This window comes from Myxocyprinus asiaticus, chromosome 43 (assembly GCF_019703515.2).
Source record: "Myxocyprinus asiaticus isolate MX2 ecotype Aquarium Trade chromosome 43, UBuf_Myxa_2, whole genome shotgun sequence".
Classification (NCBI taxonomy): domain Eukaryota; kingdom Metazoa; phylum Chordata; class Actinopteri; order Cypriniformes; family Catostomidae; genus Myxocyprinus; species Myxocyprinus asiaticus.
In genome coordinates this window covers 9,543,919-9,616,007 of record NC_059386.1, presented here as the reverse complement: position 1 = coordinate 9,616,007, position 72,089 = coordinate 9,543,919, and the positions used below count along the sequence as shown (strand labels likewise).

Sequence of the window (72,089 nt, the reverse complement as noted above, 5' to 3'; positions counted from 1 at the left end):
TTCACTATTTCCTATATAGTGAATGGCAGTTAGTACACTATATCTCAGCAGTGAGTGAACGAAATGAGTGAGTGAATTCGGACGCTGATGTATACACAAAGCGTCGGAGCTCTGGGGCTGTCACAGAAACATCACATGAACTTTTAAAATACTTTGGCCTTACTTGTTATTCTTATTAAATAATATATTAATACAATAAATCTTAATTCTGTTTGTCATTTTTAATATATATATGTTAATATAAAGAGTAAACACATTTGATCAAATAAAGAGTACATTTTAAAATGCATCTGTATGTTTTACCTCTCTATATGTTAATCAAGTAATGATTTGTCAAAAAGTAATTTGATACATTCAGCATGAAATAAAACATTGCAGGAGTGAAGGAAGCAGTAAACTCCCAGCTCATACGTCTTCCCGTGGTGGATTGTGGGCAATTAACTGTCGTCGAGTGTACATCAAATGTACACTCGAAATTAGAGTGCATTGTGGGTAATAATGAGTGAACAAAAGTAAGGAACAAGTGGCGAGCTCAGAATTCAGACAATCCTACAAAATGGTGGACACTCGAAATAGTGCACTATATAGTGGATAGGGGGCAGTTTCAGACACAGCGAGTGTTCCACGACTGGGGTTGGTCCCCTACGCACTAGGCTGCATACTCTGCGCTTAGAAAGCGGCGGTACTGCTGTACAGAACTAATGATCTAAATACTTTCGACACTGAAATCTGTAACTACACTGAAATAAGAATCCACACAGGACTTTAAAAGCTATGAAATAGCGAAAGAAGGCATTAATAAAGCATGATCTTGCTTTGGTTTATATTTCAGCATTATATATAATGTCCTTGTGGGACATTTTCACGTTTTCACCGTAATAATTACTAGAAATGTTTCCAAACCTCTCTTATTGACAAATTCATCCTGATCTGACAAGAGCCCTTAAAGTGATAGTTCACCCAAAAATTACAATTCTCATTATTTGTGTTTTTGGTGATTCACATTCTCTGCATATTGCCCCTGCTGTCTAGCAAAAAATGACAAATATTGATCTGTTTCTCACCCACACCTATCATATCACTTCAGAAGATATGGATTTAACTACTGGAGTCTTATGGATTACTTTTATGCTGCTTTTATGTGCTTTTTGGAGCATCACATTTTGGCATACAGAGCTAAAATATTGTTCTAAAAATCTTTATTTGTGTTCTGCAGAAGAAAGGAAGTCATACACACCTGGGATGGCATGAGGGTGAGTAAATTATGAGAGAATTTTTGGGTGAACTACCCCTTTAAAGTGATAGCTCAGCCATAATTTAATATTCTGTCATCATTTCCCTACCCACATGTTGTTCTAAACCAGTGTGACGCTTTGCATTATGTGGAACGCAAAACATGTTAGACAGAATGTTAGGGACTGACAGTCTCGCTCACCATTCACTTTCAAATTATGGAGGGGAAAAAAAATTAACTGAAGGTAAATAGTGACTCAGGCAAACATTCTGTCTAATATCTCCTTATTGTGTTGCATAGAAGAAAGAAAGTCATACGGGTTTGGAACAACATGATGGTGAATGATAACAGAATTTCCATTAATAATAATACTAATTCTGTAATACATGTTAAAGGTGTATTATGTAATGGAATATAGGGGAGTTAACATCTATTATGTCATTTGTAAAAGTAACAAGTTACTCACTACTTGAGTACTCTTTTAATTGGATATTTTCTTACTCTTACTCAAGTAATTATTTATGTTAGTACTTTTACTTCTACTTGAGTAATTATTTTTTAAAGTAATTGTACTGTTACTTGAGTACAGTTTTTGGCTACTCTACCCACCTTTGCTTTCTTGCCATGTATTTTCACTTAGCGGACTGTTTTGAACGTGCAATAAAAACGGGGACATTTCCGGGGACAGCTCCAGTCGGGGACAGACCATCAGTAACCGGGACTGTCCCTGGAAAATGGTAACGTCTGGTCACCCTATTGAATATTGCACATGGTTGTGTTGACAAAAAGGAAAGTATTTGGGGGCAGTTTTAACTGTTCATGAGTTGGATGGCCTGAGGGAAAAAACTGTTCCTATCCCTGGCTGTTCTGGTGCTCAGTGCACTGTAGCGCCGGCCAGAGGGCAACAGTTCGAAAAGGAATTGTGCTGGGTGAGTGGGGTCAAGAGTGATTTTAACAGCCCTTTTCATCACTCTGGATGTGTACAGTTCTAGCAGGGTGGGTAGGGGAGCACCAATAATCCTCTCAGTAGTTCAAACTATTCTTTGAAGTTTTTTGATGTCTGATTTATTAGCTGAAACAAACCAGACAGTTATAGAAGTGCAGAAGACAGACTCAATGACTGCTGAGTAGAACTGTATCAGCAGCACCTGTGGAAATTCCTCAGCTGGCAAAGAAAGTAGAGATGGGTCATTCATGAACGATTCATTCATTATGTGACTCAGAAGAACGAGTAGTCTCAGAGAGTGATTCGTTCATTTTGTGTTGGCCGCGCATGCGCATTGCACAACTTCCGTTTGTTACATGAAAACCGCATATAGGCACTGTACAGGAAACAGAAATGATTAGTTCACCTTTCAACTCTTTTGGTCCCAGTCGTTCGTTCTTTTGTCTCATAACAGCCGTCTGTCACATTACAAAAGAACGAACGACTCAGACCAGACGACTAGAGAGGTGAACTAATCATTTTTGTTTCCTGTGTGTGTGCATAGCCTATACGGCTGTCACGTGACAAAAGAACGAACGACTCCGAAAAGAAGATTAAATCCAGAGATTAACTAATCTTTCTGTTTCTCATAATTTGTCCTTGGCTGCATTATCATTTTTCCTTATTGGGACTATAATCAAAGTTTGCGTAAGTAGACGTGTTGGGGGGATTTGGGTATTGAAAATTTAACACAGTGTTTCCCATTAATTGACTTGACTCTGGCGGCACGCCGCAGTATAATTTGCCCCGTCACGGTCTCATAATGAACCTAAAACATTTTTACACTTCTCATCTAAAATATTTTTGCACTTCCCAGTCTCATAATAACATAAAATAAAAGGTTGTGTTTTGCGCTCTCTCGCGCGCGCCAGTCAGCTCCTCACCCGCTGCTGTAAACTCAAGCGCTCACACACACTCGCAGATATATGCACTGGAGTATTCCTAGATCTAATTCCGTCTAACGTTATTTGGTTGAGGAGGACGACAAACCTTTGAGGTAAGTAAAGTTAACTAACATTAAACGTATCTACTGCATTTATACACTACTCCACACACAATTTATCATCATCAGTGTACAAAAGCAAACAGATAATATTACTGCCGAAGTCAGAATCATGATTATGGTGACCATACGTCCTCTTTTTCCCGGACATGTCCTCTTTTTCTGACCTTAAAAACGCGTCCGGCCGTGATTTCTAAATTTGCGAGAATGTCCGGGATTCGGCTTTAGTTGCATTATGATGTGCATCTGGTCTAATACTTCATTGTGTGGCGTGCATATTTGCATTGCTTTAACACCTCTTTGTAAGTCCCGCCTTCTCGCACACCAATTGGTTGATTATAAGAGGTTTGCAGCAACTATTGGCCAAATTCCTGACTGTCAATCTCTCCGCGAATGCGCAAAGCGCTGTTGTGTTCAGCATCAAACTTACTTGACAGTAGCAGCAAATGACAGCTGAGTGGAAACAATGCCCAAACGAAAGTGCAAATTTACAGAAGATTTGCACAAAAAATTCTCATGCCTTCATCCAGGTCGAGATCCGTGGGAAGCAGAATGTATGACATGTAAAGCTGGCACTTATTTGTCAGTTGCTAATAAAGGTGCAAGTAATTTAGAAGCACACATTAGCTCTGCGAAGCATAAAGGGTCAGCAAAAGGTGAAAGTTCATCAGGTAAATTAACGGACTACTTTTTTCACAATATTGCTTCATTTTCCATGACCATTAAAAATAATAGTAATAGTAAATGAAGGTACACTCATGGCATCAAACATTTTATTTTAGTACATGGACATTCAAAAGAATTTGTATTTATTTATATATATTTATGTTATGCTAATAGAGTGTCTTTTTCACTGTATTAAAATTTGCATTCATATTAACACTGTTTTGAACCTTATTATTCCACACCCCCCAAATCATGATTAACGTAAATTAACGTTAGCATTACTAGGTTAATTGGCATAACGTTACACCGCTTATGGTTTCACTAGCTAGCTATCGTTAGCAGTCTGAGGGAACGTTAGAAAAATAAAAAGCTGAAACTGACATCCCTAGTTTGTACCCTGTGAGAGATTAGTTAGCACCACAGATTCTAGCGCTGAGTGAATACTGTGGGTCGGGTAGTGTCAATCCAGCTAATTTTAGCCAATCTCTTTTGGCGAGGCAGGCCTTGGCTCTGTTGATGAACAGCTGTCAATTAAACCCTGGCTGGGGATGAAGTGCATCATGTATATGGGGAAGAATTGGGGGCGCTGTTTCTCACAATTCGATTTATTTCAAAGTAGCTTACTGCAGCTTTAAGAGCACAAAATTGTTTACAAGAGCACAACACTAGCCTCTTAGTTTTGCACTCAAAGTGCACCAGATGAAAGTATTTAAAATGTACAAAATTTTCTTACGGGGGAACATGCCCCCGGATCCCCCTAGAGGGTCAGAGGTCCACCCCCCATAGTCTCACAAAATCCTGTATGAAACACTGTAACATTTTAATTTAATTCTGCTCAAATTAAAAAAATGAATGAAATGACTTGAATAAAGATTTGTTCATTTTGCTGAACAAGACTCAAAGATCCAAGTCAGTAAAAGGATCCGATCTTCCCATCACTAGAAGGAAGTACAACCTCTGCTAGGCCTATTTCAATAAAAGAGTCTATGTGGGTCTCCCACTTCAGGTCCTGTGAGATGGTAGTGCCCAGGAACTGTAAATTAAACATAATTTGCACACAAATAAACAATCTAATGCAATGTACTTAACATAAAGTTGTTTTATGGATCTGTTTTTAAATACACTTTCCTAGTACAATTACTAGGCCTGCATTGCAGATAATTGTATTTAAATGTGACTTGTGTAAATGGACACTGTAATGTGAGCCCAGTTAGCAAAAAAACAACAGACAGAAGGCTGCTCAAGTTATTATGCAATAGTCATTATGTAACGTGTAAGTTGGTTAGACTAGGTCTGCTCTACTAGGCTTTAGAGTTCACATTCTATTAACTTGATTAAATCAACACTAAATTGTGGTAGGCTATGAAGGTTGATTGATTTGAGGTTGGGTTAGGGCACCTGCTGTCTGCCAGGAAGAATTCTGGGACCTTTGTACAAACGGCTACTAGTTCTAATTTTATCAGATGCTACTTTTTCTTTTCCTTCATTGTGTTGTGCAAATGGCACTCCCATGTGGTCAAGATAAAACTAAATATTAACCATTTTACAGTTTACACGCTTGACATTACACTACAGGGCATAAAAATCATAGATAGGCCACCTAGAGACTTAAAGAGATAGTTCACCCAAAAATGAAAATTCTCTCATCACTCACCCTCATGCCATCCCAGATGTGTTTGACTTTCTTTCTTCTGCTGAACACAAATGAAGATTTTTAGAGGACTATCTCAGCTCTGTAGGTCCATACAATGCAAGTGAATGGTGGCCAGAACTTTGAAGGTCCAAAAAGCACATAAAGGCAGCATAAAAGTAATCCATATGACTACAGTGGTTAAATCTATATTTTCAGAAGCGATATGATAAGTGTGGGTGAGAAACAGATCAATATACTGTATAAATCCTCTTTTTTTTTTTCTTCTTGTTTTTTTTTTTACTATAAATGTCCACTTTCACTTTTACATTCTTCTACTTTTGTTTTTGGTGATTTGCATTCATTTTGCATATCACCACCTACTGGGCAGGGAGGAGTATTTATATTAAAAAAGGACTTAAATATTGATCTGTTTCTCACCCACACCTATCATATTGAAAACTGTGGATTCAGTGGCATCACATTGCCATCTACAGCAGAAAACATACATAGCAACCAGAGAAGCCCTATTCCGGTTCTTTTGAATTTGAATCAAAAACTTAATGAACCGAAAAATAATTAATTTCAGTTTGTCCAACTAGTGAGACCTAAATAATTACTGACTAGATGTTCAAATGACAATGTGTAGTTAAATATTCACATTATGATTTTTGTTTGTAATTATTGATATTTTAATTAATTAATACAAATAATTAAAAAGACTGTTAAACACACCTTCTGCAAGAATTTGTTCTATTAAAATATGAAATGATCATCATTTAAAACAGACTGAGGGCAGTAGGCCCTAAATAGAGAAAGAATTGCATTTCTTTTTTCAAAATAATTCTTCCTCAAAAGTACTAAAAAAATAGTGAATGGAATCATTAAGGAACAGGAATCCTAATCATATTCCCTCAGACCAGGGACTCTTCAACTCTCCCATCATTGCTTCATCACAGTCATCCGATTCCGGCAAAGAAACTCCTCCATCCAACGGCATCATCGATCAGGCTGCTCCAAGCTGAGGACGCAGGGCTTCTTGCTCAGCAAACCGCACTCCAAGACGGAGGAACGAGCCCTCTCCTCCGCCGTCCAGATCACTCAGATCTTCAACCTCTGCTGACCACCTAACTATACCTGTCATTACAAAATGGACAGTTAATAAACTTCGCCAAGCTCTAGCCGCTTCTAACATCCACATTTCTCGCAGGCTAAGCAAAATCCAATTATATGATTTATATGTCTCTTCCCAACATGACATTCCTTCTACCTCTAAAACTCCTGAAAACATGATAGCCGAATCCTTACCTTCTACAAGTTCCTCCAGACGCGACATTCCAGCTCGCAAACACCCCGACCGCTCACAACCCTCCGGGGTTTCAGGTACAGGCCATTTCTCCCTCACCAAACTTCCATCCCATAAAAGGCCTTCAGCCAGCGCGGCGTCAGCACCAGGCCAAGTGTCTAGCAAGCCACCACCTCTCCTTTCTCTCTCTTGCCAGCCTCTGCTCACTTCGCTCCCAACCACCAAGCACCCCGATGCAGTAGTCTGCCCGCCGCCACTGCTCGGAGTTTCACCAACCTCAAAGGCTCTAAATCCTTCTTCTCAACCAGCCTTCCCCAGCTCTCTCCCCCTGTCCTACCCTTGGGCTTTCGGAGTGGAATCGAGCGCGAGGCTGCCTCCGCTAACAACAAACGCTCCAGCTCAATGTTTACCTTTTCCAGCACCTCCCCCCTCACTCTATCCTGCCTTCGGAGCCGCCCCAGGCATGAGGATGCCTCCGCCTTCAGAGCCGGCTCCGCCCCCACTCCTTCTCGGCGGGCCTCATCCAGCCCGCCCCTCTATTTTCACCCTCCATACAGCTACGCCTCTAGCTACTCCCCCAAATGCCACAGCCATGGAACCTCCGCAAGTGTCCAATAATCTCCGGACCCAGATTTTGTCAGGTGCAGATATAGACCTTTCTGCTCTTCTCTCTCTCTCTACCCCACCAATGAGCCGCAACGTCTTTTAGATTGCGACGACTTTTCAGTAACGCTTAAAAACACAAAAATCACCTCCACTCATACACTCTCCTTGGCAGAATTCTGTATTTCATTCAGCCGTTATACAGAAGTTATTTGCTCTGTGTTTCCACACAGACGACGTGAGCTAAATGATTACATGGCGATCATTGCATAGCTCTCTCTCTCTTTCGGCGGCAGTCATTTCTACACCTACCATAAAATGTTCTCTGCCAAATGCGCTGTTCGAGTCGCGCGGTGGAACCAGTGTCCATACTGGGGAGCCCTCAACTTAGATCTCCATAACAGACTTTTCCTGGGCTGCCACAGCATTTCCTGCACAGTATATAGATCATCAGACCATCAAACTGAATTATGCCCTCTCATAAATTCTAACCTTCCCATCCGGTCAGCCCAATGATCCGAAAACTCTACCAGCTACGTCCCACGCCCCTCCAACAACCCTCCCCCCGATCAAACTGATCGCGATTTCAGAGGAAGCGTAGTAAGAGTTTCAACCGGCAGACAAGTTTGCAACAACTTCAATGAGTTTTTTGCCCTAGGCAACGCTGTAGTTTCCTGCATGTCTGTTCCCATTGCGGCGGCGCGCATGCCCGCCCTATCTGCCCTGTTTCAAAATCTTTCAAAATTAAAAATCTCAAAAAATATCTTAGCACTCCTGTCAATATTTCTTCTCTTGCTAAAGAACTTGCAAACCATCCCGACGCCCAATTTACAAATTACCTCCTGAATGGTTTAAAATCTGGCTTCAACCCCGGGCTAGAAAGCTTGCACTCCACTAGCGTTATTTGCAATAATTTGCAATCTGCTCTAGCTGAACCCGAAGTGGTGGATGAACTAATCCATAAAGAGCTAAAATCAGGTTTTATGATCGGCCCGTTCGAAGCCCCCCCTTTCAAACCTTCCGCATCAGCCCTATAGGGGTAGGGACTAGAAAATTCTCAGGCAAAAAACACATCATCATCGATCTTTCGGCCCCGCACGAATCTCAATACCCAAGCATTAACAGCCTAATTCCTCTTGAAGAATTCTCTCTCCACTACCACAGTGTTGACCAAGCCATCCAAATGATAAAAAATGTCAGAAAAGGAGCCTGGCTAGCTAAAGTCGACATCACTTCAGCATTTAAAATAATGCCCATCCAAAATAATGATTTCTGGCATCTTTTCGGAGTTTGCTGGCGAGAGAATTTCTATTTTTCTGTCCGCCTCACTTTTGGATGTAAAAGCAGCCCCAAGATTTTTGACTTATTGTCTGAATCTATCTGCTGGATCTTGTCAAATAACTACACCGTTCCCCACTTAATTCACCTACTAGATGATTTTCCTCTTCATCTCGCCCCACGACGCTCCTCCCGCTGCCCACCTCTGTACAACCAGAAACTTTTTTCCGATTTAGGAATTCCAATTTCCCATAAGAAAACAGCGGGTTCCTCCTCATCCATCAAATTCCTAGTTATCATTCTCGATACAGATGTCTTTCAAGCCTCCCTGCCAAAAGAGAAAATCAACAGGATAATCATAATTATGTCCAACTTCCTATCTAACAAAAGCTGCTATAAACGAGAGCTCCTCTCCCTCCTCGGGCATCTCAATTTCACCATGCGCATCATTCCCCAAGGCCACCCCTTCATCTGGCACCTGCTCAACCTCGCCTCATCTGTCGCTGCTTTAAATGATAAAATAACCCTAAAAGAAATTCAGAGTATTAGCTCCAGAGGCAGACTCGACTCCGATCCCGGTACCTCCCTGTTCGGAGATGAGATTCCTATAAACCATCCCCTCAAACAACTTCTCACCGCATCACATGACTCCATAATTCGAGCAGTCTCACCGAGAACTCTCCAAACCTGGAGACTTCCAAGCCTGGAAAAGCTACAAATAATTTCACCAAACCTATAAGCTGATTCCCAAATTTTTCCCTACTATCCATTTCATCTTTTATTTCTTTCCTAAATCAATTCAAAGGCATTCAACCAGGTACCATCAAAGGCTATCTGAGCGGCGTACATTTCTTCCACAAATTAATATTCGGCAAGTTAGCTCCAGCAATCAATAACCCCCAAATTTCTCTGCTAATTAAAGGAATTAAAAAAATCCCAACCTGCACGCCCAGACACCAGAATGCCTCTAACCATCGACATTTTTACAAAATGCCTAACAACTCTCCGCCTTGGTTACCATTCATTAAACACAGCCCGCACGCTTGACGCTATGTTCATTCTAGCCTTTTTCGGCTTTTTGCGCAACTCAGAAATCACTGTCAACACTCAATTCAATCCCAGAATCCATCCCACCTTCTCAGACCTGCAAATTATAGATAACGAAACAATCAGACTCTTCATTAAACAAAGAAAAACGGATCAATTTAAAAAGGGGCATTTGATTTACATTTTCAGTTTGCCCTCCCCCATCCAACCTTACCAATCCCTCGCTTCATTTCTTGCTCACAGACATTCCCACACCAAGTCCCCTCTGGATCCACTATTTACCAATGATAATAATCACGCAGTTTCAAGATTCTGGTTTCAAAAGCACCTTAAATCAGTCCTTCTCCATTCCAGCATCCCGGCAAAATTTTACTCCAGTCTTCATTCCGTATCGGCGCAGCAACCATCACTGCCCAAAAAGGTTTATCGGAACAACAAATTCAACCTCTCGGTCGTTGGTCCTCAGACGCATATCACACCTACATCAGATCCAATCGTTTCCACATCAGGAAAGCTCATCAATCACTAATCAGCTAAATTACTTATCAGTACCACCTGTCACCGTCACGCACATCACCACCCGCTGCCGTGTCGATACATTGTACATACACACGCCCTTACACACGTATAGCCGCTGATGTGTGTGCGCGTGTACACATGTATGTGCGTGCGTGCGTGCGTGCGTGCGTGCGTGCGTGCGTGTGTGTGTGTATACGTATGTATGTATGTATGTATGTATGTATGTGTGCGTGTATATATATTTATGTATATATGTGTGTACACATGTATGTATATATATATATATATATATATACTACTATATACTATATACTATATACTACTATATATATATATATTACTTCTAATTTAAATATATATATATATATATATATATTTAAATTAGAAGTTCTCCCATTTGAATCGCAGCATAGTCCTCTCCATCAAATGCTGCGCAAACTCATCCATGACCTTGTATCACGAGCTCTCCCCTCTGAGGCTACTGATAGGCTTTTTGTTTCAGATAAAGAGTGCCACCTGTTCGATTGCTTGCTGGGCTTACCCGTTCGAATGCAGTGAGCACTCTCTCTATAGAGCAGTCTCCCATTCGAATCGCAGTGTGAGCTCTCCCTTTCGAACACATTTGGAACTAGTTGTAACTATAGGGGAGAGTGGGGTAAGATGAGATGAATTATTATTATTATTTACATATGTCTGTAAAATAAATAGAGCTACCTTTATTTCAAGGTGTCTGCTATCACTTTATATTGTAAAAATGAGCCACAAACAACTGGCCGTTTAAATAAATGTGATCCATTTGGTTAACTTGCCCCAGGTTGGGGGGTAAGTTGCTCCTGGTCAGTGAGTAAGACAAGCCACCTGAGAGGTATTCCAGAAAGCAAGGTAAACTTACCATGACATAAACTCTGAACTCTCGGTTAATTAACCCAAAACTTGCTTACTCACGGTATGTGTGTTCCAGAACACCTGCGCGAGGTTAGTTCACTCAACCATGAGTTTGAAACTCATGAGTTTGTCCGCATTCTCGGTGAACTCAGAAAGGCATTCTCAGCAGATCCCCAAATCCACGCGTCACCATGGAAACAGATGCTAAGAAGAAAGGCATGCCATATTTCAGTTACGCAGAACATGAAGTTTTAATGACTGCAAACGAGCATTACTTCATCTTCCCTCGTAATAGCGATAGGAGCTACATCGGTTAAGGACTGAGAGTTTGCTTGACAGAAAGTATACTGAATCATTGCATGAATTTTTAAATGAATAAAACTATAATGTTTTACCGTACATGTAAAAGTTTAATTCAACACTAATATTAGACATCTCTCGCCTACATTAATGTTTAATAGATCGACCGTTATGTTATTTGTTTGCACTGAACTTCATTATACGTATTAACACTCATATTCTATTAATATTAGAATTGGCTATAGGTTTACTATTTATTTTAAGATTAACTGTACTGGTATTTTATTGTACAGTAGGGTCCATCTGCCTCCAGCAACTTGGTACGGAATTAAATTATGTTGTTTTAATTGAAGATCATGTGTCTGACTATACATTATAGATGTTCATGATCTCAGCATTAGAGAAAAGTAACTCATCTCTTCCTTGTTAACAGGAAGCTGTAAAAGGTCTCTATTGAAATGCAGAACAAAAATGTAATTTAGAGATGGACCATGTACAGTTTCTGATGGAGTAGAGGAGGCTGAGCATCAGAAAGATACTACATCTTTTCATTTAATCACCTGACCACCAGCTAAATGAGGGCACTGTGTGTGACTCTAAATGACAGCATGTCTCATTTATATTTTCAGATAATAGAGTAATGTACAAGTCTGGAAATGTGTGCATTTATATGTACCATAGCCTACATGAATTAGAGTGATAAGAAATAAAATCTCTAATCTGTGGTCTGTGAAATTATCACATATTATCTAGTTAGTGAAGAAGAATAATGAGCGATTAATTGCTTAAGCTTTTAATTGGCAGACATTGCTTACATATTGATACTATGGAATGTCATTTTATAAATAACATTAATATTCATTGACTGAAGGAACTGTAAATAGAATGTGGGTGCTATAATCATTTTATTCTATGAAATTTATAGAATAAAAATGATTTATTAGAAGGGCTAAATATAAATACATAAAGCCCTGTCTTCACAGTGAAGAGTGTGGGGGACTTAGCAATGTGTTCTGTGTTAAAAAATATTACAGTATTAAAACCGTCCCATTAAAAGTTAAAGCACAATGTACACAGTTTGTTCACTTTTGAATGCAAATCTGCAGTGTGAGACTGGAAATGCCGAAGTAAAGAAGATTTGTGAGGTAAAGATTGCAGTTTACCGTAATATTGCTTTAAAAGTATAATATTGTGTGTAATCTGAACTTTCTCGCCCACTGTGCCGCTATTAAAAGGGTACGCTTGCGCTGACAGCCTCTGAAACATACTAACATCTACCTGAAATAAACTAAGCAGGAGCAGGATATGTTCAGAGAGTAAGTTGCTATGGCTACTAACATACCCTGAAAGTTACCTCCGTTTTTGGAACCGAAAGCTGAGGTTGTCGCATAACCTGCTTTCTGGAATACACCCCTGGTCAGTGGGTAAGACAAGCCATCTGGGGGTAAGTTGACAAATTAAAATTTTTCCAGTGATACACTGAATAAAATTCCACCATTTATTTTTATCTATAATTTTTATTCTATAATTTATTTATTTTTTAATTATAATCTCCTACTTTACTCTTGTTTCCTTTAAAACCGATGATTGTTATTGCATGTAAACGATGGAATGCTTTGGATCAATCATTAAGCATAGCCTAAAGTAAATAAAAAGAAAATAAAAAAAATAATAATAATCTTTGCCAGAAAAAAAATACAAAATAAAAATGAAAAACTCACTTCTTTAGGTCTTGTTTTAACTTCAAACATTATAAACAGAACAGTTATTGGAGCAAGTTTGTTTTGATACAAACTTATAGCTGGACTAAAATCCTATTAGTTCGCAGTTAGGAAAGTATACTTACAAAAGCAACGCGGTCGGCTGGGCGCAATCCTATTTGCAACATGCAAAAACGAAGTATGTACTTCGTTTTTGCATGTTGCGGATTGGATCACGTCTGGCCGACCACGTCGTTTTTGTGTGTATACTTTTCTGACCACTAGCGAACATGAACGCGTTCGACACATGCGCACTACAGCTGTTTTGTGATAATCTTTTAGTACGTTCAATGGCCAGCGCATGCGCAGAAGATGCGCACAGATGATGACCAAGGCGCGAGTCAACAAAATCTAGGCGGCGCACGGCCAAGCCACACAGCTGTGCTGATGACGCAATTTGCGTCACACATACTGTGCGTGGAGCAATCAGCAACGCAGACCCGAAGTATACTTTGGCCTTACCCCTAACCGTGAGTGGAAGTGATGCCCCTTTTGGAGTTGGCACAACCCCCTTTTTAGTAACCTCACCCTTTCTGGACTAACCCTGCCCTCTTTTGGAGATTTAGCCCCCATTTGGAGAGTGGTGCTTCATGGCTAACATTGTTCTACTCAAATCATGAGTATTTATATACCGGATATACATCATTATGCATGATATGTCATTTTGTACCTGAATAAATTTGCTGTGGCCCATTTCACATCACAAGCGTAATCGGCACGTGAGCAGAGCATACTTTTTTCGCCGTCCATAATAACAGATTTTATCATTCACATCGGAAGCATCAACAGCGCGTCAGAGCGTAACGTGAGCTGCAGTGCAGCTGGGGTTTCAGCTCCGAGTCTCATGGGCGGATCATCTGCCACCCCAGTATAAGTATACAAATGTATGAAATATAAATGTAAGCTGTTGATATTTTGTAGGGGCTTATTAATCTCCCCGGATGCACAAATGATTACACAGACTGATCGTGTGATTGATTACAGTGGCAGCCAATCACGTGAAAATATATCAGTGGTCAATTGCGTGATAGGTTAAAGAAGTGTCCAATGGCGTGATGGGTTACAGCAGCAGCCAATCGCGTACTTGATGCTGCAGTGCATGTGCAGTGTTTGGATACTCGTGGGTTTAGGTTTTTGAGCTTACTTCCTCAACCACAACAACAATATGACAATATGGACAAATAAATGAAGAGAAAAAATTGGTAAGAGATTAATTTCTTTAATTAATTTTTTTAATTAGTTTTTTTCCAAGTCTTCATTGAATGATTATTCGATATATTGCCATCAGTTGAGACATGTCCTCAGCACTTTCTGAAATAGCTTTCGTCAGGTATGTGTATAATTCAGATGAAACATCTCCAGTTCTTGAGTAGGAGTTTCTATTTCATCTGATCTGTGTATGTTTTGATTGGCGATCCAGTGCTGGAATATGTTATTTTGAATTTTATGATAAATGTTTGTTGTGGCTGTTTTCAGTGTCGTTTAGTGTCAGCAGTTTTTTCTGCAGCTCACGCTCTTTTCCGGGAAATAGAAAAGCAAAATATGCAAAATACCTGCGCATCTTATCACGTGGCTTGTTGAGTGTGTTACCACGGAGACATAGCGTGTGTGGAGGCTTCACGCTATTCTCCGAGGCATCCACACACAACTCACCACATGCACCACCGAGAGCGAACCACATTATAGCAACTACGAGGAGGTTACCCCATATGACTCTACCCTCCCTAGCAACCGGGCCAATTTGTTTGCTTAGGAGACCTGGCTGGAGTCACTCCGCACGCCCTGGATTCTAACTCGTGACTCCAGGGGTGGTAGCGTCTTTACTTGCTGAGATACCCAGGCCCCTGTCTCTCTCTCTCTCTTAATCGCTCTCAGGTGTGGGGTAACCAGGTGAGCTGATTGTTAATGGGGAGCACCAGCACTAAGTGTGTTTCCTTCCTATATAAACTGAGTGTTCCATGGCTGGGTTGTGCAATGGGTGACGGGTGTTCCTATAGGATTTTATTAGCAGAATAACATTGGTAATGCATGCACTCTCCATCCATGGGTACACTTAACAAACTAAAACAATTTGGCCTGCATAATGTGGTGAAGTTTATTCCAGATTGCCAGTTTTATGTCAATCTAAGGAACATTCAGAATTTGTTGATGTGTTTAATAGACAATATCTTGATACTCTGGAGATTTTTATTTTTTATGTTGGCAAATCAGTAGCAAAATAGTTACTATGTGTGGTTCCTGTGGAAATGTGGTTGTATTGCAAATTCAAGGATATTTATAATTTGATAGTGACTGATTAATGAACTAGTACTTGTTGCAATGAAGCTTGGTACCTTGATCCATAAGAACTACGCATGGGCACTTGCTTTGGTGTTGCCACCCCTCATAGTCTGCATTCCACCCCATGAAATAATTTCTTGATCCACCCCTGCTGAGTCTATTTTTCTGTGACCATGCACTGTTGATGGATAAAATGAATGTGATTTGACACAAAAAAGTACACAATGCACAGAATAAGCATATATTAGTAGTCTAGTCTCTTTATACTGTATAATTAGAGCACATCTGAAAAACAAATGAAAAGAAAAAAGAAATTCCAGGATTTAACAATTTAAATCATGTAACGGGGTAAGGAGGAGGCAGGAGCTGGCTGAGCAGTCAACGAAACTTTTAATGACATAAATCAACTTAAACACACAGACGCACACACAGTGGCCGCATGTGTCTCTCTCTTTCTTGAACTGGTGCCTCCGGCTCATCTTTATCCCCCTCCCGGCTGATTAGAACAATTCAGGGCCGGGCGTGCATCCTCACGGCCCAGCTACATCCTCCTCCTCATCATCCTCCTCCACCGCCCGACTCAGGCCGGGGAAACCTCCTGGAGGGGAGGTGTTGCCCTTCCGGCCGTCCTTCTGCCGGTAGGTCCTCCCCGCCTCTCTGGAGCCCTGGGAGAGACGAGGGGAGGGAGAGGGAGGAAGGAAAGAGCGAGGGAGAGAGACAGAGAGGGAGAGAGAGGGCAAGCAGAGGGAAAGAAAAACTCGCTCACCGGTCCCCGGACACACCGTTGCCTGGTCCTCAGCCACTCCTCCGCCCTCTGGCGGACGACAGCAGCTCCTCCCCTGGCAGATGGCAGCGAGTCCTCCGACCCCTGGTGGACAGAATGGCTCCTTCCCTTCCTGGCGGATGGCAGTGGTTCCTCTGACTCCCGGCGGCCAGCAGCGACTCCTCCGTCCCCTGGTGGATGGCCGCAGCTCCTCCCCTTCCCGGCGGACAGCAGCGGCAAGAACTCCACGGCAGCGCATCCCTCCTCCTTCCTGGGTTTCAGCACTAATGTAATGGGTAAGGATGGGCAAGGAGGAGACGGGAGCCGGCTGAGCAGTCAACGAAACTTTTAATGACTTAAATCAACTTAAACACACAGACACAGACACACACAGACACACACACATACAGACAGACAGATACACACAGACACATGCGGCCACGTGTGTCTCTCTCTCTCTCGAACTGGCGCCTCCGGCTCATCTTTATCCCCCTCCCGACTGATTAGAACAATTCAGGGCCAAGTGTGCGTCCTCACGGCCAGGCCACGTCCTCCTCCTCTTCACACAAAATATTTCAATTATAGATCTTAATCAGAAGTACAGTTTATCATTTAAAACTACAGTAAATTACAACTTATGAGCTTGAAAATATGGGACAAAATGTTTTCTTTTATGTACTATCAAACATAGAACAGGTCTATAGGCTTCAGCAATACCCACTCACAGCTGAGTTTGCTTTCACTTGTAAACACATGCATGTGACATACCGTGACGTCAGTAAATTCAGAACATATCTCATTCGTGTTCAACAATGGATGATACAAGACTGATTGTGGAGGTGGAGAATCACAAAGTGTTCTATTGTTTACCTTTTATATGCAAATATGTTCCTCCTCCTCATGTAAATAAGACGATCAAGTTAGTAATACTTATCAATGACCCACTCCTGATAACCATTTTATAAGTTATGGTCTTTATTCAAATAAATACTCAGAGAGCCACTGCTGTGACGCTGTAAAAATGCTTCCAGTGTGAAAGCCCTGTCGAGTCTGCAGCTGCAGTTACGCTGTATTTAAACTGACGCTATGCTCACATCTCGCTCAAGCTTGTGATGTGAAACAGGCGTGAAATGTACAAAAAATTACTTTGGCCAGCAAAAAACACTTTTTGTATAAAAAGCTCCAGGCAGAGCTCCAAAAAGGGGCAGGAGCTTTAAACCACCAGCAAAGATATAGGAAGCCCCTAACCTAACCCTTTCCCTAAGCGTGGAAGTGACGCCCCCTTTTGGAGTAATCCTGCCCTCTTTTGAAGATTTCGCCCCCAGTTGGAAGTGTAGGCCAGTGTTCTGAAATATTCAGTTTCTGAGATTTTTGGTGGCACTGGGCGGAGCATACATGAATAGTCACGAGTTTCCTGTTTCGTGTTAAAGCGACACTGAAAACCTGCTTGGATTACAATTCATCTAAACTATGTTTTCCAGAAGGTAATTACATTTCAGCATCAAACGAAGTTAAGCCTGACTGTTCATCTTTTCACAACAATTAATAGATTGTGCATGCACTAATATTTTAGTCACTTACACGAAACAGGAAACTCGTGAATATTCATGTATGCTCCACCCAGCACAACAGAAAATCTCAGAAACTGAAAATTTCAGAACACCGGTGACCTCCAAATGGGGGAGGGGTTATTCTAAAAGGAGGTGTGGTTTATATCTCTAATGAAAATTTAGAGCTCACACCCCTTTTTTGAGCTATGCCTGCAGCTACCTTCTCCCCAGTTGGAGATCTCCGGCCTTCACCTATACCTACTTGAGATGACACGGGGTGGGCCAACTGAAAGAAAACTGCATCATACCTCAAGGAACATATGGTAGCCTACGAGGCACAGCCTATACTGAATGTGACTTTCGCTGGTAGGTGTCTAGAAGAAAACAGTCTGGCTGGGAAGGTCTGTTGAGATTCTCATTTGCTGTTACTAAGGTTAGGGTTAGTTTTGAAGTAGAGTTAAGTTAGCAAGAGGATTTCATAAATTAGATTCAATTTTGTATTCAGTAATATACTCAGCATGATTTATCCACAAGATGGCACCCTCCAGTTTAGTTTGGGCTGAGCACTTAACCTAGAAATGCTGAATTTTGGAGAAGGATATAGCTGCAGACATTGCTCCAAAAAGGGACGAGTTCCAAATCGCCATTGAAGATATAGGGAGCCCCAAACCTAACCCATTCCCTTACCATAACCATGAGTGAAAGTGACGCCCCCTTTTGGAGTTGGCGCAACCCCATTTTGGAGTAACCCCACCCCATTTTGGAGTAATTCCGCCTTCTTTTGGAGATTCCGCCCCCATTTGGAGGTGTCTGTCCTGCAGCTATACCTTCAGTGGATATAAAAAGTCTAGACACCCCTGTTAAAACAGCAGAAAAGTCCAGGTTATCGTTTGAAGTTGAAGTTTAGCTCTCAAACCCAATATTGAGAGGGGTGAAAGGAGAGGACGCCAGCTGACTGTGAACTTACTACTTTTGAAGCAGAACAACAGTAAGACTGGGTATTGTGGAGGATTTGTTGTGGGAATATTGACCGATGACCTGTATAAGTCCGGAACGATATTGTTACAAGGTTCTTTGCAAAATCAAACAACATGGCAGGAAGGGAGACAGAAATCGATAGTGACAGTATGGATTATAGTGAGGAAGAAGGAAGTAAGGAAAGTTAATGGGTTGAGGTAATGAGAGGAGACTAAGAAGGGGAAAAGTCAGAAAAAAAGGAAAAAAGATTCATCTAGCGTAGGTGAATCGGAGAGTGAAGGAAGAGAAGGTGAGAAATCAGAGGAAGGATTGATGAATGTAGTAGTTAGGTTCAAGGGAGAAGGAGGAGTTAAGAAGGTCGATCCGATCAAACTAACAAAAATCATTAGAGGACAGGTTGGGGAAGTAAAATATGCAAGAATATTAGGAGATGGAAATCTATTAATAGGATGCAAAACTGAAGCACAGGTAGAAAAGGCAAAGAAAATTATGAGCATTAGGAAAGTTAAAGTGTTTAAGGTTGGAAAAGTTGGAGAAAATAGACTCAGTGGTAGTAAGGGGGTGATCTATGGGGTTCCTCTCAGTGTTAACGTAAGAGAAATAGTGGAGAACCTGAAGGTGGAAAATAATATGGTGAAGAATGTTAAAAGAATGACAAGGGGAGCAGAGAAAAAAAGAGTCTGAGTCTGTCCTGATAGAGTTTGAGGAAAAAGTGCTTCCAAAGGAGGTGTATTTTGGTTTTTTAAGATACAGTTTAAGATAATACTTTCTAAAACCCATGAGATGTTTTAATTGCCAGGAATTTGGTCATGTTGCTAAGGTATGCAAGGGAAAAAGAAGATGTGCTAGATGTGGAGGGGAACATAATTATGGGAAGTGTGGAGAGGGAGTGAAACCAAAATACTGTAATTGTGGAGGAAATCACAGTGTTGCATTGAGGTGGAGGTGCAACAAATAAGAATAAAGGAAAAAATATCATGCTGAGGCAGTTAAAATGGTAGGACAGGAAAAACTAAATAAGGAAGGAGGAGTTACTAAAGAACAAAGGTTGGTGAAATAGTTGCAAGATAAGAAGAAAACATGGATGGAAAAGAAGAAGTTTGTGACATTTATAGCAGGTGTGATAAATGAAACATATGAGATCAAGTCAAAAACGGAAAGGATTTAGATTATTGCGAAAGCAGCTAAACATCATTTGAATATGGTAGGATTAAAATGGGAAGAGATAAATTATGAACTAAGAATGCAGTCAAGCCAAGAGTCATCGTGTGCAGGTTGTTAATATTAATAGTGTTAATATTACAATGGAATGCGAGAAGCCTGATTGCAAATGGACAAGATTTTAAACAATTTATAGATAATAGAAAAGAAAAACCAGATGTTGTGTGCATTCAAGAGACCTGGCTAAAACCAAATTTAGATTATGTGTTATATGGTTATGTGGTAGTAAAACGAGATAAAAAGGAGGGAGGAGGAGGAAGAGGATGTGCCACTTTTATAAAACAAGGAATATCATATAGAGAAATAGGTGTAGAAAGTGAACAAGAATATGTGGTAGTAAAAGTGTGGGCTAAAAGGAAAGAGTTGGAAATTATAAATTATTATAATCCATGCAAAAGAATAGAGGTAAGGAAATTAAAGGAAATAAAAGGACAGAGTAATGGTAATGTTGTGTGGTGTGGTGATTTTAATGGGCACAATACTTTATGGGGAAGTAAAAGAACAGACACTAATGGTCAGGTAATAGAAGAAATATTAGGTGAGATGAACTTAGTATGTTTAAATGACGGTAGTACAAGAGCAGATGTTTATACAGGAAAATAATCAGTTCTGGATCTTACATTTGTATCAAACAGCATGGCAGCAACATGCAATTGGTCAGTGTATCAAGAAGGAACTTTAGGAAGTGACCATTATCCAATATGGTGTAAGATAAACATTGAAATTCCATTGACCACAGGAAGCATGGGTGGGAAATGGACATTTGAGAAAGCTAATTGGGAGAAACTTCAGGGAATAAGTAATATTTACTTAAACCAGATTAATAATGAAATGAATATAGAAGCACTAGATAACAAAATTAATCAGGGAATAAGGTTGGCTGCAATAGAAGCTATCCCTAAGAGCAAAGGAAATATAAAGAAAAAAATAATGCCATGGTGGGATGATAAGTGCAAGGAAGCAATGAGGAACAGAAACAGGGCATTTAAACTGGTGAAAGGAACTCATCATTTCCAAAATATTATCCAATATAAACAAGCATAGGCAGTAGTAAGGTGGACAATAAGACATGCAAAAAGAATATGCTGGGAAGAATATTGGGACACAATTGGAAATGAAACTCCAGTAGGAGACATGTGGTGAATGATAAAAAGGATGGGAGGGAACAGAAAGGGTTGGAGTTATCCGGTGCTGATTGAGGGAAATGAAACAGCAGTAACTAATAAGGAAAAAGTAGAGATAATGGCAAATACTTTTGCTAAGGAAAATAGCTCTAATAATCTATCTGAAGAAGGAAGAAGAGGCAGAGAGTGAACAAAATCTGATTACAGGGAGATATTATGTAGGAAAGATAATAGTGATGGTGAGCTAGATGTTCCTTTTAACATGGGAGAAATAAAAAGAGCATTGGAAGAAACTAGAAAAACAGTTCCTGGTAAAGATGAAATATGCTACAACATGATAAAACACCTAAGTGTAGAAAGTCTTGAGAAATTACTGTTGCTATATAACAAAGTGTGGGAAGAAGGTAGAATGCCAGGAAGCTGGAAAGAGGCAATAATAATAATAAGGAAGCCTGGAAAGGATGACAGCAAGCCAGGAAATTACAGACCTATTACCCTGACATCACACGTCTGTAAATTAATGGAAGGTATGATAAATGAGAGATTAATGTATTTCCTGGAGAGTTGAAATTTGGTAGCAACATATCAAAGTGGATTCAGAAAAGGGAGAAGTACTATGGATCCAATAATATGTTTAGAGGATGAAATAAGAAAAGCCCAAGTAAACAAAGAAATAGTAGTGGCTGTATTTTTTTATGTTGAAAAGGCCTATGATATGCTATGGAAAGAGGGACTTCTAATCAAAATGCCTTTATTGGGTGTTGAAGGAAAAATATTTAATTGGATAATGGACTTTCTAGACAGAAGTACTATCCAAGTGAGGATGGGAACAGAGATTTCCAAACAGTACATAGTAGAAAACGGAACACCCCAAGGGAGCGTATTAAGCCCAACTCTGTTCACCATTATGATTATTGATAAATTCTTAAATATCACAAAAGACATGGGAAGATCATTGTTCGTGGATGACGGGGCTTTATGGAAAAGAGGAAGAAATGCTGAGTATATAATAAAGAAAGTGCAAGATGGAATTAACCAAGTGGAAAGTTGGGGTATAAAATGGGGTTTTAAATTTTCAATTGAAAAAACAATGGTTATGTTCTTTACAAGGAAACAAATCAGAGAAGGTCACTTAAAATTGTATGGGAATTGTTTAGAAAAAGTTACAAGTTTTCAGTTCCTGGGAATATATTTTGACATAAATTTAACATGGAAACAACATATAAAATATGTAGTTGATAAATGTAAAAAAGTGATAAATGTCATGAGATATCTTTCAGGACTAAAATGGGGGGCTAATGTTATAGCTTTGAAATATATTTATATAGCTTTAATAAGGTCAAGATTAGATCATGGAAGTATTGCTTATGGCTCAGCGTCAAAGTCTGCGCTAGCAGATCTAGATATTGTGCAAGCTCAAGCTTTAAGAGTTTGTCTAGGAGCAATAAGGACTACCACTGTGTATGCAATACAAGTGGAAGCTGGAGAAATGCCATCGGGTTTACGCCGAAATCAGCTGGTAGCCAATTACTGGATTAATCCGAGGGGGCATAGAGACTACCATCCAACAAAAAAGGTGTTGCAAACATGTTGGGAGAAGGAGAGGATGCATAGAGAAAGCTTTAGGTGGACAGGAGATCAAATAGCAAAAGATGTGGGAATATATGATAAAGAATTTGGAGAAACTGTTATATGGCCCATTAAACCAGTATGGGTGCTGGAGTATCCAAATGTAGATATGGAATTACTGTAGATTAGACAAAATAGCAAGACTTCTGATATTATAGATGAGTACTATAGGTATAGGGACCGTAAATACAAGGACAATATTCAGATTTTCACAGATGGATCAAAAGATTTAGAAACAAATGCAAAAGGATCAGGCGTTAATGTACCTAGTTTCCAAGTGGATCTTAATAAAAGAGCATCTGACTATCTAAATGTCTATGCTGTTGAGTTATTTGCCATATTGATGGCAGTAGAGTGGATTGAACAAACCAGGGGTAACACATTTTTAGAATGTAGTGATTATATAGCTGCTCTTGTAAGCATCAAATCAGGCACAACCAGAAACCATCAGAATCTGCTCTATGAAATCTTGTTTAGCTATTCAAGAATAACTAGACAGGGGGAAAATGTCTCATTCATGTGGGTCCCAGCTCACTCAGGCATCCAGGGCAATGAAAGAGCAGACAAATTGGCAAAAAAAGCAGCCAGAAAATAAAATGTTGAAATTAATATTGTTATCAAAATCAGAAGGAAAAAGCATTGTGTGGAGGAAAATAAATAAAAAATGGCAACATAATAATGCAGTAAAAGTGAGACATTTATACTCAGTACAAAGCAGAGTAGGTATTGTAAGAAATAAAGAAGTGAATCGGAGAGAGCAAGTAATAATAAGCAGGCTAAGAATGGGACATAGCAACCTTAACGGTACACTTCACAACATGGGAAAACATCCAACAGGTCTGTGCACTCAGTGTCAGGAATATGAGACAGTTGAACATATTCTTACATCATGTGAGAAATTCAGTCAAGAAAGACAAGAAACTATGATACAATTATGGGAAATAGGACGGATAGAGGACAATATTAAAGGTATGCTAGAATGTGCAGACAGTAAACAAGGGAGGAAGTGTCTATTTAATTTTCTAAAAAAGACTGGACTGGACAAGCGACTTTAAATAAATGGACTCTAGGTAAATGTAGAACAGAAGGTGGCAGTAATGCAACAATCCGGATGCCAACTGCCATAAAACCCCAAAGAAGAAGAAGAAGAAGAGCTTACAAAGCATCAATGGGATCTCATTGTTGAAAAGTATCCCTCAGGTGAGGGCTACAAAAATGTTTCCAAGGCATTAGATATACCATGGACACAGTGAAGAAGTATGGCACAACAGTGACATTGTCAAGAACAGGACATCCCTCCAAAATTGATAAGAAGACAAAGAGAAAACTGGTCAGGGAGGCTGTCAAGAGGCCTACAGCAACATTAAAGGAGCTGCAGATCTTTCTGGCAAGTACTGGTTGCTCCCTACATGTGACAACTATCTCCCGTATTCTTCATCTGTCTGGGCTATGGGGCAGGGTGGCAAGACCAAGCCTTTTCTGATGACAAAAATAAACATCCAAGCCCGGCAAAAACCTATATCCAGTCTCCCAAAACCATGTGGAAAAATGTGTTATAATCTGATCAGACCAAGATTGAACTTTTTGGCCAAAATTGTGAAAGGTATGTTTGAAAGAACACCACACCCATGGTGAAGCATGGTGGTGGCAGCATCATGCTTTGGGGCTACTTTTCTTCAGCTGGAACTGGGGCTTTAGTGAAGGTGGAGGGAAGCACGAATAGCTCCAAGTACCAGTCAGTTTTGGCACAGAACCTTCTGGCGTCTGCTAGAAAGCTGAAAATGAAGAGATCTTTCACCTTTCAGCATGACAAAGATCCAAAGCACACATCCAAATCAACAAAAGAATGACTTCAGCAAAAAAAGTTTAATGTTTTGGAATGGCCCAGTCAGAGCCCAGACCTGAATCCTATAGAAAATCTGTGGGGGGACCTGAAGATGGCCAAACACAGGAGATGTCCTCGCAGTTTGACAGATCTGGAACGTTTTTGCAAAGAAGAGTGGGAAAATATTTCCAAGTCAAGATGTGCCAAGCTGATAGACACTTATCCAAACAGATTGAGTGCTGTAAAAAAATCAAAGGGTGCTTCAACTAAGTATTAGTTTTGGGATGTGCACACTTATGCAGTTAGGTTATTCTAAGTTTTTTATTTTTTTCTCTGAAATGTGTTATTTTAGTTTTCAGTGGCATTGCATAGGTTGTAATTTTTACATTAAAGGTGCAAATATTCTGATATGATTTATCTTTGTTTCATTTTTTTACATCACAAAAACCTGCTGTTTTAACAGGGGTGTGTAGACTTTTTATATCCACTGTACTTGGAATTTTGACCTTTCCTTGATAACAGTAATATTCATATTACATACCATCACCATGCTGATCAGTTACCATAGTTCAGAAGACTAATGTTTAACGCAACATAGCTGATAAGGCGCATCTTATCATAAGATTTATTAAGACTGATTACATGTTCCAACACAAAAACACACCGTTTGAACTCATTCCTCAAATTGTAATTTGAATTTGAAGTTTAGGCTATTTTACATACTAAAAATTATTCCTGACCTTTAAACCAAACCTTTAGAATCTATGTTTTAGAGTACGCTGTAATTAATTGCTGTTTGATCATATAGCTGTTTATTTGTGTTTGAATATTTTAATTAATACAGCTATTTAGGGATGATATCATCAGAGGTTGACAGAAACCAAGTTATGATCAACTGTTTTGCTATTGCCTAATGTCCCATTCATAGATGTCCTACTGTATATCTTTCCTTTGTTTTGAACACTTGACGATGTCCTGTGTTCTAGTAATGGTGTCATCACAGGCCTTATTCTTTTTCAAGGAGTGTCGATGACTGCATGCTTCCATTGATTCAGCCCACTGAGATGAAACTAATTAAATCTCAGTCCTCTCTTATGAGCTCTGCACCTGATGTTGAGAGAGAGGAGGGGCAAGACAAGAATGAATGTTTAGTGCTAGTAGCAGGTGACAGTCTGCTCATAGAAATGTCAATACAAGAAACATTCTCATAAAGTTTATGATTCAGACAGTTCTGATATGTACTGTTTTCACAGGAAACAAACCTCCCTCTTGTTTTGTTTACATGGAATTCAAAGAGAGGTATTTAAGTGTTGGTTTAGGTAGTGGGGTTAATTTACACAAAAATTAAAATTCTACTCACCATCATGCCGTTCCAAATCTGTATGACTTTATCACGTGGAACACAAAAGCAGATGTTACACAGAATGTCAGCCTCAGTCACCATTCACTTTCATTGTATGACAAAAAGATGCAAGTTGAACTGCAACATGAACATTTTAGTTATGTGACATCAATGAAATGAGACTGGCTAGCAAATACGCAGGAGGTCTTATTGTTCACACTAACCGTTTTGTGTCGCAATGAGTATGTCACCACTGTTTGACATGTCATGTCTTGAACTAAATACCTATTGATTGCATGCTATTGTTTAATACAAGTTTATGAGAGTTCACCAGTGTCTCTTTTTCCATGTTACTTTCAAACCGGATAGTTTACCCCCCAAAAAATAAAAAATAAAATTGCATGGAAAAAATATGCAATGAAAGTGAATGGTAACTGAACATTTTCTTTTGTTTCACGGCATAAAGTGAGTCATAGGGGTTTGGAACAACATGAAGGTGAATAAATGATGACATAATTTTCATTATAGTGTGAACTATCCCTTTAATAGCCAGAACTTGACTTGATATAACATCTATATTGTTTCTTATCAAATCCGTAAAGTCCCTTTCCGTTTCTTTTTGTATGACTTTCTTCTGCTGAACACAAATATTTTTAGAGGAATATCTCAGCTCTGTAGGTCCATACAATGCAAGTGAATGGTGACCAGAACTTTGAAGCTCCAAAAAACACATAAAGTCTGTATAAAAGTAATCCATATGACTCTAGTGGTTTAATCCATGTCTTCAGAAGCGATATGATAACTGTGGGTGAGAAACAGATCAATATTTAAGTCTTTATTTTTACCATAAATCTCCACTTTCATATTCTTCTTCTTTTGTTTTTGCCAATTCACATTCTTTGTGCATATCGCCACCTACTGGGGAGTAGATGGCTTAAAAAAAAAGACTTAAATATTGATCAAGTTCTCAACCACACCTATATGCAGAGCGATATGCATCCTTTATTGTTGTGTTGCAATGATCCAGTATGTTCCTGTCTGCCCGGCAGATGTAACGCGCTGTCCGGAATGGCTTCACTCAGCCAGGTTTATGTGAAGCACAAGGCAGCAGAGGTTGAAAAGTCTTTGTTTGTGTGGGTGAGGAGATGTAGTTCGTCCGTTTTGTTAGGAAGAGAGCGGAGATTCGCTAAGTGAATGCTCGGCAGCGCTGTTCGAACTCCGTGCCGACGGAGTTTGACCAGCGCACAGGTTCCTCTCCCTCGCCTGCGTCTCTTGAACAGCAGAGCTGCGCCTCCAACTAAAATGTCTAGCAAAACGACTGAATAATAGCTTTAAAGCTTTAAAATAGAATTTTTTTTTTATTTAAAATTTTAAGATTAAGTTGGAATACAACATTTGCATGTTCCTAAAGTCCAGGTCGGGAACGGCCCCGGTTTATGCGCAATCCACAGGCTCCACCCACCTCAATGATGCGCCACGCCTCTGCTCAACCCTGCGCAGTCACATGAATCAGCGTGTGTGAGTGTGTGCGCTTTCAGCATAAGGGCCGAACTGAAGTGTCAGCGCATCCGGACACAGGACAGCCATGGCCCTGCTAGATTTAGCCTTACAAGGCTTCTCCATCTTCGGATTTATCTTATTTATCGTCCTCTGGCTCATGCACTTCGTGTCCATCATCTACGTGTAAGTAAGAGCATTGCTGTGAATGTGGCATCATTGATTTGATACAGAGTCTGTTTAAACGCGACAAGCTAGAATGCTTTCATTGTAATCAGCGAAGCAGATCTGTTGGGTTGGATGGATCTGGCTAACAGGAACATGGGTTTCCTTTTAACCGAGAGTCTCGCTCTTTCACAGCTGAAATCTGCCGCGTTAAAGACATTTATTTCTAATAAATGTTTGTACTACTAACACATCTGGCAGTTTATTGAACTGATATTAATATGCCAACCATAGACACATTAGCATACAGCTAGTTTCGTAGACTCATATTTCGTTTAATTTCGCTAGCGATGATTGTTAGCATAGCAGCTGCGCAGTATTTGTGTTAGAGTGGTTTATTCGTAAGTTTATGAAAGCTAAACTAACAAAAATCGATTTCCCAAGGGTCTCTTATTAATTCTCAGTCAAAGCGACCTCAGTCGGACTAGCCATAGCTTCAGAAGACACACACCTACTACCGGCATTTTATGCTTTAAAAATAGAACAAGTTTACATATTGAATAATATGTCTTTGTTAATAGATGTTTAGAACGCATTAAAACTAATGAAGTTTTCTGTGAATTCACTATCTGTGAGGCTGAAAGCTCTCCTTCTCTTTATATACATGTACATGTTTATATCACTGTATGTGAACTAAAGTCGAACTATTTTTCACATTCTAATATATATATATATATATAATTGTTTATATATTTGAGCATATATACAAATTCCAGTTGGATTTGGTAAAATGTTACATATGAAAACACAATTTTTGTAGTATTTTGAAATGTGTTTCATATATGAACAAGTATGTGATTGTGAAGTATCTGAAGTTTGATAGATGTATCTGAAAATCCCATATAAACATATATTTCATATATGTGTTTTGCATATGTTGCCATATATCAGATTTCTGACACTTGTTGGCTGTTTTCCCTTCACCATCTGGCCTAAACAAAACAAAAACAAAAAAATTAAGAAATTCATATATGTAGGCACAATTTATATTTGCCCTCAAAACCAACTTCCAGCTGGTAGTGTATATTGTATGATACTAGTGAAGCTATACTGAACTGAACTTTGATTACCAGGGAATTTTGGGTTGGGAGTTTTTTTCCACATGTGTCATGTGAGTTGACTTGGTCTCTATCATGCTCTGCTTCTGAAAAATACACGTCTTTCTGAAACGAGACTTGAAATGAGTTTTGAATCATGTAAACACCTTTCACTTTCATGACACTGCCATTCTAGTCTGAGTTATATACAGCGTCTTGGGTCACATCTACCTTACAGGCTTGTTTTGGACATTTGCAAACTCCCAAATGATGTTTGCGTATTCACCTGCTGATGCAAAAATGCCCAGGCTTTGTGAGAAGGTCATCATGGGTCATGAGACTCAAACTCCAGCAAGTCTCGAGACATCGGCTCTTTTTGTAGACATATTACCACGTGTTATGATATGTTTATGACCTAATGTTATTTTTTAGTCAGACTAGCACATAAACTTTTGTGGTGGCGTTCATTGTTACCCTGGAACAACATGCAAGCTCAGCAGCTTTGCGGTTTGTTTTTAAAAAGAAAAAACGGGTCGGTTTTTGGAATCACTGTTAGGAATGATATACAGATTTTTAACTATAAATGAGTGCTTGGTTTCATAAAAAAACTTTGGAATCGAGAGCTGTTCTTTTGGAGTCACATGTTACAACTTCTCCATTCTTGACCGAATGGCTTCTGGCCTGAATGGGGAAAGATGATTGCAGTTTTTTCTCTTAATGAGGAAGTGTTATTTCTATGGTTCATTAAGGCCTTTGACTGCACAACCCCTCACGACCGGTCATGCTACTAGTGCTCTCCACCACCATGAGTCATTCATGAGGTCATTCACATTGATTTGTTGTTAGTCTGGAATGAAAGGGCAAAATTCCATGGACTGGGACACAACCTCAAATCAGTGTTTTTTGGACGAATCAGTGCTGGATCGTGAGTCACTGATTTAATGACTTGCACGTTACATAAAAGAGGCTCATTTGTCGTCACCTACTGGAGTAATATTTGGATAACCTCAAGGGTTCACGAACGGGTTATTCGTCAGGAGTTGGGACTCGGGAATAACAAAAGTTTCTTGCAAGGGATATGCGTCAAACACTACTTAAAATAGCAGGGAATAAAGTGCACAGTGAGCTATGTGCCTAAATCGCACAATACATAGATGTTCAAATGATAAAATCACTCATATTATAGTCAAACCAAATAATCAAAACTGTCACTGCCTGTAACATAGTATTCTTAATCACTGGAAAATACATAATTTAAGTGCACAAACCTGATATGTGCTCTGCCCGGGCAGGTTCACATTTCCGTGAGGCAGCGAACTCTATTATTGTCATAGGCATGGAGTTAAACTGCTGTGGTTTAAAAGGGGAAAAAAAATTGGCTAAGCATTTATCAAGCACTGACACTTTTGAAAAACAACCTGGAATCTCAGTCTTCTTTCTGAATCCCCATTCTGAAGATCATCAAATCTTTGTGACACCTGCACTAAAAAAGCTAGACAAGCACCGCGAATGAAATACTGGTGTCTTGAGATACGTTTTTAAATTATTTTTAACTTGACATGGTGTCTAAAAAATGTGGCGATCCTGCTCGAGATGCTGAAAAAAAAAAAAAAATCAGTGAGATGCAACGCAACGGTCAAAAGATAGAAAAACAATCATAAAACAGTGCAGACGTGCGCAGAAATGCGTGAACAGCCCCTAATTGCCTAAAACTTGGAAAAACTGACACAACTTTGGCTCGAAACTCGATGGTTTGTCAGGAACGTTGGGCTCGGGTCACGTTGAAGACCTCTATAGCATGTGTAGAATAACCGAATAGTGATTTATTTATTTTTTGTATTCGAATACAGGCACGTCAAAAGGTTAACCGAATAACGACTTTCCATGCACATCCCTAATCTTCACCACTATTTGGAAGGAAATGTTGTTATCAGCATTCTTTGAAATGCTGCTTGTCCAAGCAGATTTGAGGACCGGAACTAACTGTTGTATATTAAATTGATTTATGTGTCAGTCTGGTTGGGTCCTTCAGCAACTGTGCCTGAGTGAGGTTAGGTTGAGGAAAGGCATGAAATACAAGTGCAGTGATGTAACTGAGAATGCAATGGTGTCTCTGAGTCAAGAGAAGTTTTTTGAAATAACGCCTAGTTTCAGTAGTCAGGTTCGGGGAGCTTGTAAAGCTTGTACTGAAGTAACCTCGCCCATATGAAATCTTCCTCATGTACTTTGTTTCCTGGTTCCTCAGCTCCAGTGCTTCTCATGGTACATGACGCTCAACAGGGTGTGATAGGATCTTTGTAGTAAAATATTTTTATGTAAACCTTTGCTCTTTGCATTAAGTTGGGAAGTTGTGCTTGTCCAGTGTTGCCTCATCTACGATTGTTTCAAAGGGAAAGTGCTGGTTGTTGACATTCTTTTGTCTAGATTTTAGGCAAAACTCACTGCCACAATGCCAGGGTGTTGTAGGTGGTTGTCAGGGTGTTGCTGTATGGTTGACAAAGTGTTCTTAGTGGTTTTTAGTGTGTTTCTATATGGTTTCTAGGGTGTTCTAGTTGATTGCTTACTGGCCAAAAGAGCCCAACTTCAAGTCTCTAGGATATTCTGGCCCCTAGGTATGAATCAAATCCAACATAGTCTCATGACAACTAGCCTAATAATTCATATAAGATGGCAAAATTGTAAGATACGACTTGGCTCGTACGTAAAGGTGTTTTGTATTTCCATAGAGACCAATCAATCAACAAACAGAATTTCAAATCAATACAATACATGCATAAAATTTTGGTTATTCATTCCATAGTTATTTATGCAATACAAATGACCGATGTAACCTGTAATACACACACACACACAAAAAAAAAAGACAAGTAAGATTTACTTTTTATTTCAAAAGTTTTTGCACACAGTTTTTCTATGTAAAACTAAATGGTATAAAACTTTATGACATAGTATTGATTAAAGTGAGTGTACTTTATTATTTATTATAAAATGCACAATTTTGAATCCATTATGACTTGGAATGATGGGCATGTGAACTAGCGAAAATGACCCATATTGTGTTGCATGGACATTTGAAATGTGCCCTCCACATACAAATTTAGTTCTTTAAAAAATAAAAAGGAAATTAATTTTTATTGCTGAGTTTCAGACCCCGAGGTCATCCATGTACCTTGAGCAATTAAAGCAAATCAATTCCCAAAGGATTATTTAAATGTTATCATTGTTATTTTAGGAACATGGCCTTTTTCATCGGAGGTTGGTGCGCCAGGCGAGAGGTGAGCTGTTGTGTTGAGATAGTGAGAGGAGGCATGTTGCCCCCCATATTTAATAGAGCATAAGAGAGACAGACGCCTCATGCAGAGCGTCTCTCATATGAACTGAGGAAGAGTTTCTACCAGAGCTTTTAAAAATTCCTTGATTGACTCCTGAGCATAGATGAGTAAATGCATTACACCCACGTGAATAAGAGACCTTTCCTTTAGTAATATTTCACAGATGAATTTGATTTTATAAATAGGGATTGGAAATGAATTCCTTTCTTTCCTTTTGCATCTTCTACTTATATTTTGTAGTAGAGAAACAACAGGATATAATGTTGCAAGCCGGATTCGAGCGCACGTCACCCACATGAGCACCACAGCTCAAACGTCCTTAAAGGTGCACTCAGTAATTCTAATCCAATAAGTTTGTCAAATTCTGCAAATATCTCCTCACAGTCTGCTAGCTGTCTGTTCTGTGAGTGGGCTGAAAAAAAATCTAGTATTTGTACACAGCCCTGGCTCTGTAAATGGGACAAAAACAAAGTGGAACAGACCGATCAACACTACTCCAGCCAGTCAGCAACAGGGGGTGGCTCTTGCGCATGCACAGGATGGGGGGTGGGGGCAGAGCGAGAGGGAAATTCATATGAAGAGCAACAACAAATCTGGCTGATGCAAAATTTCTAAACTCCGAGGACAAATGGCTGAGAAACAGACCAAGAGAAAAAGGTCAGACGAATATAAACTAAAAAAAGAAGGATTATGATAAGTCGAGGGCTAGTAGCCACGCCATCATCGGCAAGGCTTTTCAGCGGTGGTGAGACCTCCGAGAGGTAAAAGGCTTGAAGACGGATGCTCTTCTCGTTAGGTGGGTAACATAAATTTTGCTATGTTTCACAGAAACCATATATGCTGTTATTGTGATGTTAGATTTAGTAGCAGGAGAGTTGTGAGTGTCTGGAGCTGGTGTGCGTAAAACCGTCTCGTGTGCATGAATTTGGGGGGCGGAGCTTTCAAAGGAGCACTGAAGGGAGGGGTGTGTTTCTTTTGGCAGTTGAGTTCGAATATCAACAGTGTTTCTCAGGAATCGCTGAGTGCACCTTTAACCTTCACATCTTGTCCTCCTGTCCTTAATTCTAAAAACTCTTCTGTAAAAACTAGGGCTGACAATTAATTAAATATTTATTTCTAATTAATTATATTATATGCCGATTAATTGCATATATAAATATTTGCAGAGAAAGACCCTAAAATAATAATTCAATATAACTATTTAATCATTATATATTTAAATAATTATAAATATAATATGCAGTATATCATAAAAAAAAAAAATTCAGATAAAATGCATTACATTATTGTGGCAGGCGAGTAAAGCATTGATTAAACAATTCAAAAAGTGAGCTTTAGAATGCAATATATTGTTTATTTCCATATTATTGAACATAAGCCAACCATTGGCCTACAGTCCACAGCAATCCATTTAGCAATTTAATTCTTCAATCTGTCTGAGATTTATTAGAAGGACACATCTATGTACACATACATCAAGTGGATACTTTTGGAGCATCTTACGCTGGTTGTGTCACTTCATAAACAAAGCGTTTTTGGGTCGCTGTGTCAAGTTAACGTAGTTTGAAACTTAGAAAAACGTTTTTGTGCCCAGTTATCACTCTACTCAAGCTCTTTCAGTCTTTATTCTTCTTTTCATTTTATATAAAAAGTTTTAATATATAAATAAACAGAAAATGCTTGGAGACAAGTGTAACACTTCAGCAATATGAAAGCATTATTCCCTGAATTAAATAAATACAGAGCTTACAAAATGAAAATAAATAAATGGCATTTTCTTAACATGTTTTTTTCTTTACATTTATCATGCATTTTCTTTACAACTTTATTTTAATTACTATTTTACTTTTAATAAATTTACTTTAAACATCTGTAAACTTTAGTTAAGATTCACACCACTCCAATTTAATTAAAAAAGAAAAAAGTTTGAACAATTTATACTGGTAAGTATTTATGGGACGTTTTAATCCAAATCAGCAGATACAATTGGATAAAATTATAAAAATCTATGTCGTGTTTGTGCATTATCCATAGGGAATTTTCAAGAGTGATATATTATCAGCCTGTATGAATTTACAAAATTTTGCATGGCCTAGGTTACTAATCTAAAAGAGGAGAAAGACGTACTATAACCCACGTTCTTTGTTTTCCCCTATGTGAACGGAGTAGTTTGTCATTTTTGGGGCCACAAGTCTTTTTATTTCTACAATGAATATTTGCTTGTGGTAGCTAATGATTACTGTAGGCTACCTCCTGCACTCACGTTCATTCTCAACATCTGTAATATTTTGTATTTGTGATCAGGCTGTTATATTATAAGCCTGTTTGACAATCCATCTTTCTTTTTATATGTTAGCCAATCCTCGTGATGGTATTGGAGCAACGGAAATGCAGATGTCCTGATTTTCAGAAAAAAAAGATCCTTGTCGTTCTCACTGTTTCACTTCTATTCTGCAGTGGTCCCGTAACGTGAGTCACATTCACTGATTGTGATGATTGGGACCACAGTCGGCTACGATGTGTATTGTACAGTCTGACATAATGTCGCACAGTGTGCCATGGCGATATCAATGTGTTATATCGTACACTCTGACAAGCAACATTCTTAAAGGACTGTAAAAATCCTACTGTATAATCAGTTTATATTTGCATTTTTTTTATTAATTTTTTTTTTACTGTTTTACTTCTTGCATTAAACATTTTAAAACGACTTGGCAACAAGGTATATTGAAAGTAATGGTTCCTCTCCTTAAAAAGCGCTGTTTTTACACCATTTCGTAGTAAATTAATATCGAGGTGTACATTGAACATCAGCAAAAGACTGAGAAATATCATAAGATATATATGTGTATATACTGTGTGTGTGTGTGTGGGCAGGTTTAAGTGGTTTACGAGGCCTTTTTTTTTTTTTTTTTAAAGTTACAAGCTGGTAAGGGTATTATGTTATAAATGTGGTTTATGAGGACATTTCTAGTGTCCCCATAATTCAAATGGCTTAAAAATCATACTAAACGATGTTTTTTTGAAAATGTAAAAATGCCGAAAGTTTTTGGTTAGGGTTTGGAGATAAAGTCTATAGTTCGTACAGTATAAAAATCATTGTTTATGGAGAGTCCTCATAATGTTAGCTGCACCAACGTGTGTGTGTCTTTTTTCTTTTCTTATTTTTTTGTCATATGGCCCAGCCCTTTTTAGCACTTTTTTTTTTTATTTTTTTTTTTTTTGCATCCCAGCTGGAAGGTTTATTCACAAAATACTGCCAACTGCTGCTTCAACAGTGATGTTTTAGAAGTCAAGATGGACAAACGTATCTCTGAGGAGCAAACATGCTCTGTCTGTAATTGTCGGGATGCCAGATACTCTAGTTTTCCTCAGCTAGGAACAGTATTGCTGCTGATGTTGAATATCCACAGAGAGACAGCTGAATCTCTGTGTATGTGTGTGTTTTCTAACTTTTAATGGATGGGACTCTCTTGGAAGCCTCTCCGCTTGTTCTGTTTAGTGCTGGCAAGTGTGTTAGGAAAGACTCCAGAACCCTTAAACAGGAAAAGGGAGATAGGAAGTGCACAAGTGGAGTTCCCGAAAGCCAGAGTGTGCTGGAATTACTCTGCAATAAAAAAATAAAATGATAATAAAAAAAAGGCCAATATAAGCACTGACACAGTCAAAGGAATAGTTCACCCAGAAATTAAAATTATATCATCATTAACTTGCCCTCATTTCATTCTAAACCCAGATGACTTTCTTCTATCATCAGAAAACAAGAAAATCATGTTTGGAATATCACCGTCATCTAGGAATGCACTGTTCTGATTTATGTACTGAAACTGGTCCAGAGAGGTTCTAATGCTTTCATAGCTGTGTTAGATCCAGTTATAGCCATCATAATCATAAACCCAAACCACTGGGACTGTAAAATATAATTAATAGAATGACACTCTACACTTTGAACACTGTGAACTTTAATCAATGTGTAACAATGACATTTTTTTAGAGTGAAACTGCAGTAACTTGTGAAACAAAACCAGTTGGATCAGTCACTCTATTGCAAACATGCGTCGCATAGAAGATGAATTATCAGCAGCCAGACACACTGCGAACAAACAGTCCATCACTTTTGTTCAAAACTAGCTATTGCAAACTAAAACTCTAAAGTATTTTGACCTACGACCTCTTGCATGCCTAGATGTCCAATTTATCACATACTGCATAACAGAATTTCTTTCAAATGCAGAAAAGTAGACTGATTGCATACACAACGAGCATGGTTTTGGTTGGCTTTCTATCTTTCAGTTCTGAGAAATGAGCTGAACAAAATACCACATCACTTTGAGTTGATTTCTTAAATGCATAGAGGTGTCAAGATTCACACTAGTCCATACAGCTAGAGCTGACATTCAGCTGTCTTTGTATGTTTTCACATACAGGTGCATTGAACAGGCCATCTCTGACTGTTGGGTGTAAGCTTTAATTTGGTTACTGATGGTTGCAAATAATTGCTTGCAAATAGAGTGACTTGCATTCAAAACACCAATTGCTGTGTGTAATCCTGTTGATTTCTTGAAAATCTTCCCCACATTTTGCCAGAGAGACTCTTACGACAGAAGCTTAATTATTTTTGTCATTTCTTTATTGCCCAAGGCTTAACTTCAATAGGTCTGTTTTATCCTATAAATTATTAGAGATCAACCTGTGTTGCTTTTTTGGACCAATACTGATTCTTTTTGTTTAAAGGAATAGTTCATTCAAAAATGAAAATTCTGTAATCATTTACTCACCCTCATGTCGACCCAAACCCATATGACTTGCTTTCTAATTCTCAATTTAAACAGAGGTGTGTTTTTTTTTTTTTTTTTTTTTTTTCTCCCCGCTTCGGAACGCTCAATTCCCCGTGTGCTCTAAGTCCTCACGGTGGCGTAGTGACTCGCCTAAATCTGGGTGGCAGTGGACGAATCTCAGTTGCCTCCACGTCTGAGACCATCAGTCCACGCATCTAATCACATGGCTTGTTGAGCGCGTTACCGTGGAGATGAAGCGCGTATGGAGGCCTACGCCATTCTCCGTGGCATCCACGCACAACTCTCCACACGCCCCACCGAGAGCAAACTACACATTATAGTGACCACAAGGAGGTTACCCCATGTGTCTCTACCCTCCCTAACAACTGGGCCAATTTGGTTGCTTAGGAGACCTGGCTGGAGTCACTCAGCACGCCCTGGCTTCGAACTCGCGACTCCAGGGGTGGTAGTCAGCGCCTTTGAAACAGAGGTGTTTTAATGAATATCACAGCCTGAGTTTTCCGTACAATGGCAACTGATAACGATCACTCAAGCGTGAAAAAGAACGCAAAGGTAATGTACAGTATGTAAAATATGAAAATAAAGATGTCCATTGTGCTTTCATGAATGCAAAGAGAGAAGCTCGTTCACAGTGATTAGTGTGTTCACGTGAGAACTTGCTTCATTTTTTGCAATAAACAGCGCAAGTTAACACGTGAACCACTGTGAATTAGTACAGTGGTTCTCAACCTTTTTGACTCCAGTGCCCCCCATTGTCTGAGAAAATATTCAGAGCCCCCCCATGTAGGCAATTAGATATTTATATTGTAAAATGTATCTATTAAAAGATATTTCCTTAACTTGTGATTCCAGAAATGTCTAGAACTGTAAATTCTTCATAAAAAGCAAGCTGTTGAAGGGAGTCATTACATTTTTAGCATTTTCACTAAGTTGAATTATAGTAATTATATAAAAATTATAATAATCTGTCATATTTTAAATAATTTTAAGAGATCTTGAGGCCCCCCTGGAAGTGTGCTGAGGCCCCCTAGTGGGTCCCGACCCTCTGGTTGAGAACCACTGCTAACATACACCGATCAACCACAACATTAAAACCACCTGCCTAATATTGTGTATGTCCCTCTATTGCTGCCAAAACAGCGCCAGCCTGCATCTCAGAATAGCATTCTGAGATGCTATTCTTCTCAGCACAATTGTACAGAGCAGTTATCTGAGTTACCGTAGACTTTGTCAGTTCAAACCAGTCTGACCATTCTCTGTTGGCCTCTCTCATCAACAAGGCATTTCTGCCCACAGAACTGCCGCTCACTGGATGTTTTTTGTTTTTGGCACCATTTGGAGTAAAATCCCAGGAGAACAGCAGTTACAGAAATACTCAAACCAGCCCATCTGGCACCAATATTAGGCAGGTGTTTTTAATGGTGTGCGTGCGTGCGTGCGTGCGTGCGTGCGTGCATACACGCACCGATCAGCCACAACATTAAAACCACCTGCCTAATATTGTGTAGATCCCCCTTGTGCTGCCAAAATGTCTGTCTGTCTATATACAAATCTGTGTGTCTGTATACAAATCTATCTGAATATATACAAAAAAAATCTGTCTGTCTGTCTGTATTCCAAATCAATCTGAATATATACAAAATCTGTCTGTCTCTGTCTATATACAAATCTGGGTGTATATAAACTAAATCTGTCTGTCCATCTATATACAAATCTGTCTATCTACACTGCCTGGCCAAAAAAAAATAAAAAGTCACCATTTGGATTTAAATAAGCAGATACTTAAGAGCCTATGATTGAATCAGTGATTAATATGTTTCAACTGGCAACAATTTTTTTAACCCTAACTGTTGCAGTGTGTAGCTTCTCATTTCTTAAACAACCATGTAGGAAGACGTATTCCGTAGTCATGGAAAAGATGTTACTGTGTTTCAGAAGGGGCAAATTATTGGCCCGCGTCAAGCAAGGAAAACAACTAAGGAGATTGCTGAAATCACTGTAATTGGGTTAAGAACTGTCCAACGCATTATTAAAACCTGGAAGGATAGTGGTGAACCGTCAGCTTCATGGAAGAAATGTGTTCGAAAAAAATATTGATTGATCGGAGATCAATAAAACGCTTGAAGTCACATCGTAAAAAAGCGACAGTAGAACTCACGGCTATATTTAATAGTTAAAGTAAGAGCATTTCCACACGCACAATGCGACGTGAACTTGCAGGATTGGGACTAAACAGCTGTGTGGCCACAAGAAAGCCACTTGTTAGTGAGGCTAATTGGAAAAAGTCAAGTTATTTGAATTTTTATGGCGCTTTTCACAACACACATTGTGTGGCAAAGAACACAAAACTCCATAAGATGTTGGTTAATGGAGAAAAATAACCTTGAGAGAAACCAGGCTCACTGTGGGGGCCAGTTCCCCTCTGGCTAAACAACATGAATATAATGCCAGTATTAGTTATTTATGTGCAAATTAAATTACTAAATTTGTAAATGAAGTAAGCATTAAGGTCCAGTGTCATACGACGAATGCGCACCGTAATCAGAGCTAAAGGCGGTCCAACGAAATATATTACAGTATGCAACTTTTTTTTTTCCCCAGGCAGAGTATATACAAAATCTGTCTCTATTTGTATAAAAAAATCTTTCTGTATGTCTGTCTGTATGTCTGTCTCAAAAACGGCTGATGAAACAGTTTGATTCTGATCTTAATAACTCATGGAACAACACTGCAGCTTGCTTAACTATTTAGAGAAAAATACTTGAAATTAATTTTCATTTACATCCCAGCTTCCCGATGTTTACCAGAGGATCCCAGAAAACCCCACCTTGAAATTAGCAAAGGAAGAAACACAGTATCCTGCTTAGAGCACAGATGTACACACAGATGTTGTAGTCTGTGAATAAGATGTTGGAATCACGAATGACAGATTGTCATCTTTAAAAGCTGATTCCTTTCTCTTTTTGCTTTGCAGCCGTCTGCATCTCAACAAGAAGACCACAGACAAGCTGCCGTACAGTAAACTGGCTGGAGTCTCGCTGCTGAAGCCCCTCAAGGGTGTGGACCCCAATCTAATAAACAATCTGGAGACATTCTTTGAGCTGGACTATCCAAAGGTATACAGACTATACTTGCTGTTATTATCAAAAATATCAGAATATCACATACGTGGGAGGGGTGGGGTAGCTTAATGTCCAAACTCTTAAGTTTGGACAGTAAGAACAACCTAGCAACAACCCAGTATACCCTAGCAACTGCAGAGCAACACGCTAAAAAACCCCAGAACACATCAGCAACCTCATAGCAACACCCAGGCAACCACCCAGCACACCCTAGCACAAGCTCCAAAATGTAGTTGTTAAAATCTAGTTTGATCAATTATTACTTATTTGTATTAAAGGTGCTGTAAGCGTTTTTTTTTCTTTTTCTCACTGTTTTTACTCTGTTAAAAAGTTTCCTGCTACTCTTTTCCCAAGAGAAAAAACCCTCCATATGATTTAGTTTTTCAGTGACCTTTTGGCATGAATTTTGATATAATCAAAGAACAAACCCTGAAGAAAGGATTAGGTCTCATTCACACAGCCAATCAGGTGAGAAGCTATGATGCCTACCCTTTCCGTTTCAACTGAATTTCTGTTGTGTGTTCTGTCTTGCCGTTGTGTGTTCTGTCTTGCCGTTGTGTGTTCAGTCTTGCTGTTGGGTTTTATAACTTGTTTTGCTTCTGGATTTGCCGTTGGGTTTTATGATTTGTTGACGTGTTTCTGCAATATTGTTATCCCACCAAGTGTTGGTGAAATGTCGACTACCTTCTGCTGATGTAGATGATATAATTACTACATATGCAAAGCCAGATGTTTGAATAGTGCATTTATCCATTACACGCTCTTGTTTTCCTGTATTACTGTAATTTATGTGTCATGTGCAGCTTGGTTGTATTCTTTACTGAACTATAACTGCAACTTTCTGTTGGCTATGGCCACAATCAGACAGTGATGCTGGTTTGGTTTAAAAATCGATGTAGAAATATAGGAAGCCATCAGCATGGAGAAAGCAATAGATGACATCATACACATTTTGAAGAACCCCTGCTTTGCCTTTATGAAAAACGAGAACATAACCACACATTGTTTACATGATATTTAACACCTCTGAGCAGAGGCAATAACTCCTATTCTCTGGAAAGAATTAATATATTCTCAGGCAGCCCATTTCATGGTGAATTCTATGAAGTTTAATGTGAGTGAAATGAGTAGTTTTCCTCCTTTTTACTCCTACAGTGCTGTAAGAGTAGTCTCAACTTACATTTGAATACATGCTTTCATTTTCCTGGCAAATGTATGTGTCCCAAGCCTGTCCCTAAGATCACTGCAAGGCATTAACATTTCTAAAAGTGAAAATACATCTGGGTGAATCTCACAAAAACATGTTATATTTCATGGAAGAAAAAAAATGTTGCATAAAGCAGCTTTTTTTAAAGGCAATAATGACCCCCCCCAATTCTCATTAATGTAATGCAAAAAAAAAATCATTATTATTACTGAAATGCGAAAAAATTAATATTAAATTAAAAAAGAATATGTATACATTATGTTAGTATTTGTTGTACTGCATTGATATTGTTGATTTAAAAAAATAAAATAAACATTTATTTTCATGACCGTGTTGGGTGTAGTCTAATCACAAAATAATTGCTGTAATCAAATTACTTTAGTGTTACTTAAGTAACTTAAGTAGTGTAGTGCATTACATTTTTATTTCTTGTAATCATATAACAACAAAATACAGTTACTGACTTTCAAATAAGTTAATTACTTGGGTTACACACATTTCTACAGTAATACTATAAGTAGAATACATTTAAAACATGAATCACGTTATTAACGTATGGGAAAATCAAAAGCTTTTATGTGAAATGTGTTTTAGAAAGTAACAAGTAATTAATAATGTGATTACTTAAAAAGTAATCCATAAAGTCAGTAATCCGATTACAATTCTAGAGTAGTAATTAGTCATTTGTAGTGAATTACTTTTTTTTTTTTGAGCACTTGCCCAACACTTGTAAACAAATGACTGTAACATTGTTTTTAAATTTAAATCTGCATATATTAAAATACAACAAATACTAGCCAATGTTAAAATAATAGGATCTATTTCTTTATTACCGTAAAGCAATGAAACTTGGGGGCGGAGGGTGTGCTTAATTGTCATGAAAACAATGCAAAAATTGTCAATGCAGAAAAAAATCATAATAGTCCCATAAATAGGCTTAATTTTCTTTAAAAACGTATTTTTTTCATTTGATTTTGCATTGAAATACAACCCGAAGATGTTCTTGATGCATCAAAAAAGTGCATTCAGTCATTCTGGGTTTGCTAAACAAGGCATCTGTGTTAAGCAGTAATGAAGAGGTTGCCGTGGACCTGACGGAAATACGCAGGGTGTGTGTGCCCTGAGAATACATACTTATCTCTGTTGCTGAGCACCAGCACTGTCTAATTACAATGCTTCTATTTTGTTTCCTAACTTGACCACCAAGCTTTGGATAAATCACTGATGCTTTTCTAATGATAAGCTTTTCCAGGTATCATGGCTCTGTGAAATAACCATTTTCCTATTGGACAATGAAGCTAATTGAAATTAATTCAGTCAGAACTCCTAAATGTATTTTGTTTTTTCTTAAAATGCATCTGGTGTGCAATTTGCAATTACGTTACCTGTCCTGACCATAAGCTCGCCTCACCCCAATCTCTTTTGATGAGTGCATGATTTGACGTGGAATAACAAGGTTGATTGTGAGTAATGCCATTAGAACCAAGATGCTTAAAGTTCTAAAAGTATTTTTCCTATTCATTTTCTCCATATGCATTTTAGAAATACTTCCGACCCTTTAAGCTTGGATGGGCCCGCGAGGAAAAATAAAAGTAATTATCAAAATATTAATAACTGCAATCTTGACCAACACAAAATAGGTACCGTTTTAAAGCTTAGAAGCTCTACTTAACAATGCATGTGGACATTATGACCAAACCTAAACAAGTTCTTTGAAATTTGCAGACAAATCAGAAGTGTTCTGTTTTGATTTTATTTATTTATTTATTTTTCTCCCCTTTTTCTCCTCAATTTGGAATGCCCAATTCCCAATGTGCTTGAAGTCCTCGTGGTGGCGTAGTGACTCCACTCAATCCGGGTGGCGGAGGAAGAATCTCAGTTGCCTCCGTGTCAGAGACCATCAAGCTGCGCATCTTATTACGTGGTTTGTTGAGCGCGTTACCGCGGAGACATAGCGCGCATGGAGGCTTCACGCCATCCACCGCGGCATCCACGCACAACTCGCCACGCGGCCCACTGAGAGCGAACCACGAGGAGGTTACCCCAGGTGACTCTACCCTCCTTAGCAACTGGGCCAATGTGGTTGCTTAGGAGACCTGGCTGGAGTCACTCAGCATGCCTTGGATTCGAACTCGCGACTCCAGGGGTGGTAGTCAGCGTCTTTACTCGCTGAGCTACCCAGGCCCCCACCGTTTCGATAATTTATTAATAATTTTGCTCTGTACATGTTATTGTAATGGGTTAAAACATCAAACTGATCAAATAGCCATGTGTCATATTTTGTTGGAAAGTTCTCAAAGAGTAGAATACAACCAGCCTATTTGTTTTACTCGCAGATAAAAATATAGCGAGTAATAGCGAAATATGTTTTTGACATACATGATACATGTAAACGGGTGTTGCTTATTAGCCGCGTTTTCACTTATAACTTCACGAAAAACAAACGGAACATAAAATATCACATACCATTACTTAGAGGAGGCGATTACCTTTAAAACGAGCCCACACACAAAGTAATCTGATGCATAGATCATTAGATAACCCACACGAAGCACAATGTGCACACAACATTTGGCATCTTGCTATCTGGCTACAAACACATTAGATTTCCTGGATCAGATGACGTCATCGGAAATGCTGTAGCATCATTGAACGCTGAACCAGTCAGATTGGGTTCAGATTGCTCCAAACAGTGGTGATAGTCCTTCATATTTGGGCAGAGAGTTATGTTATCATTCACTTTAATTACTTATGTCCACCAGGAGATGGTGCAAAGTACATGATACAGACTCAATGATAACTCAAATTACAGAATTAAACTCATTCTGTGAAATCTCATTACTAAAATCATGTCTGCATGCTATGTAAACCTTTTAATCATTGTTGTGTTTGCATGTGTAATTAGTTCTTATGTGCAATTATGTTTTATTTGTTTGGAGACACTTTTGGACACTAGAATAAATTATATTTGTAATGCTATAAATTTTGTTTTGTTGTATCAACACAATTTTACTCAATTACAGATGACATGATTGGGAACAAAACAAAAGCAGTTTTTTGGAGCCACCCTATGTACACCCTGAGGTATAGAATGTAAAATCAGAAAAAAATAGGGAAAAAAGTACAATTTTGGCTCTTTTTTTTTTTTTTTTTTTTTAGCAGTTTCTTAGGCTCAGAGTCTCAGAATTTATCAATTTATTTCATTCAAAAATTAGTTTTCTTTAAAAGGATACTAAACACTTTTTCTTTTTTCTTTTTTTTTTTTTTTTTTTTTCTCTAGTTATAAGCCTTTATTTTGGGTATGCCACTGAAATGGGGAAATATTTAAAAACTCTCTGAGTTTAGAGTTAACTAAATGGCTCTGAGATGAACCACATCATTACAAAATTTGAAAATCACTTTACAAGTGCAGTTTTCTTTCCTGTGTTGACTTATTTACTATTGAAACAGGAAGTTTGAGTGGAATTTACAGTAAGGCACATACAATGGAATTGTAGTGAATGGGGCCAGTCCATAAAAGTAAAATACACACTTTGTCAAGCATAGCCACAAAATGTAAACATTATACGCTGGCAGCCAAAAGTTTGGAATAATGTGCAGATTTTGCTCTTATGGAAAGAAATTGGTACTTTTATTCACCAAAGTGGCATTCAACTGATCACAATGTATAGTCAGGACATTAATAACGTGAAAAATTATTATTACAATTTGAAAAAAAATGTTCAGAACTTCTTAAACTATTTCAAAGAGTTCTCATCAAAAAATCCTCCACGTGCAGCAATGACAGCTTTGCAGATCCTTGGCATTCTAGCTGTCAGTTTGTCCAGATACTCAGGTGACATTTCACCCCACACTTCCTGTAGCACTTGCCATAGATGTGGCTGTCTTGTCGGGCACTTCTCACGCACCTTACAGTCTAGCTGATTCCACAAAAGCTCAATGGGATTAAGATTCATACACTCTTCCAGTTATCTGTTGTCTAATGTCTGTGTTTCTTTGCCCACTCTAACCTTTTATTTTTATTTTTCTGTTTCAAAAGTGGCTTTTTCTTTGCAATTCTTCCCATAAGGCCTGCACCCCTGAGTCTTCTCTTTACTGTTGTACATGAAACTGGTGTTGAGCGGGTAGAATTCAATGAAGCTGTCAGCTGAGGACATGTGAGGTGTCTATTTCTCACACTAGAGACTCTGATGTACTTATCCTCTTGTTTAGTTGTACATCTGGCCTTCCACATCTCTTTCTGTCCTTGTTAGAGCCAGTTGTCCTTTGTCTTTGAAGACTGTAGTGTACACCTTTTGTATGAAATCTTCAGTTTTTTGGCAATTTCAAGCATTGTAAAGCCTTCATTCCTCAAAACAATGATTGACTGACGAGTTTCTAGAGAAAGCTGTTTCTTTTTTGCCATTTTTGACCTAATATTGACTTTAAGACATGCCAGTCTATTGTATAATGTGGCAACACAAACACAAAGACAATGTTAAGCTTCATTTAACGAACCAAATAGCTTTCAACTGTGTTTGATATAATGGCAAGTGATTTTCTCGTACCAAATTAGCAATTTAACATGATTACTCAAGGATAAGGTGTTGGAGTGATGGCTGCTGGAAATGGGGCCTGTCTAGATTTGATCAAAAATGACTTTTTTCAAAAGTGATGGTGCTGTTTTTTTACATCAGTAATGTCCTGACTATACTTTGTGATCAGTTGAATGCCACTTTGGTGAATTAAAGTACCAATTTCCTTCCGAAACAGAAAAATCTGTACATTATTCCAAACTTTTGGCTGCCAATGTATGTGTTAACTTGATTTTAGTGTAATATGATTGCTTACTAACCATATCTGTGTAAACGGTGTATATCCAATAGGGTTTTGTTGATTTTAATTTTACACAGATTTTATCTGTGATTTTTATCACACTAAATTAATGTTAAAATGCATATTGTTTGCGTCTTGTGGCTCTTTTTAAACAGTGAGCATTTAACATTTATGGATTGGCCCCATTTACTTTGTAAATAAAAGCAATTTTTGCTTCTTTTTTATTTATTTATTTTTATAAACAAGGGACGAGTCAGTTATTTTTGTTGTAATCAACATTATGCCACAAATGCTGTTAACTGAGCTTAACTTATATTGAACCTGGAATATTCTTTTAATTAGAGTAAAGGCTGATTTGATCTACTGAACGATCTATTCCACCGAGCTGGAATACATTTGCTTAAGGTAGATAACATTAATGCTCATAAAAACATGTCCTAATGCATGAATGCAGGTCAGGACTTGTTCTTCAGTGTATGGTGCTGATCAAAGTTTAATGTTGGCTGTAGTATTGATGAAGGGGAATAAACCTTCACAGTGTGTGCTTCACTTGAGGTATTTGGGAGCTCAGTGTTTGTGAGTTTATGGAGATGACGTGGCGCATTATTTCTGCAGCAGTGCATTCATACGTGTAGCTCTGCATATGGGACATTCTGCTCTGTTTTCCACTCATCAGGCAGCTGGCGGAGCATACCAGATTTTGGTTCCTCCTGACTGATGGATTGATAGTGACTCTTCTCGTGTTGGGTAGCGTTTAGAAGCACTGCTGGATAGTAGAGGTGGGAATCTATAGAAACATGTCAATACAGTATCAATTTGTGGTCATGATGATATGACTTTTTTTTAATTTATTTTTTTTATTGTTTACGCACTAGGAATGGGTCATGATGGCTGACTAGAGCTTTAATCAGCATGCTAACAATGTGTTGTGCTTTAGTTGTTCTTTTATCGTAAGTTGTATATATTTTTTTTTACATTAAATTAGTAAATGCATAGTTTATGCACATGTCTTCTAATCAAATAAAAGGTAAATCCACCTTAAGCGAGCATATGCGTTTGTCATTTCGTATTTTGTAAATTGTATTTGCGTCTTGGTGCTTTTATCCAGCATTTGTTATGTGATATCCCAAAATTTGGTTAAACCCAGCTCATTAAAGTTTGCACTGTAAAATCTTTTTGTAAAACTTGGAAAGTCATTAGATTTATCCTCTTTAAAGCACCACCGCTATAGCCAAAGACATTCAGAAGAAGGTCCTTTGCAATTTTTGGAGCATCCTATTGCACTTTTGGGTAATTCTCACAAAACCTGTGAAGAAAATGTCCTGGTCATATTTAACCCCAAATCAAAACAACAAAATATGAAATCATAAATAGCATAATGAAAATGAAGCATTTAGGAGTTTGAATTGTAACATTATTGTGAGCACATTTTAACCCCCAGTTCTCATTACCGTAACAAGTCCAGAAATGTTACTTTTACTATTCCAATTGTTTTCAATGATGATTCTCATTACCGTAACAGTCATTTTTTGTGTATTACTGTAATCTGTGAAACTAAAAGGCAGTACCAAGTAGGGCTGAAGGATTAATCAAAATAAAAATGAAATCGTGATTTGACGTGTGATTTATCAAACTGCAAAGACTGTGATTTGAATTAAATAGTTTACACTCACTGTGCTTACTGTATGTGCGCAGAGCTCTGTAGTGTTACACGTACGCAAGAGAATGTAAAAACTTTAATGCCTCAAAATAGGTTTCATTTTCTTTATACAAAATGTTATGTGTTTCTGTCAGTCGATTTTTACAATATTTAATCCCGATTAATCGCGTGATTTTTTCATAGTTAATAGCGATTAATCGCAGATTTTGAAAATGCTTAAATTTGACATTTATTTATACTTTTTTTTCCTGTCAAAATGCATTTTCTTTTTAGAAAAGAAAACAATATGTAATAATATAATGCTTTATTAACATTTTCCAAACAAAGCCTTCCACAGTGTAAAGATAGAAATGCATTAAAATAGCATGAATTCAAATAACATTAAATGTTTCCTACATTTTGTTTCTTTCCACAATGTTTCTTTCACTTGATCACTGAAATTTGAATCGCTGTTGTCTGTGTGTGTTTGACGTGTGTGCAAAGGTTCTGCCCTATACCAACCAGTTTTTATCACTCACAGGTATCTGAATAAAATGTTAAATCTAATGTGAAAAATGCGGTAATCACGATTAAGAGAAATTAACGCATTAAATATTTTAAATTAATTGCATGCAATAACGCATTAATTTAGACAGCGCTACTAATTTCTTATTTGTCTCTTGATTTTGGAGAAAAAATGGACCAGGACATTTTCTTGAATCTCTTTTAAGATTCAGTGTTAAGTTACAAATGGACGAACTTGAAGCATGTTGTGTGGGGGCCCGGGTAGCTCAGCAAGTAAAGACACCGACTACCACACCTGGAGTCGCAAGTTCGAATCCAGGGCGTGCTGAGTGACTCCAGTCAGCCAATTGGCCCAGTTGCTAGGGAGGGTAGAGTCACGTTGGGTTAACCTCCTCGTGATCGCTATAATGTGGTTCTCGCTCTCGGTGGGGCGCACGGTGAGTTGTGTGTGGATGCCGCAGAGAATAGCGTGAAGCCTCCACACGTGCTAGGTGTCCGCGGTAACGCGCTCAACAAGCCACGTGATAAGATGCGTGGATTCACTGTCTCGGACGCGGAGGCAACTGAGATTCGTCCTCCACCCCCCGGATTGAGGCGAGTCACTACGCCACCACGAGGACTTGGAGCGAATTGGGCATTCCAAATTGGGGAGAAAAGGGGAGAACCCCCCCCCCCCCCCAAATATAGATTTTATAGATTTAGATCATCTGTGCATCTACTTGCAATGAAAGATCTATTCTTGCATAAAGACCACACCAATAACGCTGCACAAGTCCATATATAGACAATATGGTGAAAGTTGTCCCCAGTTGTCTTCAAGCCTTATCAAATCAAAACAAATGAACATGCATCTATAATTTCCCTTCCTAGTGAGTTACAATAAATATCTTCCCTCTCTTGAGCAGCTCTTGCACCTCCATATGAGGTTCTCATATCGATGTGCATGATGAATCAGATAATTAATGCTACATACAAACAAAATACTGTATCCTCCTCTGTCTTTACTAGTCATACAGGGCTTAACTTGTGTTTACAGTGTGTCACAACCATAACCAAAACAGAATTTTGTATTTTAAGCAAATTTGGCCTCACTCGTTGTTCTCTAAAACAGTGGTTCTCAGCCTTTTTGACTCCAAGGCCCCCCACTGTCCAAGACAATGTTTGAAGGCCCCCTCGCCCGAAACTAGATGTGTCTGATTAAAATAATTAATCATGGATCATTTTTTTATTCTAGAAGTTTCAGAAAGAGTCTGTTTATAATTTGTGGGCATACATCTTAAGATTTTTTTTTTTTAGCATTTTAAGTTGAATTATTTTAATATTTCTTATTTTAAATGAATTGTCAACTTGAGGCCCTCTTGGAAGTTTGCTGAGGCACGGCGGACGAGTGTGTCCCAGCCCCCTGCTTGAGAACCACTGCTCTAAAAGATAAGCATTTTGAACATTTCTATAGATGGCATCTGATGAGCTGGAATGATTGTATCTTTCAGAACATGTCAACTATGTGCCAAAATCTCTAGTGCAGCAGTTCGCAAACTTTTCACAGCTCGCACCCTTTCTTATCTTTGACAAAGGTCAAATACCTCCATCACACTATATGTAGCTTAAACGTCATAGCAAGAGGCACAATCACATTTTTTACCACAAAAAAATTCATGGAAAACCTAGAAATATGAAGGAATACTTGTGCTCCTCTCTTATTTAATACAAGATTGTACTATAAGTGTTTCAGATTTTATATCTCTAAAAAAATCCTTGTCCATTAAACTGGAAAGGTGATGGAAATCCACTGGTCAAATGTTTGCAAACCCTGCAACTTGCATTCAAATTTACGTTGAATATTGGACAATATTTGTGAATCAGGAGTGAATCGATATTTACACTATTGCATACACGATAATTTGCCATTTGTTTTTTTTAATAACAGCTATTTGGGGGGCCTGGGTAGCTCAGTGGTAAATATGCTGGCTACCACCCCTGGGGTTCGCCAGGTCGAATTCCAGGGCGTGCTGAGTGACTCCAGCCAGGTCTCCTAAGCAACCAAATTGGCCCAGTTGCTAGGGAGGGTAGAGTCACATGGGGTAACCTCCTCGTGATCGCTATAATGTGGTTCGTTCTCGGTGGGGCGCGTGGTGAGTTGAGCATGGTTGCTGCGGTGGGTGGCGTGAAGCCTCCACAAGCGCTATGTCTCCATGGCAACGCCCTCAACAAGCCACGTGATAAGATGCGCAGGTTGATGATCTCAAATGCGGAGGCAACTGGGATTCGTCCTCCGCCACCCAGACTGAGGCGAATCACTACGCCACCACGAGGACTTAAAAGCACATTGGGAATTGGGCATTCCAAATTGGGAGAAAAATCCAAAAAATTAAATAAATAATAACAGCTATTTGACGACAAAAACGTTTGAAAACTTGAGATGGAAAAACTATTTGATGCTTGAATGGCTGCTATCACTAATGCTTATTATCAGTGTTGGGTGTAATCTGATTACAAAGCAATTAGTTACAATATTCTAATTACTTTGTCAATCAGATTAGAGCTACTGACTTTCAATTTAGGTAATTACTTTTAAGTACATTACTTGGGTTAAACATATTACTAAATAAGATTATAGCCTATATGTATAATACATGTAATATGTACATCTGTTTGTTTTTCTGTGACAGCTGAAGGGTGTACAACAATGAACAAGGAGGAAATATAGACATTATTTTGAATTTAAGTGGAAAAACAACAGTTTCTGTGAAAAGTGTTTTAGAAAGTAACTTAAAAGTAATTAGTAATGTGATTTATTTTGTCCAATGAAGTAATCAGAAAAGTTATCAGTGTAAACTGTAATGGATTACTTCTTGGGTAATTAATCCACCACTGCTTGTAATATGCTAGTGTATTTTTATTCTAGCACATTTATTGAAGTGTCATGAGATCAATTTCCATGAAACGTAAATATTATTAAAACTTACGTTGAATACGCATGTCTATATTTGCTTATGCTTATCCCACCCCCAGATTTATCAGATTGGTCTATTGTTTCAAACAGACATTGATTCGATGCACTGTCAAAAATATTTTTAACTTGACTCAACATTTAAACACAAAGCTCTTGGTGCGAGACACTGACAAAAGAAGACGTGTTGCAATGGAACAAACGTCCGTTTAGCGAATGTTTACATAGACCAACAATTTAAATAAATTACAGATGAAATGCAATAAAGCGTCATTTGTCACTAAAATTTATAAACAAATATAAAAAATATAAACATAAAAATATTTGTCAGTAAGGCTCCGCTCCGGGTGCTGCTCTAGGGGACTAAACGCAAACAAAGTAAAGTGACAATCTTAAATGTATATCAGTGAGCATGCCAATGACCACATGCTTCCAGGAATGTAACGAATGACGTGACGCACACAACATAGTGGAATGTGATGTGGATCTGTGGTGGCCATATGTTCATCTGTTAAGAGATTGTTGTGGTATGCGTTCAAAGAGTTTTTGTACTTTCTTGCTTTATTTTCATTTTATCGAATTTAGAATCGTTTCTTAAGAGTGTTAACTTGTTGAGATCAACAAGACCTAAAATATAAGTGACAGTGGTAAATGTGCAACTCATTTTAAACTATTATTATTAGTTTTTGTGTTCATGTTAGATCTAGTTTTTTGGTTGATCTCTGATCGAACTTCGGGTTACACTAAACAGGGTTTATCAACAAACAAAAACAGAGTTAAGGATGATTGCATACTCAGTCTAAATACACTAGCCTTTACTAACAGTTTTAAAGATTTCTCTATTTTTGAAGTTACATATGATTAATGCCATTTTAACTGCTTTTAAAGTAATTGCTGAGACTTTCTTCTACATGTAAAGGCAAAGATGGCTCATTAATGGTAGAATAAACTAATAGAGGTAGATTTTATTTTGCGGTGTGATCGTAGCAGGTGCGAGTTAAATGTTTGTTTACTGTGTTCTGTGAAAAGATACACCTATATTGTTACCTGGTATTCGCCCAACCAGTCCACTCCCTTTTGGCACCAAATGAGCTTCAGCTTCCTTTGAGAGAAGGTAAAAACAGTGTTCTTTTTCCAGTGATGTTTCCTGGAATAGACACTGAGATCTCTAAATTAATAATGCCAGGAGGGACATTAGCTCTGGGGATTTTTCAGGGAACAAAACCAGACAGTTGTAGTCAGGCCAGGAAATTGGCTGTAGGAGGTCTTGGCATTTCTCAGTCTACCACCATTAATTGAATTGAGAATATGGAAACCTATTCATTGGTTGTCAAATTACCAGATTTTCAAGTAGTCCGTACCAGTATCAGTGATCCTTTTTTTTTTTTTTTTTTTTTTGTTTTGTTTGTTTTATATAAGAGCAAATAGTTTTCTTAAAAATTGATGGCAACATATGTGGACAGTGGGACTACATTTTAAATTATACCAAGATATAGAAAGTCTTATTATTAATATTATTATTATCATATTGTTTGTTTCCAGGAGTGTTGGTTATTCATGTTTTTGAGACATTACAGACATTCCATCAGAAATTAGCATAAATAATTCTGATTCAAAATAATGGCCAACTTCATCCAATCACTGCCAACCATGTTAAAATTAAATGATACATTATAAATTCTGAATCTATGTACTGATTATCATTGTCCCATGTCTGTCAAACATGTTGAGTGGTCCAAACATCATCTGCAGCCTGAAACTGAACTTTTGATCAGATGTTAGGAGTGAATGTACTTAGCTGCATAGAGAGCTATAGGATGCTACCTTGCTCCCTATTTAGTGAATGACTTACAGTGTGCTGTCTATCTGCTCTAGTCTCAGAACAGTTTGAAATGCACCTTATTTTCATCCTAACTCAATATAAAGCCTCTGAAAGCAACATTTTTCAGCTTTTGGATAAGCCCATTGATTCTCAGTGTGATAATGCATAGTGAGATCAGTCAGTTTAAATTAAATTATGCGTTGGGTATAGCGAATCCAAAATACAACATCTACGCATGTGGACGCAAGGTTACATGAGGTTATATAAGGGTGTTTCTTCAGCTTCGGGCACTTTCAACCCTGTGAAAGTCACAAAACATTTTTCAAACTCTCTCTTTCACACTTATTTGTCTAGTAACAATTTCCAAAAGTGTATTTGCATGCATAGCAGGAGATTTATGTCATTTTTTTTTAAAACATTTTTGAAAGTCATGAAAATTGCCACCACAGTGTCATTTTCAGCACATCTCAAATTCTCTATTTTGTTTAATAGATTTCTGTGGTGGAAATGCTGATGGAAATTACATTTTTAAAGATTTTGAAATAAAACGTCCGACTAATTTCATAGCTAACATTTTATGTATCCTAAATACACACAATTAAATAATATTTTCACACTTTTTTGTTGTTGTTGTTACTTAATTGCTGCTTGATTGGAAACGGCCTATAGAAATCATATAATCAATAAAAAATTTGATTAGAAATAGTTCTATTTATATTGAATTTTTTTTTATTTCACTCTTTGTTTGGAATGGATAATAATAGTTTAAAAATGTGTAATTTTTTTTTATTTTTATTTTTTATAATGGATTTTCATAGATTAATATTGAAAGTCTGGGTCTTGGACAGGGCTAAAACAATAACAACTATACAAAAAAAGGCTTTAAAAAAAAAAAAAAAAAAAAATGATGATAAAGGCCTGGTAAAAAAGTTGCCTATTCATTTTTAATATGACCTTCATATAACAACAAGAAAAAAGTTTAAACCCGTTAGTTTTAATAAAAATCGACCCCGGGACATGAAATTGCCCGAAATTGAAAAAACACCCATGAATTATAACAAATTAAATTTACAATTGCATTGAGACTTCAAGTAATTCTCAATGAAGCATAAGTTGCATCAGGTTTATTTATTATTTTTTTTATAGTCATTATTAAAGACAAATAAACAGTCAGATATAAAATAAAGAAAAGAGCACAAGCAACAAATAAGAATAATAAAAATAAAAAAAATAGAATAAAGATACAACTAAAGTAAACAATGCCTGAAGTTTTTTTAGATATCCAACAGCAGTATCAATTATTCAAGTAAACATTCTGACATTTGTTGTAGTTTCACTGAAAAGTCATCATTTGACTTGAGCAGGCCTGTAATTACAAATGGCAGTACAGTTTTGTTTTTGTTTTTTGTCTTTAGCCCTAACTTTGTGTCCAGATGACTCATTAAAATTGCTTAAGTTATCCAACCAATAGCAGTGCATGGTTTTCTCTCTTCCTGATTAATATTAATGAGTTAATAAACAGCAGCAGCACTGCAAGATCTTATGCATATATCTGATATTTTGAACCTGTACAGGTATCGAGTCGGTACTCTGTACTACAGATACCGCGGACTGATTTGTATTGTTACTTTTTTGTTTTTCAGTATTGACTTTGTACTGAAGTACCAGTACTTCCTCACATCCCTAAAACAAATGCTTAGTTCTTTTTTTCAACATAAGCTTAACACAATCTAATTGGATGAGATACTGCATACTTGGATTTCCCCTTGGTTTCCAGTTCTCGTCTCTCAGACGCTGGTATTCATTATTTGCATCTGTACTATTGGGTCACAACCCAATGTACAAATCTATCGAGCTCGCTTGTTCAGCTTAAAACAGATGGCGTGCCTGATCTCAGCGCAGTTCATCAGAAACTCTCCTGATCTTTTACACTGGATTTCAGTTTGAGGGGCTGTTCCAAGACGCCTTTATAAATGATTGAATAAAAGCCGCCCACTCTTTCAGCACAGCACTGTTACCCGCTCGGGGGTGAATGCCGCTTACCCACATCTCTGGACACACAGAAAAGACCCTTTGTCCGCTCCCAGGTCCAGTGTCATAGTCATGGCAACAAGGTCGCTATGGAGTGTTATGAGGTGACTAGAGGGGGGAGTGGTGTCTTTCTTTGGCCCTGGTGCAAATGCAAGCTAGAGCTCAATACCTTAAACAGTCTGTCCTGAAAGCCTTCGATTTGTTTTGTGGTTTGTTTCACTTTCTTTGCCGGTACAGTCAATAGAGTGCTGGAAGTGTTGTGTCGTCAGCTCGGTAACATCGTGCCCCTTCGAGGACAAGAAAATATAGAGAATCGAGTGACAATTTCAGAGCAACACTGGCAGCTCCTTTGTGATTTCTGATTCTTTAAAGGGCATTATTCCACTCTTTTGTATGCATTTTATTTTTGGCAGGTGCTATTTGCAATCCAATATAAACAGTAACATACTCCGTTTCAAAACCTAGTGAGCTGCCCATGTAGACAGCATTTTAGGTCATCATAGGCACATTCCAGAACTCTGTTCCTAAAGCTTGATTAAAGTAATGTTCCAGGTTCAATACAAGTTAAGCTCAATCGAAAACAGTTGTGGCATAATGTTGATTATCACAAAAAATTATGACTTGTTCCATGTTTCTTAAATAAGCAAGCCAAAATCATGGTTACAGTAAGGCATTTACAGTGGAAGAGAATGGGGCCAGTCCATAAACCTTAAAATACACTTCAAAGATATGGCAACCCGCTAAAGTTCGAGCGCTCTAGATTTGCAAAGCAGACTCGCTATACATGTTCTTCATTGCAGCACTCCACGTGGGTGGAAAATTACAGGCATCGCACACGTGTGAATTTGTTTGTTGCAAATTGTGCATTTATTGTAGCTGTGGCGTAATAGGGCGTAATTTTTTCCATAGGGATTTCTTTAAAGTGTTCCAAGCCATTTACCAAATCGACCAGCTCCGAGGTCAATCACAACATTACAAACTTTAATTCGAAAGCAAAAAAGTTCTAAAACTAGTTAAGAATAGAAACAATATATTTTACGTTTATTGCAAAATATTTAGATCTATACAAATGTTTGAGGGTGCATGGAGACTCGATTGAGTCATTCACAGTTGTCAGAACTGCTGAGCTCTTTTGGTGCAGTTTGTTTGCTGCGACTCTGATTGGTGGATCTCTCCTTACGATTGTTGGTAGTGTAGTTCTTTGGGAATTCCGCTATTAAACAGGATTGTTTTTTTGGTTTTTTTATGAAGTTGAAATAAACAGGACTGATGTCTTCAACCAAAGCATATACCATTGATTAGCAACCTCAGGGCTCACCTTAGCTCTGTCTTTAAAGGTTTATAAGGTATCATTTAAAAAAGAAATATCCCCTATTGAAAAAATGAATGGGATTTTTACTTCCGGAACCAGACTGTTGCGCTCTGTTGAATAGTGGATTGAAAACCACCAGTTTGTACGAACCACTTGTGTGCTTCAGTTTATCTCAGCGGCTCTAAAACTGTATCATTATGCCGTAATTATTTTCATTGTTTCCATCTATTCTTTCCAACAAATGAACAGAGTTGTTCAAAATTATTTCTTCTTTTTTTTACAGTATGAAATTCTGCTGTGCGTCCAAGACCACGATGATCCAGCCATTGATGTTTGTAAAAAGCTGCTGGGCAAATATCCCAATGTTGATGCCAGGTTATTTATAGGTAAGTAGCTGACAATCTCTTTTTTTTATTTTTATTTATTTATTTTTTTTATTGTAAATAAGGCCAAAATAAATCAGGCAGCCTCATCTCTTGGCCTTCATGGATTCAGAAGTCTTCAGTGTTTGTTTTTTTTTTAGCCAGCGTGCAGGGAAAAGACAGCATATCAGGGGAGTTCCTTAAAGGGAATAAGTCGACACACGTGTGTACCGCAACTCAGCTGTGTATATGCAAATGTAGCACTTGGAGTGGATATTGATTCTTGCTCATTAGGACCATCTGGTGACTTTAACTGGTGATTCTCAAGGGTCCTGTTATCCGTTTGTCACGCCCCATTGCTTTCAGTTATTCTGTAACTGCACAAACAGTCAGGGTAGATGGGCTGGCTTGGAGATGTCATACACTGCCTTGAATAAAACTGAAGCTGTGTTAGAAAACACTGAATGTCAGTGGAGGTTTTGTTGGTTAAAACATCTCCAAGTCATTTAGTCCACTTGTCATTAACAGCCAATCACACAGCAAAACATCACGCTGTGTGGAGTGCATTAGTGCTCTCTGAGGCATTTTAATATCTTCATATTGTGGCCTTGTCAAAAAAGATCTTCAGTTGTTTGATAAATGGATAAAAGCTTAATTTTGTCATGTTTACATCTGTGTGTGAAGTAATGTTGATGAGTTTAAGCAAAGGAATGTTGTTCTGTCTTTTTTCAGGGGGTAAGAAAGTGGGCATCAATCCCAAAATAAATAACCTCATGCCAGCTTATGAAGGGGCCAAGTACGAACTCGTCTGGATCTGTGACAGTGGCATTCGAGGTAAGTTTGCAAACCAGGATTGTCCACTGTTTTAAACAGATAAACACACAAAATATCTTTAATGTTTCATTAAATATTGAATTTAATTAATAATACTGTGCATGTAAAGGCTATATATAATATATGAAGACTTTTTGGCATTGAAAAATTAGCTTTTTAGGGTAAATATTTTGAAACCGGCCAAGAACATATCTGGGTCACACATAACACCAAAATGAGAAAAAAATTTTTTTATTTTTTTTTTAAACAAAAAAAACCCTGTTTTTAATACCATAAGGTTTTTTGTGAAAAATTTCATTTTGACATTATTTTAATAACAATAAAGCACACTTTCCCTCACTCATTGACGTATGCAAAAAATCAAATAAAAATAATTATCTTGATTGTAAAAAATACGGCTATTTAGTCTATGCATCATCGTACAATTTGTTGTATTACCTTTGATTTATTTAAATTACACTATTTTTTTATGTAAAACAGTAAAACTCGAATTTGAATCACCATTAAGAATAGTAAGAATCGTGGTAATGAGAATTGGCTAGTAAAATGTGCTTAAATATGCGTGTTTACATGCACAATCTTTAACCGATTATGTTTAACCCTCTAAACTCAGATCATTTCAGATTTGACACATGAGAAAAAATAATTATCAAAATATATATAAATAACTACAGTCTTGACCAACACAAAATAGGTAAACAAGTGCTTTGAAAATTGCAGACAAATCAGAAGTGTTGCATTTTGATAATTTTTGCTACATTTTATTGTAATCTGTAAAAACATCAACCTGATCAAATAGCCATGTGTCATCTGTCTTTGGAAAGCTCTCAAAGAGTAGAATAAAACCAGCCTATTTGTTTTACTCACAGGCAAAAATATAGCGAGTAATAGCCAAGTTTGTCTTTGACATACATGTTACATGTAGACAGGTGTTGCTTATAAGCATATAACTTCATGAAAAATAAACAAAACATAAAATATCGCATAGCATTACTTAGAGGGGATTCCTGTTTAAATGAGCCCACACACAACATAATCGGATGAATAGATAATTAGATAATCCACACAAAGCACAATGTGCACACAGCACATCTGGCTAAAAACACGTTAGATTTCGTGGATAAGATGACTTCATCGGAAATTATGTACATCGTCCAGTGTCATGGAACGCTAAACCAATTGTATTAGGATTCAGATCGCTGCAACCAGAGGTGGAAGTCATCCAAATATGGGCAGAGAGGATCGTTCTTATATGGCCACCAGGAGATGGCACCAAGTACATGACACAGACTCAATGATGGCTCAAATGACACAGAATGGAACTGAATGAAATCTCGTTACTCATGCCTGCATGCTTTGGAGAGAGAGCATATCTTTAGTCATTGTTGTATTTGCATGTGTAATTAGTCCTTATGTACAGTTATTATGTTTTATTTGTTTGGAGAGGCTTTTGAGGATAAATTATTTTTGTAATGCTATAACTTTTGATTGCTTTGTCATATCAACACAAAATTTTACTCAGTTACAGGTGACATGATTGGGAACAAAACAAAATCAGTTTTTTGGAACCACCTTATTTACACCCTGAGATATATAATGTAAAATCAGAAAAATAAGAAAAGTAATTTTTTTCAAGTTTTGTGATTTTTTTTTTATTATTTTTTTTTATTTATTTATTTTTTTTTTCAGCAGTTTCATAGGCAGAGAGTCTCATAATTTATCATAATCTATATAATTAAAACATTTGAAAAGTTCTTTACAAAAAACCCCAAAGAGGGTCAGTTGTTTGGTATCATTTTAGAGTTATACGTTTTAGTTTTGGGCATGCCACTGAAACAGGAAATCTTTAAAAACACCTTCAGAGCTTAAAGGGTTAATAAGCTGACAAAGTGTAAGGTCATGTAACGGTTTTCCTTTATCGGGGTAAGGTCATAAATGGTTTAAGCTTAAACCGATTGGCACATAAAGATTTTTGCCTATTTCGTAATGCATGTAAAAGCATTTCCCAGCATTCTTACTGGTTTATCCAATGTGTGCAAGTATAGTGCGCTGCCTCATTACGTTTTGGATTAAAAGCAGACAATGATTTCAAGTGACATGTAAATTCGATATTCTGCCGTTGTCTTTTTTGTTTGTTTGTTTGTTTGTTTGTTTTTTTTTTGTTTGTTTTTTTAATAAGCTGATTTTTGGTAGTTGTCAATGAACATGTTCATTGTTTTAACCATAATGTCACAATGCAAAAAAACATCTTAATAGTACCAAAAAACAGGCTTTGTTGATACAAAATATAATTATTTTTTACTTTACCATTTTTCATAGTATTCACCCTTGAACAACTGTAACTTTAAGACAGACGAAACCGATCTACTATCGCGTTATCTAGCTCTGTTTGTCCGACTTCACAAAAGTGTTACTGGACGATGTCAGTCGGACTAAAACAATAATTTGTCTAAAATGTTATTTAACGCTATAGTCAACAGAATCCAAACTATTAAAGTGCATTTAAACATAATAAATATCAGTCTTAACCATGAGCTATTGTTCAACAGTGAAGCCAGACACTCTGACTGATATGGCTAATCAGATGACCGAGAAGGTGGGTCTGGTTCATGGCCTGCCATACGTAGCAGACAGACAAGGATTTGCCGCTACATTGGAGCAGGTCAGGAGCCTTCAGTATTGACCTTCTGAATTCTTTGTGGGAACACTGTTGAAGCTGTCTGTCTGGACTTTACTGTAGGATAAATCTAGTTTCATTAGTTTAATAGCAAACGGGGTGTCACTTCTTACAGTTACGGTGTATTCTGTATGTTAGAAAGGGCTACGTTCAGTCCTAACACACTGCAATTAAACTGCTGAGTTGTGGCTTTGTTGCTAGTAAAAACTCCCAAACTGAAATGGAATACCATATGGTTGTGTCTTTGTGCTGTAGGAGTTTAAATTACTTGTGCCAAATGTATGCAGTATTTAAATTCATTAACGGCTGGCAGTGATGGTTTATTCATTAAGTTATTATATAGAAATTATTTATAGTACATTAATGCATTAAATTGACAGCCCTACCAAAAAATGTTTACATATGCAATACTCTTTGAAGGTTAAAGCAATTCTTAGTGAATCAAATCCTTAGAGTATATAAACAGTTAAAATAGTTTAATGTGAAATTCTTCAGGTATATTTTGGAACATCCCATCCTCGTTCCTACATCTCGGCCAATGTAATGGGGATCAAGTGCGTCACAGGGATGTCGTGTCTCATGAGGAAGGATATCCTGGACCAGGCTGGCGGGCTGATTACGTTCGCGCAGTACATCGCTGAAGATTACTTCATGGCCAAAGCCATCGCAGACAGGTTTGCCAGAAGTGCTTAAAAGTTTAGCCACTTTAAATATCAGTACAGGATGCTAATGATAACACATTCTGTTAATGGAGCCTACTTTTTGTTTAGAATTTAATAAATGGCCTGTGGAATCATTAGTATTCTCTTGTATTAAAGGAAAAGTTCATTCAGAAATGAAAGTTGTTGTCCTTTACTCACCCTCATGGTTTTGTTTTACCAACTCTTTAACTGTTCTGTCTTTATTTGTGCATGCAATGATGTGTTGTTTCTCTTGCAGAGGATGGAAATTTTCCATGGCAACGCAAGTAGCCATGCAGAATTCGGGCTCATACTCTATTGCACAGTTCCAGTCACGCATGATCAGGTACGGCAGTTGTTCAGTCAGCTTTTTATGTATGGTGGTGAAACCTCTGCAATAGTGCTGAGATTGCATATACGCGTCTGTGGGTTTTGTTTGCAGTTGCTTGCTATTTTCTGTCAGTGTTGCAGTTGTATTCCCCTTTTTCTTTTTATACAACATATTTTCTAAATCGACTAGTTGGAAAAAGTTCTTAATCAAGCCCTGTACAATTAGACTGGCTTTGGGTTTACCAGACCCCAATCTAATGTGTTCTTAAGCCCAAAGTATACTATGGTCAGACGCGAATGCTAGGCATCTGCGCACAGGACCCGTGATGCAAATTTCATGATCCGCATTGAGCACTGAAGGTGTGCGGCCTGATTTTTCTAACCGCGCACGAACACACAGTATACGCGTGCGCCTGGAATTACTTGCACTAATTAGTGAGTCCACAAGGTGGCAATACTCGCAATTGAGCTGTTGCTTTCACAAAGGAGTGCAAGAAGATGATGTAATTGCTGCTATACAACAGGAGTTGAATGTGGAGACAACAACAGTGGATATGCACATCAAGAGTGCGTTTGTGAGGAGTTCAGGAGATGCATTCATTTGTAAATCTCGAGTCTGAAGGAATGTAAAGACAATGTTTATGGGGTCTAAACTCTTGAAAATTAATAGTCCAGTCTGTAATAGCAGTTGTAGCATGCATGCGCCAACCACCTATGTATGTGCGCACAGTCAAATTAAGTATACTTTGACAGGCTAGCGTTTGACTACGCAGACGCTAAGCGTTCGCGTCAACCGAAGTATATAACCGATGCGCCCTAATCTTGTGTTCAGAAACATCAACTTTTCAGTTGTTGGACCATTGTGACCATCCCTTCTTGGGATCAGATGTCTTGAATATTTTGATGGATTTACTGAATTAACATTTTATATTTTTTAATTTTGTTTAACATTTGTCATATGCTAAAAAGAGCTTTTGATAAAACCATTTTCTGTTTTGTGGTGACCAAAATCACTGACCTGGACCTACAAACACTGCATTTTGGTAAACATCTAATATTGTTATCTATAGATGGTCCAAACTGAGAATCAACATGTTGCCAGCCACTATCATAGAGCCCATCTCAGAGTGCTTTGTGGCCAGCCTGATCATTGGCTGGGCTGCCCATCATGTGTTCCGCTGGGACATCATGGTGTTTTTCCTGTGCCATTGCCTGGCCTGGTTCATTTCTGACTACATTCAGCTCAGAGGAGTACAGGTAAGAATTTGAAACCCTAAAGATTCCAGACTTTTGTAAAGTTTTGGTTTGATTGCTTAAAACTCTGTTTTATATTCAACATGAAATCAAAATTGACCCTATTACTGTCTTAATACACGTTCCTGGTCTTGTTGTGTAGGATTCATCAGTGCATGTTATTTCCAAAGAAAAAGTGTTTGTATTCGTAATCTTTCATAAGTGTAACGACTTTCCTTTTTGGCTGAGGTCACGTAGAGTGGGCAAATACTGTTATCCAATAACCCAGTGGTTCTCAGTTTTGGTCACTCCCCCTTTGAAACTACAAAATATTTTGCCCCTGATAATCAGGTTGAAAAAATTATATAAACTAATGTTATGTTTTAGCATTCTTTCCATTTTTATGGTTTTGCTGAATAATAATTAAAAAAAAAAAAAAATATATATATATATATATATATATATATATATATATATATATATATATATATATATATATATATATATATATATATTTTTTTTTTTTTTTTTTTTACGTTTTTTTTTAAACATTTCAGCTATAACATTTCAACTTTTTAACTATACTTAAAGAACATCCATAAATAGAATAAATGCGAAAGTGACAGTGCTAGCAGGAGCAATGTTAACATATTATAGCTCACCAAAAAATAGAATTTGTTATCATTCATCCTCCTCTTTCCAAATTGGTCCTCCTAAAAATACCTCCCACTGCAATGGGCAAATCACTATTTAGGCATTGTTTAAGGCTACTGTTGTAAGTAATGCAGCGTTTTTATTTAATTGCCGATAATGCAGCAATTTAATTCTGTTTAATGATAATGTTCCGATCCAGGCTCGTTGGCATGTTTACAGTTTCTTTTTCCGTTGCAGTGCTGCAAAATCAGGATTAGAATGAAAATAACTAACAAGTGACCAATCTTGAGTCGCCACATCACTAAAGCCGTTCCATTAAATTTCTCCCACCCTCCCCTCCTTTTTTGTATTTCACTCTAAAATTATGTGGAAGTAAAATGTGTTGTGAATGCCGTTTCATGCTGAAATTCCATATTGAAAATTAGACATTTTTTAGCAACCCTAAAGGCACCAATATACTTCTGGAGAAGTTGTTTGTTCAGGGATAAAAAGAAGTTTGAAACAGCTGAGCAATGATATACTGTTTGCGAACATTCAGACACCTGCCACACCGCTGTGGAAGGCGTTTAGAAGTACATTTCAATATGAGGATGCTCAAGACGCTAATGTGACATTCAAACTTGTTGTCAATGACTTTATGCCTCATTCTATGAGTAGAATTCACACTAGATCAGTAAAAGCTGTTTTAATAATCTTGTTTACATTCTGAATTCATGATGCTAACACGCTATACGTGGCAATAATATGCACCGGTTACACTGTTATTCTGATTTATGTTGACACTGATCTGCAAAGATGGGTGTATAAATGGGTGTTGATAGGCGAAATACAGACAAAAGAATAAGAGAGGCGTATCTTTGGACAGATGTGTGAATGGCTTTCGGTAGGGATGATACATGAGTGAATCGGCACATGAGTATTTGAGATGATTTGATTCCTTTTGAAGACTAATTAAACAGAAAAAAATAGCATGTCTTGAAAACGCGAACGATCGTACAGATGTAGGTAAATTTGCACCAGCTCGCTAATAACAGCATGCTGGTGTGTTCATGCTGACTGATCTTAACTGACTGAATGGGAAGCTGGAAAGTCATGAACCAACGAAACTAATGCAAAAACACCATCTTTTGGCCAGATTTTGTTCTAAATGATGTCATACCCGTTCGTTCTTCGATTTCATAGGAAGTATATCAGGGCCTTTTAACGTGCAAATGTTTACCAAAAAAAGTCGTTCTTCATTGCCGTTTTATCTTACATTGCCTTATTCATCAAGGATTTATAAGTTATTCTTGCCTTCTTTTTTCTAAACTCTTCTCTCAAAGGGCGGCCCTCCATCCTTTTCTAAGCTGGACTATGCTGTGGCCTGGTTCATCAGGGAGTCCATGACAATTCAGATTTTCTTGTCTGCTCTTTGGGACCCCACCATCAGCTGGAGGGCGGGTCGCTACCGATTGCGCTGCGGAGGTACGGCAGAGGAAATCTTGGATGTTTAAAGCGCACCAAGTGCCATGGACTATGCGCTGGTGGCAAAAAAGAAAACTGAACTGCAAAAAGCAGCAGATGGACAAACAAACTGCAACTTTTATTCCAAATTCTGATAGTTTTTTATCCGTGACTTTAGGTAGCTTCAATAGATTATTTATGTTCTTGATGCTTTTGTTTTCATGCGATGACCTTGAATTCTAGATGAGCCAAAAAGCTGAAGAAGTGGAGAAGAGAAATGAGGAAATGATGTCTGGTAATGTGGCGGCACTTTGACGGGACATCAGATTCCTAATGAAAACGCATCAAAATTTTAGGTTTTTGTTTTTGTTTTATTTTTAAATGTCCTGGCAACATATCTAGTGTTGATGAACAACAGCATATACATTTTATCATTTGTTTATATCAATGGTATGACTTTTAATGCTAGTAATAACACAAAAGTGATGTGGGGTTAAAGGCATAGTTCACCCAAAAATGTATGACTATTTCTTCTGTGGAATACAAAATGAGAAATTTTGAATAATGTACTAGTTGCTCTTTTTAATGCAGTAATGAAGAATTGGGATTGGAGCTTTCAAGCTTTAAAAAAAAAAAAAAAAAAAAGCACCATAAAAGTGGTCCACATATGCGATATTCCAAGTCTTCTGAAGTCATATGAGGAAGTTAAATGTCATAGCTCTCCATTGCGCATTCATGAGAGAAGTGACAATGTCCTATTCTTGAACAAATCATCCTTTTGAGTATCAGTTTTTGCAATACATTTTTTTGATCCGTTTCACAAAACCTGTCTGACTGATTCGTTCACGACTGATCTTTTTCTCGAGTTCAACTTCGATGGGTTGCAGCAGTTCTCAAGTTAATCTTCGCCCTCTATTGTACTGTTATAAGTTATTCATGACTTGATTTTGTCCTGTTTGTCACACAAACCTATAATATAACTTCGGAAGACTTGGAATAGAGCGCATGAATCATATGGACTACTTTTTGGTGCTTTTGCATCTTTTTGAAGCTTGAAACCTCCAGTCCCCATTCATTGTAATTGCATGGAAAACAGTGGCCAGTACATTCATCAAAATTTCTCTTTGTCTTCCACAGAAGAAAGAAATGGGTATGGGTTTGGATTTGAGGATTTTCATTTTTGAACGCTCTATTCCTTTAAGACAAATGACTGAAGCATTCTAAAATGGTACTAGCATATGAGTGGATCACTTGCTTATCACAGTGTTGCTCTTAACGTGTAGCACTCTTGCCATATTTTATAAATGTGTGGACTTCTGAATGCTCAAAATGGATCCATTCAGGTCCATTTTGTGTTTACTAGGCAGAGCAATATCTTCTATAGAGGGTGAGGTTATACATAGGGAACAGTGGTTCGTGTACAGTTACCTTTGATCTTTCTTTGAAAAATTGCTACGTTTGCAAAATGCTTGAGAAAAACTCTGCATCCACCCTACAGTATTCAAACTTGAGGTATGAAGGTTTAGCCTACGTTATCCTCAACACAATATTTGCAAATGTAGTGCCATTTGAAGAGTAACCATTTTTATCATTATAATTTTCGCATCTTCAAGCAAATACAAGGGGTTTTACCTTTTCTTGTAAGGCTTTACCCCTGGTTCATTATCTTGTGTAAATGCACTAGTCGCACTCGTTCCAGGACCAGGGTGTGCTAAACACACATTGGGCATTTCCCCCCTGCACCGTTGTTCGCCAGAGAAGTATTTTCCTGCAAATGTTTTGACTTTTTACTAGATAGAATTCACCACACTTCTAACTAAATTGTCCAAACATTTCATCCGGTTGCATTTCAGTTAACCCGTTTAACCTGATTCCAATGTTGTGAGGCAAGAGCTTGAGAACTTTGTTTATATACACTCAGTTTTTTGAGTTGACACAATTCAGCATGACTTCACGCCCACAATTATATAATCATCGGCAGATGTATGCCGACAGGTTTACAGTCTGATTCATTTTTAAAAATTCACAGTCGGACAGTGTGCCTTTTTAGGCTTTTCTAATTCCCCAACTTTTACGCAAACACATTTAAAGAAATAGTTCGCCCCAAAAATGAAAATTCTCATCATTTTACTCACCATCATGTTGTTCCAGTTTTGTTTTCCATGGAAGAAATACAGGTTTGGAATGATATGAGACTGAGTAAACGATTTTTGGGTGAACTATTCCTTTAACATTGCAAAGAGTCAAACAACGTTCAGAAAACAATTTACATACTTCTGTCATCTTTCCCCTTTTTTCCTTCTGCAGTTGTATCTTGAACTGCTTGTTTCTGTCGAGCACTGTCGAAAGCTATTGTTGAAAAACCACTCGCCCTGCAGTGTCCTCATTCTTTGAAACTCTCGCTTGTCTTCGTGTGTTTGTGATTCATTGTTTTCATCGTGAAGTACCCATGCCAACACTGGCAGTATTGTTTTAGACATAATCTACTCATTCACTAGAACTCACAAACCTTAGTATGTGATTCAGGGCAAACATATTGGCATGAGCCATGCGCATGTGCCTTGATGTATTCCATCAACTGCCATTTCAATTTCTCTTTTCAGAGTAATAAAAACTGTTTTAGCCCAATGCCAAATTCTCAATCCTTTAATAAGAAGTATTGGTTTGTCATTTCTAATTAGAATTTATTTGTTTTGGTGAAATCTTTGGGCTGACTATTGGAAATAAATTGTGTTTTGTGCACGAGGCCAGGAAATTTACGCCAGTTGACCATAACATGGCAATTGAAGTATTAAAAGTTGGGAATTAATCAATTTGCAATAATGAGACTGTTTAAGTTTTAGGAGAAATACTATGTTCAGACTGTGAAACAAAAATTTGCTTCCAAAACCCATTTCTGGGCAAATTTTACGCAAGCATTTCCAGGCCACATTTTACCCCATCAAAAGGAATATAAAATTATATTTTTCATAAAGCATATATATATAATTACCTTTTATGATTTTTATTGATTTCTTTTTTTGCATTTAGACATTCTTTTCATAAGAATTATATGTATTTTACCTGCATTTCTTTGTTCGCCATTATTCTGAATGGTGTTTTATTTTTTTTTGTTTTTTTATTTTTGTACTTTTTTTTTTTTTGCATAAATACACACAGTACAACAAATATTACTTATACATGAATACTAATAATAATGATAATATATAGTAATTTAATAATCAGAATGAGAATTTGGCCAGAAAAGTGCTTGATTGTCATGAAAATATTATCCGTCACAATGCAAAAAATAATTAATGGTCCTAAAATTGGATTCATTTTCTATCTTTTGATTTTGGGATGAATACGACCTGAAAATTGACTATTTTCATTCGATTCACCCTTCTATGTCTAGATTTGGTTTAATAAACATTTCATATTTTGTACTTCCTGTAAACAATGGGCCTCATTCATGAAACATGAAGCAAAATAATTTTTTGCAAAATTGTCCGCAAAACTAGCCTTGCGTAAACTATTGCATTAAACTGAAGATTTTATTCAGTAAACCAATTTTGTTTTGCTAAACTAAGAATACTTTTCAGATTTTGTTCGCAAAGACATTCTTACGTAAATTGTCGCATTTAACTGAAGGGTTTATTCGTTAAACCATTCTCATTTTGCTAAACTAAGACTACTTTTCAAAGCCATTCTCGCGTAAATTGTTGCGTTTTAAATTAATGCGTTGGTTTACGTAAAAATTGGTATTTATGAAGGATTTAAAAAATAAATTAGTTCTGCTTATGTTTCATTAACAAGGCCCGTTGTGATGTGGCTCAACAACATTGGAAAAATGAAATGTTCCATTATGTTAATGTGAGACTAACATGACATTTTCATTGTCTATCTGTAACACTTCAAACGCCACAATAAAAACAATAGGCTAGCGGTTTGGTTTTGGTTAGGAAAGGGGAAGGCATTTTCTGCAACTATCCAAGTTCCTCTGACTTTCAAACCATATCTGCTGGTTTTTATTTTTTATGTTTGTGAAATATTGTCAATAAATAACTTGTAAATTCACCTCATTTATGGAAAGTCTAATGCACTGTACATTTTTCTGTTTAGACTTTTCCCTTTTTGTGTGGCTGTGAGTGAATGTGACGGAGTTCGTCTTTTCAGAAATGTTTATTGCCTTTTTTGATATGTCAGTCCTGAACGGACTGTATTATTGTGATGTGGGGAGCTGGACTTTTTGTTTAACCATACATGTACAATTGTATGTTTGTCAATAGATTAACATGTTTTAGCAAAGACCGGTGACCTGTATGGTATCATGTGACCATGAGCACACTTGTGGCTGTTTCGGAGTACCAGTAGCTGCTTTTGTCAACACCCTTTATTCAAACACAAACTAAATAGTGTCCCACTAGTTAACAAAACAGTCTACAGATTTCACTTTGTCTACATGAACAGCACTGTATTGTGTGCCAATTTCAAAATGGGTGTGTTTCAAAACCAAGTGAGCGGAGTTTTAGTGGCAATATTGGTGTGTTTGAACTGGTTTTGAGCACTCGGACGTGCACCTATGATGACCAGAATTGCTGTCTAGGTAGACGGCACACTAGGTTTTGAGACGCAGCCAATATAAGTGTCATATGCGCTAACATTTTCACTCTAGTTTAAATAATCCAAATGAACAAAATGGCGCAGAGAATCTACTTCGACATGTTTACCATATGGTCACTGGTCACAGTAGAGAAAAAAGTCTAGTTGTGATCCACCACTTTTATTTTATGTGCTGTTACAAAGAGTAAACAAAAAGCTTTTAATTTAAGAAGATGTACAGATTATTTATGAAGTTAGCTTAATTTATCAAAGTTGTACATTTTGTTCCTCGGCAGTGTGAAAGTATGGGTGGACAAACTTCAGTTTTTCAATCTTTTGTGTTCATATTTTGTAGATGTTTGTTGAACTGTATTCATGATGCAGAATGCATAATCCACTGCTGGAAACTGTTATTACAGATAAATTAAAGCTTTATCAAGCAATATCAAAAGTGCCTGTTTCTTTTTTTCCTTAATCTGATTTATATGATTGTCTGACTTCCAGTGTGTTTGAGTTTATGTGCATCCGTTCATGCCCTATATCACGTTTGGCACAGTAAGTACAATCACTCATACAGGAAGTGGGCATGACCTCGATAATTGGTCTGAATGAATTTAGCAGTCTTTAATAATTTTACAAAGATGGATTAATGATAATTCGTGATGGTTGGTTGCTAAAGCAAGCATCAATATTAGTATTAAATTTGGTTTAACTCAAAATAATTATTTTTTTTTATAATTTGGGGGGTTCTCTGAAAAATTAGACACATTTTTTGCAATTAGTCCACAGTATGTGTGAATGGTGAGCTTTTAAAATCGAGTGTGAAAAATTGTTGGCGGCATCTCAAAAATGCACCAGAGTTTAAGGGGTTAACTCATCCCACAATTTTCACGCTATGGACATAAATGATACTTCAAATTAAGCGGCTTCTTAGGTGTTTGATTAAATTTAGATTCATTTTAAGTGAGATTTTTGCCTGGCAGAAAATAAAAAGTAAAAATCTTAAATATTTATATCAAACGAAGGACCCGAGTCATGTCTAGGGACCAGAATCTGTGGGGTGGGCTCTTTTGACTATAAGAAACCATTCTGAACACCCTAGCAACCGCACAGTAACATACTGAAAACCACTCGTAACACCTTAGCAAACAGAACACTCTAGCAACCGCATAGCAAGATGCTGAAAACCACTCAGAACACCCTACATAAAAATAAATAAATAAATAAAAATAGCTCTTTGGCTGAACTTAATTCAATCATGCACATTGGTTCTATGCGAAATGAGTTTTCATAAAGGGTATTGAGTATTCATACTCAATACTTTTTTTATATAATTTTATTATCTTCCCTGAGGTCCAGGTGGAATGTTAGTAAGTTTTTTGCACCAAACAGTCATAATTTAGTCATAATAAATTTCCACACTGTCTCTTGCCCTCTGTCTGAAATGCTCTGTTTTAAGCTGTAAAACCGAGACTTCAATGTAAACGCCCACTGTAGTGATTGGCTAATATCGTGCAGCCCTTCCAGTACAGGCATATTTGAAACACAAGCCGAAGAAAATTAACAAACTCCACACAACATTGTAAAACTACATTTCAGGGTTTACACATAACGTGCACCCGACACATTTCATCTGAATGTATCAAACTGGTCACTCAAGCAACAGCATAAACTATCAAACAGTCATAACATATGAAATATTCATGAATAAAATAGTTTACTTACGGAGTTGCGGTCCAATAATGTTTCAACTGCCCCATCTTTCTATAACAGTTTCTTTGCAAGGAGTCACATGACGCCATGCGAGGTTCGGACGTGTGAACGGCGAGCTCTGCGCATTTTGCTAGTTTTAATACTTTTCATGTCATAAACCGGTGAGACTCTATACACCCTGATCCTTAACTGTTCTAGGAAGATAATATGTCAAAGAATTCAAAATCCTCGGGCTCTGGAGACAATAAAAGACACTTACATTCTTAAGCTGATTCTCCCCCAGAAGCTGGAGTCAGTTTGGCCGGAGAAGTGAAGGAGATTCGGTGTGAATTGCTGAACGTGTCGGCAATGCTGGTGAAGGTCATTGCTGACTTGGAGGATCTCGCTGTAATACGTCGATTGATCACTGCCATGGAGACGAAATTCACTGATATGATAAGAGTTTCAGATGTCAAGAAACGGATCGATTATCTGGAGTCATCGGAGAGGGAATTAGCTGCTAATCCACTAGCGACCAAAAGTAGATTTGGAGCGCCTCTAGGAAAAGTTGGAAGGCTTGGATAATCGTAGCCAGTGAAATAACTTCCAAATTGTTGGAATTCCTGAAGACAAAGAAGGTTGAGTTATGGTGAAATTTCTGGATGGGCTCTTTCCGAGTCTGCTCGACATAACAGTCCATAAGCTGGAAATCGAGCAAGCTCACAGGGTTCCGGCTTGGAGATCCGCGGAGGGAGACAGGCCCCAATCAATTCTGGCCAAATTTCTGAGATCATCCGCTAAAAATCTTGTGTTACGTGAGGCGAGGAGTAAAGGAAGGCTTTCTTGGAAGAACCACAGCATTTTCTTGTTCCCAGAATTTGCGAATTCGACGAGAGAAATGTGATCGATTCAAGGAATGCAAGAAACTCTTACATCAACGGAAGGTCGATTTTGCACTGATGTTCCCGGCCAAATTGAGAATAGATGGCTAAGGATTGCCATAAAACATTTACATGCCCACATCAAGCATTGTCCTTCGTAAAGTCAATGGAGTGAGTAATTAATTTGGTGATACTCATGTTGCAGCCGTGTGGGCCTGAATCAGTGAACATTCACTTGACCGTCTGAGGAAGCTGAGCACCTTTTTTTGTTTCTTTTTGTGCTGGTTCCACCTAGCGCTGGAGTTTGTTTCGTGGAGGAACACACCTTCAGGACAGTTATGTGGATGAATCTACACATTCTTTGTGTTTATCCCACCTATTGGCTGGAGTTTGTTTTATAGATTATCTTCTGTCATGTAATTCTGTTTTACAAATTTTGTATAGAAACACCGGACTTGAGAAATCCGACGGTAAAGATGTC

At 37.8% G+C, this 72,089-nt stretch overlaps 1 protein-coding gene across 2 annotated transcripts; it reads left to right on the top strand.

The window, feature by feature from the left end:
• The first annotated feature begins 27,437 nt into the window (after window positions 1-27,437).
• LOC127433320 (ceramide glucosyltransferase-like) lies at window positions 27,438-69,486 on the top strand. Of its 2 annotated transcripts, none has more exons than XM_051685113.1 (9): window positions 27,438-27,611; window positions 39,793-39,934; window positions 56,525-56,627; window positions 57,336-57,437; window positions 59,987-60,099; window positions 60,610-60,788; window positions 61,054-61,140; window positions 62,195-62,381; window positions 64,334-69,486. In XM_051685113.1, exons 1-9 carry the CDS (start codon window positions 27,514-27,516, stop codon window positions 64,502-64,504), a joined length of 1,182 nt encoding a protein of 393 aa, XP_051541073.1. In that variant the 5' UTR covers window positions 27,438-27,513; the 3' UTR covers window positions 64,505-69,486. The 2 variants fall into 2 exon arrangements, with proteins under 2 accessions (XP_051541073.1, XP_051541075.1); XM_051685115.1 differs by lacking the exon at window positions 27,438-27,611 and adding an exon at window positions 40,320-40,408 and having other exon boundaries at window positions 39,803-39,934.
• The last annotated feature ends 2,603 nt before the right edge of the window (window positions 69,487-72,089 follow it).

Bases quoted from the DNA above. Each gene is read 5' to 3' on its own strand.
- LOC127433320 (XM_051685113.1), top strand. From the start codon at position 27,514: ATGGCCCTGCTAGATTTAGCCTTACAAGGCTTCTCCATCTTCGGATTT. The intron at 39,935-56,524 runs GTATACAGACTA...TTTTTTTTACAG, and splicing joins TTGAGCTGGACTATCCAAAG to TATGAAATTCTGCTGTGCGT. The intron at 56,628-57,335 runs GTAAGTAGCTGA...GTCTTTTTTCAG, and splicing joins TGATGCCAGGTTATTTATAG to GGGGTAAGAAAGTGGGCATC.